A 65620-nucleotide genomic window follows, 5' to 3' on the forward strand; every position below is an offset into this window, starting at 1 on the left:
GCCTTTATTGTAAATCCTCACAACTTTATGCCCCAAATAAAGGGGGCGGGGAGAGTTGACACCCCACCCCCCCCGGCCGAGTGCCGTCAGCCGCTTCTGAGGTCCCCCGGTACAAGGAGAGGTGCCGGGCACAGCAGGGAAGGTCAGTCCAGGCCCTACGGAAGCCTTGCAGGCATCATGCACCCCTAGAACAGCAAGGCTGGTGAAGAACCTACCTGCTTGTGACCCCTGGGGATTTATGCCATAGGGGGAACGGCGTCTTCTGCCCTGTGTGAAAAGGATAAATGCTCAGCCCACCTTCGGAAAGGATCAGGGATGCCCTATATTCTGAAGGCAAAACAAAACACACAAGAATTGTATAAAACATAACCCTAGCTGGTATTACACATACACAATGACAGCATTTGGTGTTTTCCCCTTTTCATCTGGAATCCGTTCTCTGCTTGAATTGAACGTTGCTTCTTTCAGCATTGCAACCCTGCAAGCAGAAAACTTGACATTCAGCTAACACTCAGCTCCTCACAACAGTTGCAGAAAGCAGGTATTTGTTGGGTAAAAAGTAGAAACATGACCTCATGAAGTGTGGTGTTTTTTTTTTTTCCAAGATACTCCAAAAACTAGGATTTGACATAGCAGATAAGGTCACTGGTCCTTCAAATCTGGCAAGGACTACTTTCTGCTCAGAGAAAACTGATTTCTCCAATTAACCCTGTCAATTTGTGCACTACTGTAGAGCTGATAGGTTGAGAGTGGATGTGAGATCAGGCATCCTCAGAGATCAGGAACAAATCCTTCTTTAGGATCCAACAGATAGAGCTATTTTATCGTCTAGTGGTTATTTACAGCTCTGCAGCCTAATTAATTTAAATTCTAATCTCTCTTATCAGTCCAGCAATAAGTTTTAAAGCTGGGCTACAGAAAGACGTTTTACCATAGATCAATTCAACTTCTAGTCCCACCAATGATGATAAGATTTGGCAATAGGTAAACCAAAAAAGGTTTTGTTTAAACTAAACAAGCACTCCCATCTTGTCCTGTACAAAACCATTAATAACCCTACCCAGGACTGATACTGACATTAGCAACATCATCATAGAAGAAACTAGCAAGGAACTAATGCAATGGTGCAATTAAGTTGTTCATTTATCATACCATGCATTTATTGTGCCTTGCATTGTGGTTCCGTTTTGGAAGTTTTGCACCCCCCTTTTTGCGCCCCCCTCCCCCCCCGCCTTTTTAAACTTCAGATATATGTGAAATATCCTCATAGCTGTACTAACTTACAACTACCCAAAGCAGTGTCAAATTTGGGGGCCACACAACTTACTAGCAAGCTTTTAAGTGATTTCATCCAAAGCATGGAGGAAGCAACTCAAAACTAACCTGCCCTGCTGCAGAAAAAAGGCAATTATTACTGCATATATTTACTTGGCATAGAAAAGCATACTTGGGATTTGCTGCTACTAACAAAATTGTATTAACCCAGCCTGTGTGAACATCTGGGAAAGCAAGCAGAGTGAAAACCTGGTGGGAAGGTCTGCAGCAAGGAAGATTACCCTCTGTGGAGGAGGATCAGTTTAGGGAACATTTGAACAAACTGCATATAAACAAGTTCTTGAGACCTGATGGGACGTACCCACAAGCATTGAGGGAGCTAGTCAATGTCATTGTAAAGCCGATCTTAATTATCTTTTAAAAGTCATGGCAACCAGGAGAGGTTCCTGTTGACAGGAAGAATGTAAATACCACTTCTCCCTTCAAGGAGGATGATCAGGGTAACTACAAGGCTGGTCAGTCTCATCTGAGCTTTTTTTTCCTCCTTCCTGTCACACTCTCATTCCTAAACAGAAAACAACCTTCCAGTGTCAGACTTCATTTTTGCTATCACTGCAATAGTGGTACAAGAAAATGTTAAAGCTGTGGCGCCTGCCAAACCTCTCACTAGACCATCTCCCTCAGAGTACCACCACTAACAGACTAGCGGCCTCACTGTCTCTTTGGGGCAGCACCCCCAGGACCATGAGCACTAAAAATTCAAGAACTGTTTTATCTGCAGTTTCTAACCAGTCACAAAGGCAGCTGTGTCTGAAATCTCCTAATGAATTTCCAAGACCAAGAGGTCTCAGGAAAGAAACATTCCTGAAGAACTTTCCTAGAAAGACAACTTAAGACAGCCTAACCCCTCACCCCCAAAAGAACAGACAGACAATTTATTTGCACATGGATGCTTCATTACACAGAATGAATAACGACGAGACTACCATCTCTTTAAGTAGTTTTATAAAAGTATTTGACTTACTGAGATACTGTTACAGTTACCTGAGTATTTGAAATTACAATGCAAGAAAATTTCAACAATGAATTTCAGTACAGTATTTTACAATCCAGTGCTGCTGATCCCAGTTTATATACGAGTTCACTAGAGCACATATACACAAACAGTGATTCTTGAAGAAAATTAAAAGACACCACAAAAAGGGGGCTGGAGATACCAATATAACAGAGAGTTGAGATTACAAATCCAGTGCAGCATAATAAAAACGCAAACAAAAAAAATAAAGCAAGCATTTTTGTTTTACTTCTCTCAGAATAATAAAAAGTCTTTTTTTTTAAACATAAGCAACTGGATTAAAAAAACCTTCCATACTAGATCAGATGAGGACATGATGCATTTACTGTGCATTTCATTAGCATATTAACATTTCCTGAGCTACCGAGAACAATAAGGCTTTGTTAATTCTTAGATCAGCAGCTCAGCATTTAATTTTCTCATGTCATTCTCATAAGGGAAAATTCTAAATAAAAGTTATTTTAGTACTTGAAAATTAGGATCAACTGACAGTTGCATATGAATATATATTGAAGACATACTATGAATTTATGCAGCTCAGGTTGCTAAATCAGCTGAAGTAGCGGCAGACAAATGCATTAATCTCTGCTGAAAATCTTACTTGTAAGTCCAATTCATAATAACCTATTATCTGGGATACTAGATGCTATGGGCTCATCCACATATTGTTTTCACCAGATCCTCATAAAGAACAGAAAAGCGCATCAGTGGCTTATATTAATTCCTTTTTATTTCTACACAACAAGTTGTAAAAAGTTAACAGATTTGTTAGCATTCACAATGCTGAAAAAGTAAAATGCCTAAGTAATCTTAACCTCTGACTTCAGAAATATTGCCAATTTAATACAGTAAAGTTGCTTTAAATTTTTTTATATTTTGGCCAAATCCAATGTTTCTCAGATTTTTTTTTTCTCCCCCCAATGAATTTTTTATTTGCAGTATTTTAAAACCATATATGGTCCTTGGGATATCCAGCCCCCTTTCCCCCATCCTAATACAGCAGAAAAGACATATAAACATGCCATTTAAATTAAAGAAAGAAAAACGGAATAAGTGGAATCCTGGACTGCAAAAATATATACAAGCATTTAAGTTTCTCCTGAACTAAACATTTCAACCATAAAAATATTAAACAGCCATACCCTATAGAACTAGGGCTAAGGCTATTTCAATTATAACTATTCTTTATTTTAAAAATATAGGGCTGAAAGCCTTTTGGGTGATATTTATACATTAACAATAGTTCTAGGTTCCCTACATGAATCATAAAGCATTATGCAGAACACGGACTATTTTTCATAGCTTAATCTTGCATTATCTTGCTTAATTTAATCTCTCTTGTAAATATGTTAGCTAACTACATTTCATTGTAAGAATTAATATAAACAGAAAATATTTATAAGGCTTTTTTTTTCTCCTCATGAGCTGTATACCGTAATAGATTCATCAAATATTTTGAAGTTGGCAGATTTTCCTCCTAGTAAAACCATGAAGTCAGGTTAGTTCTCACCATCAATGAAACTGTAAAAGAGGGTCATTTCTGTATCATCAGAAACTTTTCCATGCCTTTCCTAGAATACGCATGACAACAGAGCTGTTCACGCCAAAGTCTAATCATTCTGCCTTCCAATAAGCATTTATCACTTTGTATGACCTGGAAAACTCTTGAAGTCAGTTAAAAACCGTAGTGTCTTGATTCTTCTTAGGCCTGAATCAGTTTTTCCCTCTTATTGTTCAGACAGAAGGGAGAGCAGGAAAGAAATATTATTTTCAAGACTGGAAGTTCAGTTTTACAGTTTCGCCCTGTCTTGTTTCAGCTTTGGTATCTAGAAGCCTCTTAAAAACAGCTCCTGTCCCAATGCTTTGAGCTGCGGTTACGCTTTAATATGTGCTACATGCTATTTCAAGTGTCATGTCTCTTACTATGGCTAACAGCTCATCTCATTGAAGTTTGTTTTCCTCCCTTCAGAAAAAAAACGACCATACCCAAAAAGTGCATTCAGTCTAAAGAAGCCGTAAAATGCAAAATGTTATTGTAAACCAGAAAAGAATTGAATATTAACTGATTCAAAAAGGAAGTAAAAGATGTTATTAATCCAATAGGAATTCACTACAAAAGTTACTAGCTATAAGCAGCTTAGGGTGAATTAACTGAGAAACCTCTCCAAAAAAACTTTAGTTTCAATCTTTATAGAACTATTTACTGATGCTCCAGCTTTTCAAAAATCTGTAATCTATGTCTGAACTTTCTAACCCTCTTAGCCTTAGCCAGTATCATATATCAGTTCACCAGCAAAAATGATAAGTATTATAATTTTCTGAATCCAGTTGTTTTGTACCTCTTCCTGAGAGCCCAATAAAGTCTTCAGAGCAAACTGACTGCAACAAGAAGAATAACACTGAGAATAATGTCCATTAACACTTTTGACAAGAAACATGAGTCTGCAAACAAGAATCTAAATGGAATCAGTGCAACTCCAGGTGGTCTTGTCTTTTGCAAAACAAGTGAAGTACCACAGTGTTAATATTGATTTAAAAGTTAAATGTGTTACACAGAAAAAGATCAGAATTCTTCTGAGGGGACACAGAAGTGTTCCCACAACTTTGGGCAGGTGTCTATTTTGCTGAAATTAGGAAGAGTGGGAAAAAACAAAGCAAAGCTATGCCCTGGATTTGTGCCACAGTTCGACATCCCCTTAACAGCAGCTTGAGTCCAGCTGGCATGTGAGCAGACTCCAGGCAGGGAAAAAAAGTCTGGCCACCCTTGAGTTAGAAAAAAGAGCTTAAGCAATGAATTTGCTCACAGTATGCAGAGGATGGTTACAAGCTGGCTCTAGTAACACTGCTGTAAAGAGGCTTATGATGATGCTGCAGCATTGCAGCTACCAATGAACTTCCCAGTGCATCAGTAGCAAAAAATGCTACTAAAAAGGAAAGACAAAACTATTGGTAAAAATCTGTCAGTCATTAAGGACACATTCTAATTAATGAATGGTAAAACAAAGCAGAGCCCAAAGCTGTATCAAACCTCTACTTAGGTCATAATTCATTTGTAGCCATATCTGATTGCTCATTTGATTTCTGAAAGTGCTCAGTAGAAATCCAGAGTTAGTGTGGATAAAACCCCGGGATAACATCCATTTACTTACACATTAGTATTGTTAAATAAACCCAAGTCAAGTCTACTTTACAATGAAGTGTGCAACAAGCAGAAGAAGTGAAGAACATACATTGTGTTGAGTTCACATTCTTCAAGGTGCAAATTTTAGCTATTCTTGCCCAAATCCTTCTGTTTCTTCAATTGCAAACAACAGTTTTTCCTTCAACTGCTCATAATTCTTATAGGGTGGAAGGTCTAAGCGATTGAAACTGAAAATAAAGAAAAAACTTAAGTACTGAAAAATAATTAAATCATTACAAAAAGATCTATTATGAATAATGGGTAATTAAACTTTTTGCTGTGTAGATGGATACCTGGATATATACCCTGTGAAAAAGTGACTACTGACATAAATTTATATATCTCTGAGAGCGAAAGTTAGGAGTTCAAGCGCTTGAACAGTGATAGTTTTCCAGAAATGCAGTGTACCTGGTAAGAAGTTTCACTTAACTTTTCCTACTTGGTTAACTAGAGTCATCATTCACATTTGAAATATTAAATTTGTGTGTTTTTACTAACCACTAATACATGTGAGTAGAACCTACCTTTTCTCTAGGGAAGAGGGAGTGTGAATGTGGCTACTTCGCTATCAAGACGGAGTACAGTCATAACGAAAGATCAATCCCAACCTCCTTAGACAGTACTGTTTATTACTTTAAATTTTCAGTACTACATAAATCTATGAAATTTACAATGGAATCTACTCCATGCTGCAAGAGTTTTTCAGAAGTTTAGCTATTATTCAACAATAAAGTTTACTGGTATAACTTGGTGTTTGCTTTAACATAGTTTCAACCATTTAAGTATATTACCCATTTACTAAAATCTCCAAGTAGACTGTTGTCAGTAAAAACAGAACAATAGTAATATTCTGATTTGTTACATACTCACCAGGTATGACTTCTAGGTAACCAGTTTTCCTTTCCAACTTTTTCAATACAAAATTTTTGGGGTCCATTGCTCCCTGTAACAAGTTCAAATGAACAAGGTATAGGTCTAGCTACCTTTGTATCAGCAGGTAATACATTACAACTCCAGTACGAAAGGTGTAAACACAAGACAAGATTACCATTACTCACACAGAAGACAGACATCTGTCCTTCACTGTACAACTCTGTCTAGATCAAAGTATGCATGTGATGAAATGCAGAAATTTGAAGTGATTTTGAAACTCAGTACAACAGGTGTAAATATTCTCTCTATCTCTTTTTCCATCATAGCTCAAGTATATGCAGGACTTACAAAATAGTATTCAATATAAAATTAATTAAAAATGTTCATAAACATATAATCTGGTTCTTTTTAAAAAAATTATGCAATGCATTAGAGGGATTATTAATGCATACCCATGAGGTCGGCAAATCCTCCCACTGGTAATCTGCATGTTCCAGTAACAAACTGCAAGAGTCTCATTCTTTTCTCATTATCTATTTCTTTCACAAACTGAAAAATAGTAATTGAAATAAACATTTAGGTATAGATTTAATATTCAGATTTTCACATCATCATCCATAGATTAACAAATTACATGACTGTTACAAATAGCTGGATTAGCAGTAACAATTTATATTTACACACTACAGATCTGTTCCATAATTCTGACTACTGTTTACTAAGATATAGCTGTGCTCTGTAACTTCTGTTGGTCTAAGAAGAAAACAAAGTCTACAAACCTGCCAGAACCATACTATCTGTCTGCTGGTCCTGGTATAGTGCCGGTAGATGGTATGCCTTTGCCAGTCATTCAAATCAATTTCTTGCATTCCACATAGAAGCACCTTTAGGGGAGAAAAAGGGAAATAAACATGCGAGTACAAGTTAAGATTTTCCTTCTATGACTTCCCACAAAGCAAAACAGAACATCAACTTCACCCATACTTAGAAGCATCTGCAATGACACTATACTTGGTTTTAGTTTTAAACTTTATCCAAAACTTCTATGACAAAAAATGATGACTGCATATGAAGTGTATTTGGAGAGGCCACAAACTAGAAGGCACCTCTGTGATGAGAAGTGGAATAATTGCTTCCATGCAGACATTCAAGGTAGGAACAGTTTATCATTGCCCAGCCATACAATTCTCCACTAGGAACAGGATTTTTTTTTTAATGTTTTCATCTTTTTAAATTGAACAGATGCTTCAGAAAGTGTAATTTTGAGAGATCAAAACCATCTACAACCTGGTCCAATCTATATGCGATAATCCATTGCATATCTGGTTTTATCTCCCCTTCTGTCAAGTTACTAATTCTTTGAACACAGGGAAGTCAAATCACTGAGGATTACAAAAGCAATTTGTTAAGAAATTTCTACTGGCAGAATCTTAGCCTTTTAGAAACACCCAAGTAGGCTGGCAAAGAGGAAAGTGAAGGGAAACACACTAATCAAATAGTACTCCATAAAGTTTCCCTGATAGGCCCTATAAAACAGAGTTGTCAGTGAGTTCTGCTCTTCAAACATAACAATTGGAGTTTAAGTAGTTTATGTGTAACAACCTGGATCTAGCAATAGCCAAACAATCCTTTACCTCCAGTTCCTTCGCATCAAAATACTGCAAATACTGTTGTGGCAGAATTTCATTGAAGCCTTCAAAGAAAGCCTGTGTCTGCTCCTCAACACCTCGGGAAAGTCTCCATTCTGCTACTAGCCTGTAAAAGAAGATACAGAAAGATAATTTAAATGGCCTGTGCTAACCCAAGTCCACATCTTTGTTAGCCTATTTTGAGATGAACTGTAAGCTAAATTTAAAAAAAAAAAAATGGAAAGTCTGGAAAGTTCTGGGGATAGAGCATTGCATAATTTTATTAGTAACCTTCACTCTGTGCAAATGATTTTGTTTTTTCTTTAAGTTAAAACCCTATGTTTTCAACCATTCTGCTATGGAAGGTATTTTAGACTCAAAGAGGAGGCAGCATCTATTCACTGATTATATTAATGAGAGCACAGCAGTCCCTAGGTATTTGAAGGAAGAAAAAAAAAAACGCAGAGCTATATTTGTCTAATATTCTCCCCAGAAATCTCAGTCATTATCCATGAAAAGGTAAAAACTAGGTCAGTTGTACTGGTGAAGATAAGTAGGACTGCTAGCTTACCAAGAAACGACTATGTCCATTTGGAAAGTTCCATATTTGTTTCTGTTAATCATGAAACTTTGCTCTGTGGCAGAAACTCCACTCTCCATTAATAAAAGGGTGAAAAGCAGGCAGGAGACCCGAAGAACCTGAACCCAGGGAGAAGCAGATATTATGCTGAATTCAAGCCTAACCTGTCAGGAGAACTGGAGTCTAAAGGAGAGATGGCTATTTTCCGATTTCAGTCCTAGAAACTCTGGGGACTGAAAGCAGGAGTCAGAGTAAGGCAAAAGAATACAAGTGAAACTGGAATTCGAGCTCTCCCTGGGTTCCTAGAAACTAGGAGAGAATGGTTTTCTGTAGATCCTCTCCATTTTCAACCCCAATAATAATACTTTTCAAAACTACAAAATGTCAGTATATTTTTTCTGCAAATACTACCTTTTCTGTGAATCACTGAAATGTCTTCAGATTACTCATGCAATGAAAACAAAATCCACTCCCTTCTCCCTCGCCCCTTCCCGTCAAAGAAGCCTTGACAGAACACGTCATAAGAAAGGGGAAAATTCTACTGTGATTCAGTTTATTTCATGCCTGGAATGTGTGATTTTTATTTTTTTTTTTTCTTTTTTGCAAGCACATCCTCCAAGCTTACATGTTGAAGTTCACACCTTAAAGCAGAGCTTATGTACTGCTGCACATTGAGGAAGGAGGGGATATTTCAGGGCAAAGCACCTCAGTGTTCATATTTTTATTCTTTAATCACTCTTAGGCTCCTTCCCTCTTAACCTATTGCTTTAAAACATTCTGGTAGTGCAAACATAATCCTTCATTTATGACAATACAACTTATGACATCATTCATAACACATTACAAATGCCAAGACCTAATTACACTATAAGACCAGTCCAAATAAAACCAGTAGAGATCCCAAGTATCTTTAAAAAGAATCATCACAAAAGCATGCAAAAATGTGCTAAAGTGTAAGAAAAAAACCAAACATAAATGGCTGAGTAGAATATCAGCAGGGTATGAAGCAATATCATTCCAATAATAAACATGTGCAACAATTTCATGAACTACCTGACATTCACATTTGTGGTCACAATGCTCTGCTAAACTTAAATATCTCTAGGGAAAAAGTGGGTCTTCTACTAATGGTAATCTCTAGGAAAGGTGGATTTAAAAAAATTACTTCTATCAATATTGTTCTTTCAAATATGATATCCAAACAATTGCCACTTGTTGCCAACAACAGCAATTACTCAGAGACAGAATTTCAACAATGCTTCAAATTACATAGTTTGACAATCTTTTCTTGCTAGAACTAAAGAAAAAAAATGGAGATAAGAGTATTTTAAAATCTTAATTTATTCTTACCTAATGTATTCTTCTTTGTTTTCTTCTGTGACCAGAATGTTGCTACCATTTGGCTTCAAATCATGGCTTTTGATTTCACCTAGAATTTCTTTATCAACTGAGAAAAACATTTCCAAGCCACATTCTTCAATATCATTCTCTCTGTAAGGAAAAAATATAATTTTAAATAAATGTGTCAAGACCTTGTACTCAGTAGAGGAGATGGGTATGAAGAACCTTAAGAAAAAAAGGGTTGGAGCTAAATAATCAAGATAAGGAAATGTTCCATACACAATAATTATAGTTTTGCAAGAAGTACTGACTCATTTTACCAATGTGCATACATGAATTGTGCGCTCAAATAAATTCTATTCTCTTTATAGGCATTAATAGCCAGGAGAATAACAGGTACAACACTGTAATTTATATGTGGATATGTGTTTTTGTAAAGTGAAGAATCACCTGCATATGCAGAGGTTTTGATGACCATTTTCCCCCAAAATAAAGTGCTAAATCAAGGTATTTGTCCTGAACTGTAACACAGAAATGTCAGTCTTGAAAAAAATCACTGTGGTTTATCTAGCACCGTGATGCAACTGTGCTTCTGAACTTGATCTTTCTGAAATACATGCTATTGCATGAAATCTCAGATGAGGAGGGAAGGCTTTAGATGGATGGATGATGAAATAAAGTTACCCCTTCCTTTTAAAATGAAGGGTACCTGCTCTAGCTCAGTTTGAGCAGAGAGGTTTGACTAGATGACCTCTAGAGGTCCCCTTCCAAACTGAGTGCTTGTGTGATATTTTCGAAGTTGTGTGAATGACAGAAAAACAGCCACCTGATAGGAGAAACACCAAGAAATTTAAACTACTGAAAGCTTCCTGGAAAGTTATAAAATTTGCTTTTTTGGTGAGGAACAAAACTATGTCCGCCCTGACACACATGACATTTTTCAAAAATTTGCGGTCATTTCCTTAGAGGATAACTTCATCTACATTGCAGATAAGCAGGCTCAACTATACTAAACTTGAACTTTGGGTCTCTGTACATAGAGGTCAATGTGGACCCCTCAGAGGTCTGAATGTTCTTCTCCAGAATTTTCATATCCTTAAGTGTTTTTTTTCAAAGAGGCAGAACCTTTCATGGACTCTAACCTAGAAAATTTCTTTATCACTACAGAAATTGCTACTGATATTTGGGTCATATTTGCTTCAGACACAGCCTTCAGAAAAGTTCTTGTTACAGCCTTATGCCTCTCTATTTCTTCCATGGTAAAAAAAAAAAAAGGAGGGGAAAAAAAAAGGAAAAACCCAAACACTGAGTGCAGATCAATAAAAGCATATGTAGCCAGCACAGCTTAGTCACTTGAAACCTTCATATACAGCGTGAGACGTAAGAGTGGTTCTTGACAGTAAGTTCTGAGTTTTCTAGTTCCTTACTGCAGATGCAGGCTTCTCCTGTCTTTGACAAAATATTTCATTAGGGACTGCTGGTACCTGAGAATTCAGTCTCAGAATTTTCACACCAATAATCCATTGGGTGGTATCTGGCAACACTGCATACTTTGAATTAAAATGAGATGAAAAAGTAGTCTGCGATGTCTATGACAAGTCCCCATTTATTTCCATAGACAAGCGCCTAATACTGACATCCAGAAGCCTCTGTGCTCTCTTTTAGACCATCATAAATTACATACGCACCAAAAAAATCATATTTAGAATAAATGTAACACACTCAAACAGCATTGAAAGACCTCGCAATTATTCAGTGTTATAAAGAAAACCCATTGCTTTGAAATGTGAAAAGCGGTCAGGTTATGTGCCCTACATACACAAATGCAAAGATGTAACTATATCTACAGATAATGGCTTAAAATAACACACTTCTACTCTAGACTTTCCACAAAATATTAACAGATACTGCTCATAAGCTAAATGTCATTACATGTGCAATTTGTTACAATTTAATCAGAAGATCATTCACCAGTAATACCTTCCCCCATGATTTAATGCAAATTTCTTCCCCATAACTTGCATTTTTCAGTATCATATTTGCTACGTCTCTAAAACTCAGTAAGTCACAAGATGACAAAAAGTGCCCTTTAAAAAAAAAATACATGTATTTTCTGACTACGAAACAGATAACAGGATTCCTTATTTACAGAAATGAGGACTTAAGAGTTCTGAGAACTTTTCTTCCCTTTCAGGTCTCTGTTTCATGACATCTTTACTCAAATAACAACTGTTTTACGTTTTCCTAATGGAATTTTAACTCACTACATCTTTTAGCAGCACATACATTGAGTATGGAACATACTACTCTTCGAAAACAAAATCAGAATTCCTATCTCAATTTGAAAACAACTCGTAAAGCTGCTTTCCCCCCTTCCTTGTTATTAAATATAATGCTTCCAAGATTCACCACTACAGGAGATGACAATCTTGCCTTTTATATTTATTTCTGCATTTTAAAAAAATCTATCCTCACACCTTCTATGAATTTCTCAAAGCATTTTTAAAAAATATTCTGGTTTTGTATGATTCTTAAGTAAAATGTTTCATCACTCTAGTCACATAAAAAACTCATTTTTCTGCCAAATTGTTTCTACTATCACAGAAGCAAAAATTTTTAATTGTCTTTTTGTCTTTCCCTTCGAAATTTTATTTATTGTTTTTAAACTGTTGGGAAAGGAAAATCACCTGTATTATGAAACAAATGGTGCACATCAACCATGGACTACCAACATCCTGGAGTCCTGCTATTAAAAAATAAGTACAGAATTTTAAATTACTTCTTAAAGTATTTTTAACACATAATTCCAAAATAATTATGGTCTACAAACTCCAGATCCTTTTTACTTCCTGCTCAACTTTGAAGGAAGACTCAAAAAGAGTATAAATGTAGAATAGACAGATGACTGACAATGCATACATGGAAGGCTATACATAGGAATGGTCCTGAATCATTCAGCTTGGAGCAAAAAGTCAACAACAGCTAGAAAAATGCATGAGCATTAACTTCTTTAAAGCATTAAATCTTCAATATTAACCTTTAAGTCAAATTTCAGGTATGACTAACAGAAGAATTATGTGATAGTAAATAAACTACATTTGTTAACTTCACATTATTGTAGCACTAAACTTTTTACATTTTCTAACTAAACCAGGTACTAGAGAGAGAAACATTGAGTGGATTTTTGCTGATTTCTTTTAATCAGTTACCTAAAAAGTTTCAGTGGAATTTACTCGAGCCATTTTATTTGTAACAGTGTTCAAGACTGCCACATCTGTATAATGTCTAGCTAGATTTATTGGAAAACAGAAAAAGTGGAATGCAAGATGCTGTACAGAATATTCAATGAACCAGAAGGGTTTCTGCATTATCAAATTATTATTTCTGTATCTAAATCTACAGTAAAAATTCCAGTACTGCTCTGCAATTGATATATTATACTTCCCAGTGGGGTTTTCAGTAATAAATTTACACCTACTTCCTGGCATAAGTGAAAATCGTAAACATTGTATTGCTATTTCAAGAACAAAATCAAGTCAAACTCACTTTACCCAGATGAGAGAGTTGTAAAACTCTGGGTCAACAGATTCTAAATCCTTGAGTCCTACTGGCTTGTTTAGGATACGTTTATAGAACGGCAGGGAGAAACCCGTGTCAATGAATTTCCCATGGAACAAAGCCTGAGGAACATGAAAACAGACAAAATAATGCAAAGGATGATTAAATACTTAATTTGTAAAGATTCTGTACTCTGTACCAACAAAATCTGACAGCCAAAGAATTAAAACAACCTAGAATATGATGACTGCTAATATAGTGAATTAACTTATACCAACAGTAGTTATATCAAAACCCCTGATAATACTTTCAACTTAAAAATGAATTGTTTAATTATCCATCTGATGGAACAATATTTATTTATAGGAAAATTACATGAGAGCGCCTCTTTAACACTGAACTTACCATAGCAATGAATCTTCCAATAAATCGGAAGTATTTCAGATGGTCTGGATTAATATAAGAGGCTGGGTTTATCTGTAAGCAGTAGTTATCTTTCCCTGCATATTCAAACAGGCAATACATTGGATTCAAAACTTCATGTGACAATAGAAAGAACCATTCCCTGAAATCACACAAACAATAAAAACACATTTCAAAACAAATTAAATTAGAAATTACTTTAGTTAACTCATGTTGACTTAGAAACTTGTTGGCACATAGGTAGTCAATCTGACTTCATTATCAGAAAGTATGCTAGACCAAAGTGAAACCAAATTGAAACTCACACAAATTACGAATTAATATGCAAAGTTACAATGATATACAACTGTCAGTGGTTCTGATAAAAACACCCTTATCTAAATGAGCAGATTAAAAGTTTACTAGTGATTTAAACTTTAGGGGTTTAGGGAATGTTAATTAATATATGCACTTCTCGGTTACATTTCAGTAAAGACTTTTGACTTGAAAGGAGATTTCTATTCACTTTTTCAATAAACCTCTACTTTGGTATTAATGGTCACGCCACAGGCTTACTGTAGTTCAGTAAACTGTACATCTCTTTAATCAATGAGATGATTAAAGTAATTCCTAATGTGAACTGAAAATAATTTTATACAGTTTTAAGACATGCATACATCTTAAGGAACTGTTTTCCTCAGATACTCCAAGGAAAGATAAGGAATAAATTTCACTAACATTTTGAAAGCACTCCAGTTTAAGTATCTACTTTGGGGAAGTCTTCACACCAACAACTTGCAGAAAAAGATATTATTTGCCATTTCAGTTTAGTTTACCTTGCAACACCTCCATAATCTAAGCCTTCTTCACCAGGGAAAATAACCCATAAACGTCTTCGTAGATCCTGAGGGCTGAAGCTCATTATCTTAGTAGAAGAAAAACAACCAATTCTTTTTAAGAAAACAGCTATAAGCACTGGCTAGACTTACTACTACTTGCTATCAAGCAATATAGCATTCAATAATTCAGACCATAAAATGAAATATGAGTATGTGACGTAGCTGCTTATGCAATGTTCATGGAACTTGAAGCATTAGTGCAAACCTATTTCCATAGATTAAAAAGTAAAAGATGTAAAAGAGAAAGAAATAATAACTCTGAAATTAGAGATTCGGGATACTTAGGCCAGCAGCCTGTCTGTAAGTATATCACAGAAATCCAGCCAATAAATAACAGGCCCAAAGTGAGTAAATTTGCTATTTCTTAAATACCATACTGAATGGTATCCCAGCTACAAGTAATGAAGAGACATGATCAAGGACTCAAAGAAATACATTAGAAACAAAACAACAATAAACATACTTTTTTTTTTTAACTTTACGACTTAATCTCCTCAAAAGCATAATAAAAATCTAGCTGGTTGGTTGGTTTGTTTTTTAAAAGTTAGGAAGAATCATAGATGCTAAAGAACTTTACTAATGCTGGTTTTAATACAATGACCAAAATTGTAATTACGCTGATTTGGTCTATTGTTGGAGGTTTACATAAAGAAATTTCACATAACGCTTTTGTGTGTCCAAGAACCTTAAGTTTTTGTTTGTAATGACAGGCACAGAATTTGGGTCAAGATTTGCATTTTAAAATCTCTCCTAGATGCCTGTAGTAATCATCACAAAAAATTTTCATAACCCCAACAGAGATATCTGCAAATGATGAATGACTAACAAATATAAAAAATTAACTCAGGTCTTTACAATTATGGCATCCAAATTATTGATAAGGCAGCCTGTTTTCCTAAGGAAACTTAGGTTTGCTGATGGTTACATAATTACATAATCTATTTCTTGATTCTTTCCAGTACAGTATAATTTTATTACCTCTAAGATTATTGTGAAAGGACCAAGTGTAATTTTAGAAATAAGGCTAGAGCTAACTTCCAGTTACAGGATTTATTTTGTCTCCTTCTAACCCCTTTTATTTGAAGACATCACTTTTCCAAAAGAAAAGACTAGCCAACTGCACAATTTGTTGCTTCTGCTAAACCAATTTCCAGTAATTTGAACAAGAAAGTATTCTTTAAGAATATATTTGTCTCAAAACATACTATTCTATTTGTTCAAATTTCCTGGCTTGACACATCTGTGATAATTCCTACAAGAAATGAAGACTGAAGACATACAGGAACATTAAAAAATTCAGCTGGGACAGAGGAAGCTAAAATTTTCTATCTTCTTAGATAAGGTCTCCATTTTCTCAAGTTACTTTTAAGTCAGAAAAATACAGAAGCAGCCAAGAGGAGTATTTGCCAAGAGGAATCGTTCTGTGTACTTCCAAGTCAGTTTCTATGTATCTTATACTGACAAAGAGCTGCTTTTAGCTTCAATTTAACAAGCAATGGGAGTGATTTATTGCCACAATGAACATTCGAAAAGTAAAAGTAAAATTCAAAAGCACTTGAAAATATTGCATAGGAACAAATTTTAACCATGGTTTAGGTCTACAGATTAACAAGAATTTTACTACTAATAAGCTAAATAGAAGTCATAATTTTTATTTTCTTTTAACCATTTAGTTACTCATTTAAAGACCCGTAACACCCAGACTAAGATCAACTTAATATATTTTGGTACATAGCCCATGCTAATGTAACACACTGTTAGGAAAAATGTGCCAAACATAAACACAACATGAAAACTTCCTGAGAATAGGGAGCTGCTCTGACATAGTGCTCCCCTCGAAATTATCTCAGATTTTAAAGAATCCTGAGGAAAAAAAAAAACAAACAAAAAAACCCCCTGTCAGATGCATCAGTCTTTAGAGCCAGAATTTCATATTTTAGCATGATCCTTTAATACACAAGTATGAGTGTATCCTATTAAACTAATATTTTTTGGTAGCCTCACTTAAAATAACATTAACAAGATGTCAAAGGATCAAGAATGACGTGACAATAAATTTAATCAACTCAATTTTTCATGCCCACTACTAACATGATTTAATACAATACCTGTTGAAACGAGTCCTCGAATAATGTTTTTCTGCTCACTGTAATCTTTATGTGTTGTGGCATTGCCAGTTGCTGAAATGAAATTTTTTAGAGGTGAAGTGTACAATCACTTAAAGTTTCTAATACTGAGTTTGGACTGTCATTTGTTGTATATATTGTTTTAAGAGGTACAGTTGAATTTCACTAATCCATATAAAACAAACCCAGTAATCAAGATATTTGAATTGTAATTTACTCCAAGAACAAATTGCCTCCAATATTGGTATCTACAGGGAGGTATACAAGCCTCCAGATCCTGCTTAGAACAGGTTCAAATACTGTACTCTTACAAGACATCAGAAAACAATAAAAATCAGTAACATTCTAACTCAGCAAGGCTTTCTACCCCAGAATTTAATACAAAATTAGAAAATTTAGGTTAGTCTGCACAAAATTCAAAGTTGAAAATTAGGGTAGTCTCTCTGTTATTTTTCAAAGGATAATTCATTGACTCTTGAAAACTGGAACATTTAAACCTAAGACTTTTCCCTAAACACCAAGCTACTTAATCCTTTGATATACACAGAGTTTAGAGTACCAAGACTGACACACTCGAATTTGGTATTATGTTAGAGCACGCTAATGTGCAATGCAGTATATTCTTCAATGTTTAGACATGCACGTTCTGTGTCAAATGGCCTGCATTTTCTTCCAGAAGTATGTATTTGTGCAGAAAGTAGATCTTGTATTAACTATAAAAATACTGTACCTCCATATATTCCCTTATTATCAGCAGAAAAAAACCCACTATTCGAAATCCACCACTTAAAAGTAGCTAAATTGATGTTTTCCTTTATTCTATAATGTTTTAAAGTCATAGCTTACTTAGCTTTGAAGCTTACATGAGTTTATGAACTTCCTGTATTTACTCCCTCCTAATTTAACTCATCTTTAAGTAGTTTGATTACCTTTACTTGCAAGGCATTGAAGAGTTCATTTAAAGCACATAAGCAAAAAACCAAAAATGTGAACAAATATGCCTAAGAAATGAATCTGTACCTGACACCAGAATCTGAAATAATGGACCTTTGCCTTGAAATCACGCACATAAGCTATCTGGGGTCCATTGTCTCTGGAACCAAAAGGAGAAAAAAGTTTAATTTCAAAAGAGTTTTTGTAATGTAAGTAAAAGCCTGTAAATGTATTAGTTCTACAGTTGTATGGTTTAGTTGGCTATCTAGTTGGAAGATTCTTATTCACATTTTTTGATTTTGGGGTGTAATTTTCTTGTCTTTAAACTAAAACCAAATACTTCCTTTGTAAATTGTGGAGTGCATACACAGTACTTAAACAGTATCTGATTATTAACTGTAAAAAAGATTCTAACAATAAGAATGGGGTGACATGCAGTTAATTTCAGTTGGGAGTTAAATTCTGGTTTTAACTGCACTCTGGTTCCTAAAAATCAAAGAAAGAAAGGGTTGAGTGTACTTTTTAGAAGACAGACCAGTAACTGGAAGGAAGGGATCTGGTCATCAATAGCACTGATGAAGCTCATCCGTTACCCTCATATCTTACCTACTACTTAGCAAGAAGGATTCTAAAGCGTTCAAAACACTGCCTTCTTCAGGGACAGTTATCAGTGGATAAAAAACCAGAAAATTAAGAAGCATTACTACATGTAAAACTTTCTGCATTAAAAAACGTAGAAAGAGGGGAAAAAAAAACACTTTCAAAAATGATGCATGATAAGGTTCACTTTTGAAAACTTAGTATAATGTTAAAAACACTTACAGAGCAGACTTGCCCGTGCGGGGATCTATATATGTAGTGGTTCTTCTATTGTGATCCACAAAATATGGAATACCATCCACAGTAAATCGCATTTCCCAGCCCTCTGGTAAGGGTTTCTCATTTAATTGACTATGGATACAAGAAAATATATGGTAACGGATCAACTTAATACATTAAGTCAATTGAACAATACCCTGAGACAGTAAAAAATTTGGCAGATCTAGAAAAACTACAGATTGAGAAACTTTCCATTCAATATTTATTCTGCCTATTTTTTCCTCCTAAACTTTCATGTCAGCTCTCAATTAGACCAAAATGACTGTTTAAATAAACATTAGCTCCTTTGGTTGCACCACCTGGAATAATGGCAAATAGAAACTTAAGGGAAGAATGTAAGCAAGGGTTATCAATGTTTCCTCCACTGAAACAAAAGAATTTTATCTTCCATTAGGTTTTTACTCAAAAACTGACATTACATTTTAATAAGTAGCTTTTGGTACCTCATGTATAATCACAGCAGACAAAAAAGAATTTCAGAATTACAAAAATAAAAGAAAATGCAAATACTGATCTTGTATAATTTTTTGACAACTCAATTTTGGTATAAACAAAAATAGATCTCAATGTATTTGGAAGACCTGAGTACTGTCACTCCAAAGTGCTCTCACAGTGACTTTCCTCCATAGAACTACATTGCAGGACCATGTTTCTAACTGTGAAGCCAGCACATTTGGTTGTTATGTTGCGTTAAGAGTAATAGTGTTCTCCACACAGTCAGTTGCCGCAGATGTGACTGGGATGGAAAAGTTGTCATCTCTGGCTACAGCTATTCCCCTCCCCCTCCTCTTGCTCCTTCTCTACAGAGGACAGATGAAACTGCTTCACCAAATGGAAATTTTCATCTCAAACAGGAGGAGTTGGCATTGAACAACCTCCACTTTCAATGTCCTGCCTACATTCCCTACCTCAGAGAGTCAGAGTGACCCAAGTTGGAAATAAATAGTACTCCATCACTTTTAGTAGCGCCTCGAGTTTTCTTTCTGTCTTCTGTTTTGTTTGCTTTTTTCTTTTTTTTTTTCTTTTTTTTTTTAAAAAAAAAGGTGTGAGGATGGGTGCTGCTGTTTTTAAAGTTTGTCTTCTTTTTGTCTCTATTGACTGACCAGGAAATAATCAAATTCTTATTCAGGATCCTGTGCACTATTGCAACACTGTATGAAAGAAATCCCTCCCTCCGGCAATGATACAAATGTTTAGACATGCGTATCATTTATAAAAAGAGTAGGAGCTGTTCTGGGAATGAACTTACTGCTGTTGACCAAGACTTCCCTGGTAATGTTACTATTACTAAGTAATATTTTGACAGTTTCTGTTTGGTTAGTACCTTTTAATATTTTAATGGGCTATCTGAAGTTTGTGTAGGACAGTCCATGTTTGATATGTGGGCAGCATTTCCTAGCACTCAGTCTCACTACTTTGTTACATTTTCATTCCAGACTTACATGAAGCTGCAACCGATTTCTTACCCCTGACTCCTGGGATCTTCCCACTGAGTGATTCGTGTGTTGTGATTGACAAAATACACTCTGCCATTGCTGTCAGTTCTCTTTTCTGAAAAGACACAAAAGGACACCTGCTTAATGTATTGCTGAGACTACATCAAGTAAAATAAATAAATAAAATCAAATCAACACACTCTGTCACAGCCTCTGCTGTCTTCAGGTTTCTCTGTACCTCCTTTGACTCAAGTTTTTTTCACTTTCATTGACATTATTCCTTAATAGGCTATTCACAAACAGGAACCTGTCTTAATACTACTGACTGCAAAACGTCATATGAAACTGCACCATCACCTATCCTCGGTAAAAAGCTGCACTTAGTAGTGTTCATAGGTAAGTTCTTACTGTGAAAGGTTCAGCTATCTCTACCTACACTGCTTATACCAACAATCCTGACTGCAAGAGAAATTCTGGGCATCATAACAACAATATAAACATCTGCATGAAGGAAGTAGCTCATCACAGGAGATTCACCTTCAGTAGATTTACTGACCTACTACTGTTTGCACTTTTTAGAAAGGTTTTTCACTATTTTTGCAAGTTAAAAGTTTATATGGATTAAAATAATGATGTTGAAATTTCTGTCTTAAGATCCTTTACTATGCTATTTATTTTTCAATCGTAGGAAAAAAATTAATTGGAAGAAAGAAAAAATGTAAGCTGTTTTCTCCACAGGAAATTCCAGCTGCTTTGATTATTGTCACATACCTTACAAGCAATATAGACAGTAAACACAAAATAGGTAACAGGTGTATACACAAGTATCCAGAAAGTACAAGGGCTTCATATTCATATTATGAGCAGGGAATAAAAAATTATCAATGCAGTTTCCAAGAAAATACATTCATATTTTCTTTCAGCTAGTTCAGTGTATGCCCATGATTGAACAAAGCTTATGATAAATGTCCTGGCTTGGTCTTCTGTACCATTCTGCAGCTCTTTATGCAATTTTTATCTAGCGTTGCGAGAGAAACACAAATTTTAAAAACAGGCCAAAATCTGACTACCACAGGTAAAAAGCTTCAGTTTACATGAGAAGTCTGGAAGAAGACACACGTCTATGAGATTTACACTGACAGCAGAATTCAACACGATGTGTAAACTTAGTTTTGTTGTTTCCTGGGCAATGTTAGCCTAAAGAACTTTCTTTGAAATGTCATATATGTAATGCAACAAAGCACAAGTGTGGGGAACAACAATTTTATGGCATAAAATTGCATCAATACCAGAACTAAGAATCCACAGTTATGTTTGAAAAACAGACAAGCCAAAAACCCAGGTCTAACTCTGCCAAGTAATTACTTGCTTTAAAATTACATAATACTAAGAACCTTGCCTATGTATCATGAAACTTGAATTCTTATATCTGCTTTATAGTCACACCAGAAATTAGTTTTACACTTACATTTTTGTACACATCCCCCCAATTGTATTAATTGTAAATTGTTAACCCTGTAAAGTACAAAACCAAATTTATTCCAGGGAGAGGGGCAAGTCAAGAAGTGGTTAGTTGTCATTATAAAAAACATTTTCAGACCAAAAAACTCTCCAAGAATTGGCTTGGAGACGGAGTTAGGCGGTCTGATTTAAAGGGGTTTTGGAGTCTGATTTGGCAGGAATGGGATGGTTGGGGGGAAGCCTGCCTAATGGAAGTGGTAAAAAAAGAACATAATGTGAAAGAAGCTATTATGATAGTTACATGAAGTAAAACAGAATACTTTCTAGTTTCTAATCTACTTTGAAACTGCACGTCCTTGCCAGGACTGTTTTAACAGCATATTTGATTAGATTTAATTTTAAAAGATTTTTAATCCAGCTTTTCCTTTTAAAAATCTGGTCTAGAACAGCTGACAAAATAATTTGGCAGAAGTATGCTTTAATGTTTAATTACATTGCATTACAAAACACTTTCAAGTCAGTCTTACCCCATCCATGTGGCAGAGGGCCAAGAGGATCAAACTCTTTGTTCTGTGTGGATGAAAAGTCCTGGTTCTACAAGTCACACAAACAAATGGTGCATTAATGACTAGTCATTTGCTTTCCAGATGTTCTACCATAGCCATCATGAATTACTGAAGTGAATGCATTTTTGTTAATGTTACATATAAGCAAAGATGCCAACAATTTATTTTCCTCCACAGAGGAGGCCTATTTTACAGACTTTGGCATGCTTAATTAACTACAGTGCCAAGAAAATATTCTTCGCTTAGTATCCCTGCCTATGCAGAAGGGAAATTAGTACAGTAGCACCCAAAGCAATCAGAAAGCAAACCACTTCGTTCCTGCATTCAGTACAGTTCTCCCTACCACCATTTATGAGGTCCATTTTTATTCTCTACACATACAGCAAATTTAGAACCTACATGATTCTTGATAAACTAGTAGCATGAGTTGGAGTTATCTAAAGTCTACTATTCATCGGAGGCAAACAATAGATGTAAAATTCTGGAAGTATTATTTTAAATTTCCCTGCTTTTATAACATTCATTGTGCATATTTCATTTTACCCAAAGCACAAATTTATGTCCTGTGAGCTTGCTTACCTTCCAGGTCTTTGGCCAAGCCAATACAAGACACAATATAAATAAAGCAGCTTATTACTAAGCTGTAGTTTGTTTTGAACCCATGGCTTTTACCAATTTTGTACATAAATTTTACCAAATAACATTGCTTATATTCAGCTGACAAATAACAAACATTACGCTGCATGTGCTGCCTGTAGTCATTGCAAGGACATGAACTTAAGTTACCAATTATTACTTCCTGCCATGCTACACACACAAAGATAACATATTATCATAAACAGTAACAAAGTCTGGTATCTTTATGGGGGAAAAAGTGACCCACAAGCATGCCCAAAACCCAAATACGTATCTACTTTCAATATGCAGAAAAGAGACTAATAGGTTGAAAATTTGAAAAAGATACCTCTCTTCATAACCTTCATAGTCATCATTATATTCCTTACCCCATATATAAACCTCTGATTAAATTGCTGCATAGCTCCTTGAAGCTGACTGCGCTGAAGCTGCCACTGCTCATAATTTCGGACAGACTCTAATGTTGGTCTCTGCCACGTTGTTGTTCTAGTGAAGTGGTCAACATAATAAATTCTCCCCATGTTGTCAACTCGTCGCTCCCAGCTTTTAAAAAAATTACAAGTAACAGTTCTCAATAGCAGACAATTTGAAGGGCTCAGAAGCACTTTCAGGCAAACAGGCAGTATGTTGGAAGTGGATATAAAGCATGGGCTCATCAGCAGACTTTTTTTTTTACTCCTTTTACCCTCCACTAAAACTATGTAAGAGCTAAAATTGTTTGAGGAGAATCACTTTTACTTTGTTGCATACTATACCAACTCAGATTCATTCAATTTACTGTATTTTCAGGATTTTTTGGACTAGTTTAAGAGGTACACAAACCACTGTCAATACTGTGCTGCCATTACTGCATCTATCCCACCCAACCCATAAGACAATAGTCTGCTGGTGTCTCCTAAAAACCAGCAAAACCCTGACAGTTTGGGTTGTACAATGCAACATTTCCTCACACTCTAATTTGGAAGAAAAGGAAGGTGTTGGCATTGGGTTTAGTTTTTTTTGGTTTGGTTTTGGGTTGGGGTTTTTTTTATTGTTTTCAGTTCATATGAAATCAGTACTATTTACAAAACTTGAATGAAAACACTACCATTCTAAGTAAGTTTAAGTAATACACTAGCCAATCCTCTCAAAGAGTTCTAAATATATTGAGTATGACAAGTGGGTTCCCTTTATGAGATTGTCTGCCAGTTTTTGTTCTTTAATATCAAGTTCTCTTTACTATCCCACGTTTTTACTTTGTAATTCCATATAGCATGTGAGCCACTTGAGTATGAATGAAGTACAACAGAATAATTCTTACTTTTTCTTACATTTTTTTAAAAAACAAGAAACAGAAGAAACGTGAACACCGCTTCCATGTAGAGACTAACATCACTGGCTGTTCTAACAGCTGGAAAAGCCTAATAACCAAAGCTGTTTTATAAGAGCATAGTAAATTAGCAGTTGGGAACCCTGAGACAAGATCAAAGGACTGCAAATGGTAACCTCAGGATAAAGAGTTAACCAAGGGCATTCTTGCTCAAGCTGATAGTTACCTCAATCCCAAAATACTTTTCTGTAGTTTTGGTTCTTTTTTACAGTTGGAGGTGTCTACCTTCTTTAACTTTAATCCATTTCTCAGTAAAGATGCACTTCTTAATATTTGACAAGAAATTCAGATTCTGTTATTTTTGACATTCAACTATTTTCCATACTACGTACAAAGCATTTTTGCAGAACTCCTTGGAGACAACCTGGAGCAACTGTTCGCACTGGGTTTACATTTCTATTTACAAACGTGCTTTCCAGCTTTAGTGAACTGTCAGTCAATTTCTGAAAAATCCAGACATATCCTAGACAATCGTATGACTTATCCGGGCCCACCTTGGAGGAAGAGGCTCTGGCCGATCCCACGTTGTTCTTTTTTCTACATGATCTACATAGTATACTCGACCATGTTGGTCTACTCTTTGCTCCCAACTGAAAGTAAAACAATATTTTTTATTTTCCTTCAGATCAAACTACTCCAACCATTCATCTACAGTATAAAGATGAGAAATGTTTGTTTTCATTAAATGCTTATTTCTAAATAAAATGCTTGAAACTAACACTTGGTTCACGAGATGCATCAAAATGCTGTACAATATACAGTAGTACAATGTCCATATTAACAGTAATTCTGTGTCAACTAGAATACAAAAAACATTCTACATGACCACCTTCAATTTCTGGGAAAGTGAAGCTAAAATTCATGCCTACGCATAAAATTTTAGCAAGCAATTAAGCAAAGTTTTGTATTCAATATTAAGTATATCAATAACCTGTTGAACAGAACCATCTGTAGAGCATAATCCCCTTTTAGCATGACATTAATTCAATTTAAATCCTCAAAATATGCAAATCTTGCACAGGTCACATATATGCAGAGTTCATCATAAGGGCACTGGTCACATATTTTCTGCATATGCAGCACTGGAGATACTGACTTACCCCTGGTACTTGCATCAAACATATCATGAGGAAAAAAGCATGCTAATTTGCCATTTCTGTTGAAATCAAGATGGTAAAGCAACAACTGATGTTTTCAATAACACTTTTATGTTTCAGTTATCCTGTAGGCAAGCGAGGTAATTCAGACCTCTCCTACCTTTTGGTTGAACTGCCTGCAATTCAAGGCAGATATTTTACCAATTACACCATTCACATTGGAAAGCTTTTGCTTTTCTTTGCTCAAAGAGTCCAGAAACTTTATTTTTTTTTTAATTTTAGAATCTAAATGAGAACTTTGAGGCAATAGACCAACCACCTGGCAAATGCCACATACGCCTGAATCATCACAGTGTGCCCACAGTACTCCCATGAGCTGCAGTAGGAAGTCCAAAACTTCAGGACGTACTGCAGATTATGTATTACAATAGCAGCTTTTCTTATTATTATTGATACCAGTATTTTACTAGATGACTTCATTTTAATTTGAAGTCAGCAAGCTGTCACAGTATTTAAAACTTCTGTGTTTCACTGACTTGGGAATGTATGACAAGTATCAAAAATATCTGAAGGATTCATTCTTTTCTTGAATAAACTGTGCTTGAAGGCCTAGCAGACAAAACCATTATGAAAACTTCCAAATTAATATTGGGGGCGATTCTTGTTATGCAGCAAAAGGCAGATGTTATGAATGTTTTGTTACACATACTGTAAGTAAAATAAAGCAAACCCAAACCCCACCAAAACAAAAAACCACAAACAAACCCCCCCCCAAATTATTAAAGTCTTACCCAGGTGGAAGAGGACCTTGACTGACTGGAGTAAGTGCCTGCGGTGGAGAATTTACTGGCTGGACTTGTCTTGATACTGGAGGAGTGGTGAGTGCAGCAGTTGCAGGAGCTGTTGTTGCAGCTGTTGCCCCCTCAGGGCTCTGTTCTGAAGATGTACTTGCAGCTGTACCTGCCAGTGATCCTGCACTGGCTCCATCATTTTCTGTGGATGTGGATGAAGGACCATTTACACTTGCTACGATGTCAGAGATATCAAAGATAGAAGAAAAAAAGCCTTTAACTGAATTTATTGCCAATCTATTCGAGAAGTTGTAAATCACAAATGTAAATGTGCAAGAACTGGTATTTCAGAGTGCATGCATACAGTCACATTTTACAGCTTACAAAAAAAAATCTACAAAGCAATTTTGTCTCACTTTGTAAATGCTTTAATCCAAAAACTGCCATCACGGGCACAATTTTGATATTTCTGATGAATAAATCATATTTACCAAAGCAAGTTGTCTGCATTCTGTAAACACTAAACCATTATAAACAAAGAACTACTTTCTTGCACTGAGTTAATTATTTTCCATTTATGATTTTGAATAGTAATTTAAGAGATAATAAGCATAAAATTTTCAAGAAGAGATTTGACATTACATGGAAAGAAACTGTTGTAATGGGAAGGGAATACATACATTCTTTAAATGTTTTCAGTTTCTTCTGAATGCCATTTGGTGGGTGGGATTAAAAGTTGTATACAAGTCAGGCCTTATTACTGAACTACACTGGATTAATCTTTTTAAGTAATTGCTGTATTGCAGTTTCGCACCCAGACTCAGCATTTATCCATTGTAATAATGAGACTACTGAAACAGACTGCAGGGTATGCGGGTAAAGGAGTTACCCTAAAAACACCAAGTAACTTTTCAGGACTACTTGTCTTAAAGTTTTGTAGTTTTTAAATAATCAGATGAAATTTTTTTTAAAAAATCTATTCATTTCAGTGCAAAAGAGTAATGAATGTTTTAAGTGCTGCTATTTCACAGGATTTAACTAGAATTGCAGAAACAAATAACTAGTCTTTCAAAACCCAATAGTATCAATTTGAGACAGTTCTGTGAGTCCTTCAGTAGATTTCATCTCAAGCCTCAAACTCAGTGGATGTCTTAGTGCAATAGTAGCATTCCCTTGTGTTCTTTTGGTCCCAGCTCCACTGTATGTAGCAGTATCAGTGCAATCATAACTTAGCACACATGGAAACAAGAAATCTCTAATAACAGGAACAATGATCAAACAACACATACTGAATGCAAGCTAAGAAACAGTCCTTCAGAAGTTACTTGCCAAAGAATTTACCATGAAAAAACATAGTAAAAATTGGCATTAGAAACACCTACATTCATTCAAAGAGTGTGCAGCTTTGAAATAAATGCCTGGCCCTAGAATACACACCAGCTACTGAAGTGGGTCTGCGGGGAGTGGGTGGTGGTGGTCTAGAAGGCCTGGGCGGTCTAGAAGGTTTGCAGTTTCCATTTGTGAGTAATGGCGAATCACTGCCATTAACAGTCTTGTTTTCACCGGGAGCAGCATCTTCACAGCTTTCAAGGCCATTTGAGTTAGTTCTTTGGCAGAAACAGACAGAGAGGAGAACTGTTCTAATAGTGTATGGATGACATTAAACTGTATGGAGGACACTAGAATGTAACAGTTATGACTAGGTGAGATTCTTACATTCATAGCAATTATAAAAATACATACATCTGTATAAACATACTAAAAGTTTATCTCCTGAGGTATATGAAACCTCAACTGATGAAAAGGTTGTGAAATAGATGTATATAACATCTGTTACTGAAATTTCATCTTTCATTTCCGAACTCAATACACCTGCCTTTAGGCCCAGGCTCTGGATTTTGCTGCTCAGCTATTTCTGCCCATGAATCCCCCTTCTCTCTAATGAGATGGGAAGCTGACTTAGACCTGAGAACAGCCTGTGTGCACTTGCTCCACAGGGCTAGCATATGCTCAGAACACACAGAAGGCTTCAAATGTTCAAAAAACTTAATTATGCATACACCAATTTTCCCCCTAAACTCAATTCTGGAAAGCGCTGGAGAATTTAGGACTCAGCATTAAAGTTTTGATCAACAGTTATGAATGTAAGCTTCTCAACTATATAAGAATTAAGGAACTAAATAGCAGTACTCACCCATTCTCTACTGTTCACTTATACCTAGCAGTGTATAATTCTGATATATTTGTAGCTCCTTAAGCAGAGTTACAGGTACATCTTTACTTCTAAAGCATTTTATTTTTTGAATATGTTGAGCAAAATAAAAAGACTGTCAACTAAAATTCTAGTGAATTCACAGGTCAAGTACATAGGCCATCAGTAATAAAACCATAGGTTACGGTTTCAGTCCAGTACCTCTAAAATCACATTCCTTTAAATGTACACAAAATAAAAACAAGTAGGTAAGCCTAAGCAAATCATAAGTCATAAATCAAATAGGATCATTTAACATTTGACCTTAATATAATTGTCAAACATGCTTTTGATCTATATCAGGTGGGATAATCATAATTCATACTGTACCACACCAATCCCAAAGTACGTGACTATGAAAGCATGTACAAATCATTAGTGATCTGAAGTTTGTAAGAGCTATAGCCTAGGTTTTCCTCAGTCCCAGAAAGCATGCTGCTGTTGTTTGAACACTGAAGTCAAAAGTGTAACCTTTTATCTTTAGTGTATTTGACTAGTTCGTTTATGGTATAACAATGCATATCAAAACATTATTATAGATGTAACAATAACCACTGCTAGATATATTCCAGATCATTTACATGATCCTCACATTGGACCTTTAATGAACACCAAAAACCCCACTGGTTGGTACTAAAACTAAACCAGCTATTGTTATTATTATTCTATTGCACACTCAAGCATTCTGAATACCCAAGCATGGAAACATTCTTCTGAGCATGAAAAGGGAACAGAACAAAAATAAACTTTCATGTGAAGACTTTAGATGACATAGTTAAGAGAGTTATGATCTATTAAAAAAATAGTGAAATTTAACTTAGCTACTCCAGATGTCATCCAAGACTGTTGTGCATTGTACAGTTCCCTAAAATACTTGTAGTACTGGGAACTAATTAAAGTGGCATGATGCTCATTACAGGTCAATCCATCAACTATGTCACACTTTTATCCTACCAAGCAGCAGGGTACATAATCCGATATTGACCTTAAAAGATTGCAACTGCTAGACAGCTTTTGGTATCTTCTTAACAAAGCTAAATATAATTCTGATACCTTCATGCTATAAAGCAAAGCAGTGTAAAAATAACGAGCATCATTTATTAACCAGTTGGATTTTTTTTTTTTTCATATTTTACTTCAATTAATCATTGGGAGATGGATGAGGAACACTAAGTGAAAAAAACAAAAGATCAGTCAGGTATGGAGGCAAACTGAAGCTAGATGATGGGGTTCCTATGGAAAACAATTTAATATGTGAATGTAGAATCGTACTGAATTTTTGTTTATGACATGCTCAGATCTTAACAGATATTGTTGCAGGGCATACTCAGAAATTTTTCAGTTGTCTTTATAAAACATGCAATTCCTCTTTCGAAACTGCAAACACTAAAAGGCAGTATAAAAAAAAAAAAACAGGAAAAAAAGTCTTACCGTGTATCATTCCTTACTTTGGAGCTATCATTCTGTGTTGGACCTTAAACACCAGAAAAAGACAATAGAAGTATAAGCAACATTCTGAATCATTTCCAAAAAAGAAGCAGTCTTTAATGCTCACAGTTCTTACAAATGTGAAGATGATACACTACGTGCTGCTTATCTACTGTCTTACTTCAAAACTGTATACATTTTGCATGTCTTTTTATACATGTGTGTGTATACTTTTTTTTTTTAAACCACTGCCTGTGAGTAATATATTCACCCTATGGAAGATATAACAGGATATAATTTGACTGTATGAATATTCCCAAACACACACAGTTCAGTAACATCGTCTCCTGTCTTTGTAGCAGTACCAAGCAATGTTCTCCATTCTTCAAGTGCAGCTGCTTGTCATATTTCTCTCCCTTTTCAATGACGACAGGCAGAGCAGGAAGGGCAACAACTTCTCTAAAATCTTCTCTCTGGTTGGCTAGCAAGCAACTGCAGGGGCTTTGTTTTCTGAGACTCTCTAGCCTGGACCCTTCCCTTTCTCTGTAAATTATTTAGCATAAAGGCATTCAAGCAGGTACAAAATATGGCTGTACTCCAAAGAGAATTATAGCAGCTCAGCCTAGATTTGCAAACGTTTTGCAACTGCTTATTCAGCCAGCTTGGAAGTATTTGCCTTTTGTGCCAGCATTCGCAATACTTGAATACACAGCACAGAACTGCTCATTCATGTAGACAGCACAAATGCTTTATTTCCATAGAATTAAACAAATGTCATTAACAAAGCAATCAGTTATCAATTCTGATAGGAACTATGTACAGATCTAAGCCAAAGACAAGAATGTAGTCACGTAAAGGCTTATGATTATGTGCTGTTAGTGGGCTGTGCACGGAAGTGATTTTAATGCCAGAAATAGAAATCTTAATTTAAAAATCTACTCAATAAACAATGTATTTGCCTGTAAGTACCTTTAGCCTGTAGAATAAGAATGTGTTCGATTACTTTAAGATATAACTCTTCCCTCATGTGCTCCAGTCCTCTGATTACTTAGAAACCCTCTGCTGAACTTCTGGCTTGGTATGTCAACATGTGTCTTTACTGTCAAACCCAAAACCACATATAGTACTCAATTCCACTACCTGCACACCTTTTTCTACTTGCTAGCACCGTTTTTCTCAGTAGGTGAATTTCAGGAAATGGAAGATAGCACAGATGAAAACCAAGTATTGCATAAGAGGGAAATTTGTTACTTTCACTAGGCATTTCTATCAACACACCTCAGCCCTGCTCTACAAGCCCCACACAATCCCACCATTTTGCTTTTATTTACAAAAAAATCCCACACCATCAGATCATGTGATTGATCCTTTTAACAAGACACAAAGAAAGATGGACTAAAAGCTTTAAGAAATAATGGTTACAAAACTAGTGTGTTAATTGAATTTTCCTATGACACTTAGGTGGAAACTCAAAGTAACTTCCTCTAGTCCTTTAAAAAAAAACCCCAGAAGCCTAAAAATTGCCTAGTTGCTACAGCAGACAGTCTCTCCAATGCTGCCTTCTGCAGAAATAATCTATCTATATTTCTACTTTGCAATGCAGAATACCCTCAAAAATGCTCTGTTGTCTGTTCTATACCAATGGAATTAAACCCCCTTACTTTTTATTTTAGCTTAATTACACATTTTACATGTAATCAAGGTTTTCAGTTAAAAAAATCTTACTAGTTATCTGAAACTGAAGACACCAACTAAACAGAATAGCGGATCCCTCTGCTTAGCACTCCACAAGGAACAATATCTATGAAAACATTTCTTTAAATGAGGTATTTTAAGAAAATAAAATTAAAAAGAGAAACCCATGTCTCCTAGTGAACAGAATATGGATGATGATGATATCAAACTAACTTATTTTATATTCTTTTCTGTTTATGATGTTATTAAACATTCATTGAAGCTAGAGGCTTTCATTAAAGTTTGGGATTGATAGATGTAAGTTAGCAAAGTCCAGAAAACATAGATGCTGATCTTATTTTCGTTACAGTAAGGCTGAAAATCCTCACTGTGGACTATGACTCCACCTCAAATAAAAATGTATGAGTTCTGGTCTCTATAAACAGGAAGTTATAGAAACTGCTGTTATTATGATTATTAAAACATTGTGTTAAAGCTTCCAGAAAGAAAAGTTTTGTATACCAGATATGTGTAGAGAGCACATTTAAATTGAAAGTTACTTACTTCTTGCACTTGAGGCATCACCATTGGTTAAGAGCTCAGGATCTACCTGCATCCCATCTAGACAAACAGACAAATCTCCCACCACTTCTGCTGGTTCTCTGTCACCAATAAGATGCAATGTCACCACTACTTGCTCAACTGAAAAAGTACAGAAAAGAATGGGAGTTTATTTTACTACATGACAAAAAAGTGCATTTCATTCAAGAAGCTAATCACAGACCACAGTGATCAAGGGAAAAAAAACACCCAGAACTACAGCTCTGTCTCTCCATAATTTTTTATGTTTTCTGTGGTAAAACTAATCATTTCCAGATGTCAGTAAAAAGTTATTTCTACAAAAAGGGGAAAAATGGAGCATAAGCTTGTTGCTGCCTAAAGAAAGGATTATCATTACAGCCAAGACCGACTCTCACATTTCTGCCCACACTTCTAAAGCAATATACCCATCCTCAAAAACCTATAGTTAGGAAATGTAATTCTTCATTGTACAGCAGGTATCAATGCTATCTTCTGATTAAAATATTCCCCATTTATCTAATGACATCAAGATTCACATTTAGAATGTTAAGATTTTGCATCCTATCCCCAGACCAAAGGTATTTTCAGGGTAAGTAACTGTTTTTCAGTGAAACAGACTGTAAATAAACATTCTTGATTAAATGGTTTGCAACAAAATCCAGTGAATTACAGCAGGGTATCTGGTGTCATACAGAACAATGTAGTTACCCAAGGTAATTTTCACCCAGATTCAAAAAAAAGGACAGTAACAGTCTGTCAGGAGAACAGCTTATTAAACTGCTATCAACATCCTGCATTTACAATGCCCACATCTGAAAGTCCAGAAGCAAACACTTCTTTAAAGGACAGAACATAAGTATGACAGCACAAAGATATACACTGTAGCAACATAAATTCTGTAACAGGCGTGTAGAATTCTGTTTTTCTCTTTCAAGCTTCATAAGATACACATGCTGCTTAAAGGCTAACTAGTTCTGGGATGCATGAAATAATACAAGATATCCCTATAACACTACTTAGAACAAAAATAACTTCACACATTTCCTGGTCTAGCACCAGGAACACATCAGGGTTTTCATTTTTAAGCTATATAAAAGGAAACACTTTTCTGTAATTAGGCTTTCACTGTTGCACATACTAGCAAAGTGAAAAATACCATGTTTTCAATGACACCATAGCAGACTGTGTATAACAAAAAGATTACACTGAAAAAGTAGGAGGAAGCTCATAAATGCAATCTGTGGCAACAGGAATTCGTGCCATCTACAGAGTTGCACACAGTACTCATTAACAGACAGTTCCTGACAAATTCTGCAGCATTCCAAGGAATTGTTAATCTTATACTTACGTTTCATACTGTTTGATTTCAAAGTCTCCTGAATATCCAGAGCAGCACTTCCCAGAAGGACATCAGATTTTAATGTTTGATGGCTCCAGACTCGAAAGTTTAATTTACTTACAGGAGTGACAATTCTGAAAAGAAAAAATTGAGCACTGTGTAAGGGCATTTGTTGGCAGAGGAGGTGGGTGAACGAAGCAATCTACTTCAGTTGTCACTTAAAATTATTTAAAAACAAAGAAATAATGGTGGTAACATCAAACCATTTCTAATTATCACATTCTAGTACGCAGTCACACTTATATGTCATGTAAATCACGACTGTTGCAAGATTCTTCATAGACTCATCACACTTTTTATTATTACCATTTTAAGGGAAATATCTATAGAAAAACCACAAGCTGACAATTAGCATCTGAGTGTAACCAGGATTAGAAAAAAAAAGACTGATTCTTGCAGGTTCACATGTCATGAGTGTTCACCGTCTGCATACCTTGATGTGAGAATTCTTCACACAGAGAGGGAAGACAACAAATTTGCTTTCTGAAGAGGTTATCAGAAAATTTTAGGACATCCCATAAAAAGGAAAGTACTCTGAAATACTAAAAATTATTACAAGTATTTTTAGAACATGACTGTCCCCCTAATAAGCTGGGACACACATTAATCGCATTATGATAAAGAAGCCGGAATATATACAAAATTATTTAACATTTTAATAGCATACTTCTGGCTTCACAATGCATTTACTGAGAACAGAAGAACACACTGCATCTTCCACAGCTTTACAATTCAAACTAGCATACTTCTGGCTTCACAATACATTTACTGAGAACAGAAGAACATACTGCATCTTCCACAGCTTTACAATTCAAAAGTTTCCCTCACCATTTTCATGAGGCAGATGTATTACTTCTACAGTGTGCTAATTTGATTATGTCCTTGGAGAATTGGTTCCAGGTTTACTACCAGAAAAGTCCCTTATGGACCCAACTATCACAACAGTTTCTCTTCATTCCAAATCAAGTAATTCAAAGAAGAATTTAACCATTTATTTCTACCCCTCTTTCACTTCCCTGAGGCTTTCCTTAAACTTTTACTTGTTTCAGTGACACAAAAATCTGAAATTCATTCAAAGCATGGTGCTACAACCTGGAAAGACGCCTTCCAGAGAGCAGGCACAGCACAAACCGTGGCAACATAAGCATCTACATAGTCCAAACAAGAGCCACAGTTCTCTGAAAAATCTTGTGGGCTGGTAAGGTCATAAAACCACAATACTGTAGCCTCTGCCAAACAGACAGTTTGCATTTGCCAACCTGTGCCAGAGAAGGTACATCTCTCCTCCTAGAAAAGCCATCAGCAGAGTAAATCCCTCAACCTGAAAGCTCTTGATCAATGATTACCTGTGTGGTAAGACGCTCCACTCCCAGATCTATGCCAGCAGTTAGGTACTGCGAGAGCCCCTTACTGGAGACGAAACACATGCAAATAGAAATATTTTCTCCCACAGCAGCCACTTAGTCGTCCTCCCTCTAGCTCCAAAACAAGCTGAATCAAACCATGTTCATTTCAAAACTGCTAAATGTCACCAAACATTTTGCAGGAAGATGATGACAGCTGACACAGCATATGTGATCATGCAAATCTTGGAGAATAATGGAATTCTCCCAATTATAAGAAAAACCTAAATGCCTAGGTTTTTCTTTTTCCTTCTTAAAAGTATTCTGACAGCAGCAGAAAGATGAGCATCATAAACCAGCTGATACTTCAATTAAGAATGGACTTAAAACTTTTTTTTCTAGAAAATTGCTCTTAGAGGTAAAATATTCACCTGCCCCTCATGCTCCCTTGAGTTTTGAGAAGCCTTACAACAAAGAAACAAATTTACATAAGTATCAGTTGGTGACACTGTATGAACACATTTCTGTTTTGTTTTGTTTGTTTTTAAATCCTGAACAGCAACTTCAAAGTAATTTTTAATACCGATATTCTTTTTCTATAAGGAACATTCTAACATTTATATATTTTTAAATTATTTTAATAGTAAGAAATAGGTATTTCAAATGACTGTTTATTTTCTCAGTGGATGGTTTCACTTGCATATGGTTGATAAGTCCAGATTTTCAATCCTTTCAGAATATGCAGCTCTGCCTAACAGACTGCCTCCTAGAAGATCAACTCATGGTCCATACTCATTTGCAGAAGCCATTACATTTTTCCTTTTTATTTTGAATCTGAGTGTAAGCAGTCGTGTCAAAATCTCTCTTGGAAAAAAATTAACTTACTCCACTAAGCTCCATGTAGCATTACTGTAATCTTCAGTGAAGTTGATATACATTGGGTGCCTCTGTTCGGCACTTACTGAACAAGAGCAAAAAACTGCCCATGTGCTATTGTGTGGACTTGCACAGCAAAAGCCACAAACATTTCAATTTAAAAAAAAAGAAAGAAAGAAAAAAGGTAGGCTTTAAAAGCGAAAAGATAATTCTGCTCTTGCTCATTGCAGCTAAAGGACAAGGTTTTCTTTTTCTTAATACTTTTTTGCAGTAGAAAGTAAGGTAAATAGCAGTAACTAAAATTTCAGAATAATAATCTGAATTACAAGAAAAGAACAGGCACAAAAAATGTTTTCATCAGGCAGGAATATTCAAGGTGCCTCAAGAATAATAATTTAGAATGTAAGCACAAGCAAGTGTGCAAGCACAAGACTAACCTTTATTCCAGTGTTCCATGTGACACATTCTTAAGAGAGAAAACTAAATTTTATAGAAGCTGCAGATAATTTTTTTCTGTGCTTTATACTTCCTGTCATCTCACAACACAAATACTAGGCTAAGCAAATATCAACAGCTGTGTTCACCTTGAATATAATGTTAGTTTTGTACTCTGAAGGCACAAATTAATCAGGAATTTTGTACTTGTGATTTAATTTAGATGTGCGCAAGACAGCGCTAACTACTTGTGCTATGGTATGGTACCCATCAAAGTGGCCATGGTATTTCTGAAACACTGTAACCTTATACGTGACAAAAACATGCAAGGGACTGTCAGTTTTAATATCAAACTGCCTTTCTTTCCTTACTACTCACAGAGTTAAAGCTCCTTTGATATGCCACATACATTAATATATTCCTTCATAAGCACTCAGTCCTTTCCATAGGACATAATGCAATAGTTTGTAAATACATATTCCAGACTGTAGTATATTTGCTCCAAAAATTACACAAATATCTTCATATCATCTAACACTGAATGACTTGCTTAAAATAAAAACACAACCCTTAAGTCCACTGTCAATTGCATTAATTTAGCTCAAATAAACAGGAAAACAAACCCATCAAACCTACACTGTAAGATGCTGTTTCCACTTCGGACTATTTGTATTGTTGCATTTTTCTGTCTTCTTTGACTGTCCATCTACTGAGACTTCCACATAAGGGCTAGGTCCAAACCATTTATTTTTTTCTTTTAGTTTTGCTGAAATAACTGTTGAGAAAGAGAAAAATAATGATTTACTCAATAAGATTTCAATTGCAAATAATATTTTTCAGTTGTGTGCTTTAGTATTCAAGTATCAGGTCGCTGATGTCTGACAATAACACTCAAGAAAAAAGATACATTAGATGGACAAAAATGTTCTTGCATTCCAGATCATTTTATACAATGCTATAGCTCACACAAATGCCTAAAACATGCCACAGTACTTCTATAATATCAGACACTATCATTAATCAGTACAAGATCCACAAAAGCACTTCGGTTCTGAAAGCAGAAAATACCTCTACAACTTCCTCCTGTCTATCACCAGCCAAGAGAATTCCTGGAGTTTATTACACTGGCTTGTTAAAAAGCTCATATCATGATCTGTCTAGCTCATTAAGGAATCATGGAAAACTGCCACCACTTCTGGTGAAAAGAACATCACTAAGAAAAAGAACTTTGTGTTAAGTTTTCTGTATAAAGCAAACTTACAGAAAAGCTAACTAAAGGTAAACTGAGTTCCAATAACTACCTGCTGTTCTAGAAACAACAAAACCTGGACAGTACTTGCAGTTCTAGAGCTTTAATGGGGGGGTGGGGGTGTGGTGTTTTGGGTTTTTTCTTTATTTGGGTTTGGATTTTTTTTTAAACATTCAACATCATTGGCTGCAACACCCCTGTCTTTCCAAACACGATGGCTATGTTGCCTCTATTTAGCCAAAGCAGCATGCGTGTGGGTGAGTCTACGTCCTACATTTGACTCTTACATTAGGAGTGTTCTTGGATTCCTCGGCAACGTTAAACTCACAAAAGAGTACTTAAGACAAAGATATTATCATTTCCAATTAGCCAGTGAACTCCACTCTGTTCTAACAACTTGGTCTCCTGTGTTTTTGTCACCCACCTCAGCTGCACTACATCCTTAAAAAAAGATGACTAATTCAAGCCCATATGGCTAATCTACCTAGATTCCCTTTATAGTCTATGCTCCTTTAGAGATTTAGAGAAGCAGCTTAGTATAAACTGTTCTGAACTGCTCCCAAGGGAAACTCTTTTTCTCTATATTACAGACATCTTCCAGAAATTAACTTCAGTTAGCTAACATTAATTATCACAAACGGTTCCCCTTCCCTTCCCCTCATGTCTCCAGTATTTCTATCTTACAGCATTTCATGCGTCAACATCACTAGCCATCTCAAAGGCATCAAGACCTACTTCGAGGCAGCACAAATCAGTCTTGTATCTACTATCAAGGTTCATTCTTACCCAGACAACCTGAAAGCTCACTTAAAACTAAAGATGACAGCAGAATGGAGAGGTGAGGGCAGGGCACATGGGGGCTGCTGTTTACAGAAATGTCTACAAAAAGGTAACACCTGCTTGCATAGGAAATAGTTTGCTTGCAGACTGTGGCTGAACTTCTATAGAAATTAAGAACCATTCAAATATCCTAATAGTCTCGATTATAAACACTTTAATAGTTTCAATTCTAGACACAGACATTTCCTCATCTTTATACTTTCATGCAAGTCACAGGCCTTTAAGGGAGCAAGCCTTAAAGAGCAATCACCACTTCAATCCTTAGCTCTGCTCTCCACAGCTATATGGAGGATGTACCTCCTTCCAAGCCTTAATTTTTCTCTCCAACATCAACCTGTAGGGACAAGATTTCTCTTAATGTCTCACAGCCTACTGAGAAAAAACAAGCTTATGACCTCAGCATGACAGCTAGAGCCAGTATAACTTACGCAGTTCCAACCTCCTTTCTAGTCTAAAGCTTTTCCATCTATTTTTGGCATTTCACAATATCAACTTTGTGAAACTTCTGCATATACCCACAGATCTTCCACACTGAGGGTGCAAAATTTACCCTTGATGCTTCCAAACACAGGCCTGCATACATCTACAGATCTCCCATTCCCAGGCTTCAGCTATTATGCTTCAGTAAATTTTTTCAGAGACCAAAAGTGAGGAAAACTTGGTAATTAAAGTTTCAACAGCTGCTCTGTTGGTGGGGCACTACAAAAAGCAAAGCATGTCATTCCCATGCAATCTACAGGTGCTCAAATACAGTAATATTCTCACCAACATTTTATTAAAGCTCCTGTACAATGGTGACAATAAAAACCCTATAACAAGGGAGGAGAAGTAAGTCAAATTTAATGAACAGCAGTTGAGATTCATTTACCTTGAGTGTAGAAAGATTGTTAGGAGAAATTGTTGGACTTGGTACTACATCAAGTGTTAGTAACTGTATCATAATACATTATTACATTTCAAAGAGGACTGTTCGGTACATTTTACTTAACAGCATTCAAAAAGAATTATTCCCTTTTTATACAAAAATGTGTAATTTCAAAATGCATTTTAGATAAAATCCTGAATAAAATGGCTATATTTCTGCCAAGTAATGATGGTATAACACCATCAATTTTATTGTGCGACTTCTCTTGTTTTTTGTACAACTTCCTGAAATGCAACATACTAGTAACTTCTGTTTAATTGTGGGAAAAACACTTTTACATTTCTAACCAGAAAATAAATATCTTTTCAAAAGGCTTACCAGTGATTTGAAGCTGTGATTTCATGGAAAACCCACTGGATGGTCCTGATCTGGACCCACTGCCAGCCATAATACGGGCTGGATCTTGAATCTAGATGAAGAGACAACGTAAACATTTGAATCTTCAGAAAGTCAAAAATCAAATAATCTGGTTTTTGACATGTAGATACATTATACTGCAAACAAAACCACCACACTTGTTTTCTTTCTACTTCCTTTCAGTTTCCCCAAAGTACAGAAGATGGTTTACAAAGGGCTTAGTCTCTACCACTACATGATCTGTAAATATTCATGCCCTAGGCAAAGGAGGTCTTTTGATTTTGTTGCTCCAATTTGCCAATTAACTGAGAGTGAATGATATTCTAATCGCAAAGTTTGCTGTACCTCTTATATCTGAAAACATCTGCCTATTTTGGTGTCGTAAGTCCTGGGTAAGAAGTTTATCTTCCCATGTCAAGTATTACTTGATTTAAAAAAAACCAAACAAAAAAAAAAAAACCCACACAATCCACAAGCATAGAAACAAGACTGAAAATTAATTATTAAATTCAAAAGTTAATTTCAAATTTAGAGAAACCTGTTTCTCTATGTCTTTGTTTTCACTTGGTCAAATTAAGTCTACAGACAGGGCCGTAATTCTACAAAGCACTTAACTAAAAGAGGAAATACATCACTTCCGAAAGCAGCTAAGACAACCTTCATTTACAGCCCAACCTTCCCTCTTACCACATCCCAACCCTCACACCTGTGCTAGCCTAATCCTCCCAGCACCAAAGCAAGCAGGTATTCCTACTACTCTTTGAACTTAACTCAATTCCATATTTGGTTTTGAGGGGCAGAGGGGAGAAACTGGACTCTATGCATCATATAGCTTCGATAGTAACAGTCAGAAATTAAATAGTCTGCTAGAAATAGACATCACTTTGGAAATATTCAGATATCCTTGTCTCCTATTCATTTTTAAAACACATTTTCAGCTCAACATCCCTTACCAACTAAACTAGATATAAACCTCTACAGCAGATTACCCATTGGAAAATGAATGGCTTACTGAAGACTCCAAACTACCTGCTGGATACAACTTCCAGACTACCTACTGCATCCTTCTCATGCCATGTTCCCTGAGTCTTCTGTGGTCATATCCTACTGCAAAACCATTCATCCACCCCTGTATCAGACCTGTCTCTCTTTGGGCTCCCATCTGTTGCAAGGCTCAGATACTCTGGCCAAGGGGCTGGCTAATCAGCACACACAAATCTCCCAGCCCACTGCTGTACGTCTTTGGTCAGCCACTGAATCTGATTCCCAAAGCAGATCAAATATCACGTGCCAGCTCTCGGGTCATTTTCTGCACACAGCATTATTTCCAACAAAGAAAGTAACATGTTAGCTTAAGCTGCTGGTATCTGTATCTTGAGTACAAAAGGCTATACAAACGAACTTACTAACTGCTAACACCTCAAGCAGTCTAAACAAGTGCATGTCTTATCCTCTGCAGGCCAAGGAAAACAGAATTTGTGAAAGGAGACCGCATCTGAATATCAAACTTCCTTTTTAAAGGCTGCAATATGAAGCAAAAGTCTCTATACTATGACAATTACTATAAAATTGGTAATTCTACAGGTATTTCAAAAGTGGCAAAATGGTAAGTTCTTGCATCCTGCAGCTTGCTGATGCTAGTGCTAACTACTGGAGAATATGACATCACCAAAAAGCACTAACAACTTGCTTAAATAGTATATAGTGTTATTAGTGGAGTTCAGTACTGTTGATTACTAGATTCCAGGTGTGAATCACACAAATGTAAATCCTGCTAGAGTGAAAAAGCTTTTAATATAAGTATTTAAAAGGTAGTCTAGATTTCAAAGAATTAAAGGACAATTCTTAATTCTGATCCTGTGATTAGTTCTACCAAACTTTCTAGGTATCCTTTATGCTTTAAGAAAGCAGTCGAATAGCATCTAGACCAATACAGACATACTGGATAGCCTGAAGGAGTTTGCATTTACAGAAGAGCTGCTGTTTTCCACCTAGAGAAATAAGACTGCACATAATACAAGTGCAATTACTGAAGGTGATAATTTTCAGTTGAAGGCATACAGTAAGCACACATGGCATGCCACACTCATTCAAGAAGCACTTGTTAAAGCTAACTTTCATTTCTAAACTTGCAAAATACACTCAAAGGATTTTATTAATATTTGATCATTTTCACTGAAAATATGCAGAAAAAATTCTAGCAGCTTAATCGCATCTTAACAAATGTTTGCAGGACAGTTGTTTGAGTTAGCACATATGCAAGTGTGTACATAGCGAGACATAGTTTTCACTAAGAGCTAGCTTAAGAAAAATTTCAATAATGTATTGCCTCCCCATACTTCTAAAAATACTACATTACACATTGTTTAGTTCTCTCAGCTGCCATAAACTTTCTAATTATTTTTGAACAATAAAACTGAAGAGTCTTTTATTGATTGCTTGCTAAAAACCAGAGGCTCTTCGCTTAAAGCAAGCTCCATTAGTTAACCAGGAAAAAGGAGGAGAGTTCCAGAGGAAGAAGCAGTAAGCAGCAATTTACCTGTGCCCTGCACTTCAATAGCCCTATTGCTTTTTTCATGTTTTCGAATACCTTGACTCCAAAGCCTCTTCCGCTCTCCTTAACTAACTGCCAGCTGAAAAAGACTTAGCAAGCAAAATAGCTGGTTCCATGCCAGGCATCCAGCAAGGAAAAATCACTGAACTCACACTGCAGTTTTTCTCTCAGCGGGGCACTAATTTAAAGTCCCTTCCCCACCATGCATGTATATACCCTATCCAAATTTTTCATAACTCACAGAAATTTAATCAACTTTGATACCTACACCTCCATCAATTTTTAGCTGGAATGGATCAGCAATTAAGAAATTAAGAAAGTTTTAGTGCAACATACAGGAAAAGGGGAAGAAGACAGCAGAACAGGATAGGCAGGTGGAATTGTATACACCTCATTTTCTTAGGAAACAAGGCTAAAATACATTCATTAGTCAAATAAGAATCTGTGGTGATTAATGAACTACACTTTGAAGAAGCACAAAGAGACTGCAAAAGACAATAACCCCAACAAGTCACACACATCTAGCCGATTTCTGTATTTAAACTTAATTTTTAGTATTTAACTCCTCTTTGCTTATATAACAAATACACACACAAATTAAATCTGTTTGGTAAGAAACTACTGTATTAACAGCTATTTTTTATGGTAACACTGCATATGATTTCAACTGAAAAGCAGCCTAGGGCTACTTGTAAACTTAATCACAAAATAAGACAACATACACTCTTCAATCATTATTAAAAGTATTGCCATTTAGCTTTATTATAATACAAACAATATTTAGGATTCTGTGAAAACCAAATGTCTTCATGTAAGACAAGCAGTTCTCTCAGCAACTGGAAGTGAACAGGCCATCATGTGTGAACACCAACAAGCATTTTAGCTGTACTAGACCTTTGGACCTCTTGCCAGTGGAAAGGAGTATAATGACTTCTTTCAAACGATGTTGTAAATAACCATTTTATGAACAAAAATATAATTTGAGAAATCATTATAAACTAGGTATGTCTGCTTTATAAATTCATTGTAATGCAACAAGTACTTCCACAAGTTGAAACTGTCATTCCAAATAACTGAGAATGCATACTCAAGTTTTTTTCTGCAGTAGAAAATTACACACATCTTCATAAACATTTAGAGATTTGGTTTGGGGTTTGTTGTTTTTTCTTTTTTCTGGTTTTGTTTTGTTTTAAACTACAGTAAGCTCATATTGCCATTTTTTCTCTCAGATGCTGCTACCCACTTCCAAGAAAATCTGCCACTCGGGAACATTAGTTGAACAGCTTGAAAGTTGGGACAGAGAACAGGGCTGAATAACAGACACTTAAGAGCATGATCACATACGGACAATTTTCTTAGAAATGAACAATACAAATTATTTGGTATATAAAAAGATATAATACAGAATAACAGAGAATTGATATCTTCTTGTAATTAAAAATAAACCATTCAAATGCTTGCCTGAATTTCTTCGGTGACTGCATACCTACTCCCAGGTAGGTCGGTCTGTTTTTATAACATCCTACCATAATGTGTAGATCATTAGATAAATTACGCTCAGCTTTGTAATTGCATATGCCATTGTTTGTACCCACACAGGTTTGAACAAACATTGCTTAAAATAAATCTGCCTCACAGTAGGAAGCTCGGTCAACGCCTCCTTTTGGGATTCAGTTCTTTGAATTCCACCTCTAGTTAGAGTGCTTTCTCAGAAGCGTCCCCTATGGCATGACCTGATGCTGTCAGGCCAAACTGCATCATCTTTAGCAGCATTTTAATCCAAAACAGAAAGCTTCATCACCAGATTATTTTTTGGGTTTTGGGAGTGGTGTGGAAGAAAGAAGAAATTCTAGAGGAATGCAGCCCAGATGCTACAAACACTTTCAGAATAAGGAAGGCAGAAAGGGAGGATCCTAATTTATTTTTCTTTTAAGAAATTACAAGAAAGATGGGGAGAAAAGCAGCTTTAAGTGCTTCTTGGTTAAAGCAAAGCAAGAGGTGGGAACGAGCTTTGTACCCCACAAAATCAAGGAGTATAAACAGAAGAAAAATACTATCAAAGACTTGAGAGATCTTCAGAGTGTCGCACCAATTTAACTTATGGCGACTTTATTTAGCAATGGGATTCATCTGTTAAAGAACTGACTTACTGAACAAGGTAATTTTGTTTCATATTTATTTGAAAGAATAGAAGACACAACTAGGTCAGAATGAAATCCTGTGACTGTATATTATACATGCATCGCTTTGAAAATATGTTGGCACATGCTCTTTATAATTTAAAAAAATATTGAAATAATTGCACATTGTTGGCTGCTGTAAGCCTCATGTTTAGTAATTAATTTTAAGAACAGACTAAACTGCCCTTTACAGGTGTACCAATTCAAAGTGTATTTGCCATTTCAATAATCCAGAAAAAAATTCCGCACAATTAAAAAGCTTCTTTAACATACCTAGTACTTTTAAAAATGGCTTTGAAAATCTCACTGTATAACATAGGAATACAGACTTCTGGGAAAAGTGTAAAAAATACAAAGTTTTGTTTAAAAAACTGCATGTAAGATGTAACATGTCCCTTTTACAACAGTTAACTTTTTTTATCAACAGGTATTTGAGTTAGGCAATTAAGAAGAGATTAGACTAGATATTTCAGAGAAAGTTCAAAGCCACCTGTTCCTATTAAGACTGCACTTTTTTGTGTGCTAGAAATTAAATATAAAATCTTCCTCTGCTTCCCCCAAAACACTGATCTCTCTTTTTAACTCAAGGCATGCATATTGTGGAAAAGTTCTTTTCTCTTAAACGTTAGATATAATTACCCAGTAAGCCTAGGCAGAGACGGCTAGTTTGGCAACGTACTTGTTTAGCAAATTTGCAGTTACTTTAACTGTTGAACTTTCATCTTTAAAGAAAAAGTGGTTTGACAAAGCCGTTTTTATTGTTTTACATTTTTGTAATTTTTTTCCCCTAAAATAAGTTTTAAGGACATGGTCAGTTTTGCGCAAACAAGTAAGACAATATAAAGAAAGAAAGAAACTGAGTAATCAACCAAGAAGAAAAGAATAGACACAGATTATAAGAGTGTTGAGTACATGTTGGAAAGGGAAGCAATTATGAGGTTTGCATCAAGGGATATTTATATAAGGAATGGAAACAAAGAGCATTTTAACAGCAGAATGTAGCTTAGCTCCCTTGGCCATTACCACATGTGACCAGCACTACACCTATTTACTGAGAATGCAGTAAAATCAAAGTAGTCTCAGCCATAATACATTTGTTGAAATTTAAAATCCAGATGCCTAAACAGTTTTTTGAACAGATGCGAAATACAGTGCGTACTGGACCCAAAAGCAGACTCTAGGTTGAATTACTGAGCTGTTGTCCTGTCTCCACTGCTATCAACAACCGCACTCACCAGACTGGAGCCAGCACTGATACGCCAGTTAGCACTATAGGCACACTGCCCTTTTGCTGCATACACACTCAGTTTAACTATTTACAAAGTTAACATACAGGCAGCTGTTCTGATAAGAATGAGTGAGATGCAGACTCAAAGACAACCCTTGAGCCAATTCAATATACTAGCTGAAAATATATTTGTGGGAAATACAATTTAATCAGTTTGGGAAGCAACCCAAGAGACACATCCTTCAGAGGCTGCAATTAGGGAAAAGCAAGATACATAAACCACAAAACATAGAAGTGTCCAACTTCTGTTCTTTCACTTGCTAATGAGAAATCCTTGACATTGAAGTAGAAACTTAATCCACTATCCTGCCTTAAAAATGCATATTTTACATTTTTCCATATCTAATTAATGTATACAATATATACGATCCATTGCATTTCTGGCTCAATACAGGAATGACTTTCTTGTTATGTCTGCTTACAGATTAGCATTTCTACACCCTTTCAAAGTACAGTGGTATATCAGGGTCAGAAGTCACATCTCCTTTAAATCAACAGGCCTAATTATATTTTATGAGTGAGATTATCTGAATCTATTCTAAATAACTGCCATCCTGAATCTTTCAATTAGGTGTTTTTCTGCTACAAGTAAACAAACCTTGCAAAGAATTGTAATGGAGATGTTAAGATTGGTATGAACAAAGAAGGAATGGAAACGTGTGCATAAATCAGAAAAACAGCAAAACAAAGGTTAAAAGAATGGCTTTTATTGATAACAAAGGACACTTCTTGCAGCAATAAAACTAAGGAGTGCTTGTGTCAAGACCAGGATGCCTTCACTCTGAGAAGACTACAGCACAGATGACTGGCCAGCAAAAGAGTCTGTGCTTGAAAGAGAGGAGAGTGCCAAGAGTGTTATGTCACAGCACGTATGCCATTCCTTTTCCTGTTAGCCCAACAGGAAAACATACTGTAGCTATAAAGATATGGATACTCAGAATAAGGAAAAAACAACTAGCATTAGCTTTCACTTAAGATTTATGGACGCTGAGGTAAGCCACATTCTAAAGCAAAGAACTAGCATAAAAGAACTCTGAACTCCCAAAGGACATAATATATCCATCTATAAAGTAGATTGTAGTCACCAAAAGGAACCCGAAACATGATAAACAGTTGACAGATACCATTAGTTCCATCCTTCATGTTGCACATAAGAGACACTGGCTATACCACCTCAACACACAAAAATGTCCTTGTGCTTGTGACTACACGAGTGTGAGAGAAAGAGTAAATGAAATGTATGAGAGAATGAGTGTCAGTGGGTGAAATTGAGAGTTTAAAAGGAAATACCACAGTCCCTTCCTGTAAAGTCTCACACTGAATTTTGTTACACTAATTTCCTGCAACCTCATACACAACACGCACGATAATCAGTCTGACACCATATTGGTACCCTACAATAGGATTAAAAGATGGCTCTATTCTGTGACATGAACAGATTTAAAATTACAGTAGCAGAGACTAAGGAACTACAGACTAACAGTCTTAAACACCTTTTTGAAAAATACTCAGACAATTATTTATGCAACACTAATCCTCAGCACCGATTCCTTGTTTTTCCTAAATATCTACCACTTCACAAGAGACCTGAACATGGGAAACTATTCTGAACCCAACCTTACTAAGTTGGAAAAGTTGAAAAACATTTAACTTGACTATCAAAACAAAGAGACTGTCCAAGGAAAGAGAATAACTCTGGAAACGTCGTGGCCAGACAGCCAGTGATATTCACACTGTAACTTTTACTTCAATACCAGGGATCACCAGTGTTCCTTATGCAAACTGCACAGATTAGAAAAACTGGTCCATCAACTTCAACCTGCAGAGAAAAATGCTTCCAACAACAGTGCTTGCAATCCAAATTAAACTATGCCTTCAGGCCTCCCAAACCGAAGTCTTAACATCAAAATTATAGAGAATTCATTCATTAGCATTTCTAGCACCAAGAAACCTGCTTCCAATACCTGTGACTCAGCAGAAATAGTTCATATTACTTTTTTCTACATATAGTATTTGATGCTGAATAAAATAATTGGAAAAAACATGTAAAGAAACAGTACTGCAATACACAAAATTCAAAGAAAAAAAAACAAAACCATGTAATTTGACAGGTTTTCTCCCTTTTCAGTAGTACATCAGTAATTCTTCAACCACCAGCTGTTCTTAGACTAAAACTGTGGCAGGCAGGACAAAAAAGACAAAACAGGCTTTGCCAACAACTCAGGTAACTTGCCAATTAATTTCCTTCCTAACTAAAAAGATGTTAGCTTTTACCAACTTTTAAGAAATGCTAAGAGGAAAAAAAAGACAAAAGTGTACATGAACATCATATGCCTTTTGCTTGATTCCAAAAAGCCTGGCAAGAAAAGCCACTGCAGAGAGCTGCACAAGATAATTAAAACCATTTGTGAAAACAAAGAGATAGTCTATTTTTATTTCAGCCATTTCCTTCTCATGGTACAATCCATTTCAAAGAGGACAACAATTCATATATGCAAACCACTAAGCTAAAACTGGTTCACTGCTGTAATCTTAGAAATAGAGCAATACTTAAAATGGCTGGTTCTTAAATACCACTGTTGGAAAACAAGATGTATTAAACTTGGAATGCATGTTAACCCACAGTAGAGAGAATTAAACTGGTATTGGGAAGATACAGGAGAAGACAGTGAAACTGGCATCTTTGTAACTATCACAAACTTGAACAGATTTTTAAACTGCTGGATTCACTGGTTTTAACTGGACATTAACTGGATTAGCTCCTGCATTTCACAAACCATTGCTTTTAGAAATTAATTTTGGTCTTTTAAACTCTTTTTTTAAAAAAATCTTTTGTAATAATATAGTTTCAACACAACACTGCATTGACTCAGAACTATGTTTCATCTTAATACTTCTGTGATGAGGTTTCAGGAAAATTTTTCAGCTGTAGCAAACAACCAGAACAACGTTACAATCTGTGGACTGGAAGGTAACCGGTTACCTTGCTACTCGCAAAGCAAGACAAATTGCTTTTCATTCAAGAAACCAGCTATTCAAGCCTATTCCATTTACTGCTGAAAGTGCCCAGGTGTTATCTTGGGCTGACAATACACTCAGCAAAGTAAAAGTTTGTTTATAAAGGTTTGTGCTCTTTTATCCATTTCATGATGGGCAAAATTATTTTCCTAGGCCCTCTCTTCTGGAAGCTTACCCTATAGGTCAAGATTTTTAAATCACTGTTGGTTGCCTTTTCTTGATGGAGTAACAAAACCCTAAAGGTATGAGTACAGAACATTTTTACTTAACCTATCAAAGACAGCCAGTCAAATTTAGGCCCAAATCTGTCTCCATAGTGGGTGGTTGTATTGGATTTACATAGCAAGGTTTTGGTTGCAGGGGGGCTGCAGGGGTGGCCACTGTGAGAAGAAACCACTGGTTGCACCCGTGTTGGACAGAGCCAGCTCCAGCCAGCTCCAAAACGGACCCACTGCTGGCCAAAGCTGAGCCCATTAGCGATGCTGGTAGCATCTCTGTGATAACACATTTAAGAAAGGGTAAAAAGCACTGTGCAGCAGCTGTGTGAGAGAGGAGCGAGAAAATGTGAGAGAAACAACTTTGCAAACACCAAGGTCAGAGAAGAAGGAGGGTAGGGGGTGCTTCACACAACAGAGCAAAGATTTCCCTGCAGCCCATGGAGAAGATCATGGTGAAGCAGGCTCTCCCTCTGCAGCCCATGGAGGACCCCAGGCTGGAGCAGGCAGATGTGCCCTGAAGGAAGCTGCAGCCTGTGGAGAGCACACACAGGAGCAGGCTCCTCGCAGGAGCAGCAATCCATGGAGAGGAACCTGTGTGGGAACAGGATTTCTGGCAGGACCTGCAGCCCATGGGGGACCCATGCTGGAGGACTGTGCTCCTGAAGGACTGCACGCCATGGAAAGGGACCCATGCTGGAGCAGTTCTTGAAGAATTGCAGTCCATGGGGAAGACCCACATTGGAGAAGTTTGTGCAGGACTGTATCCCATAGGAGGGACCCCATGCTGGAGCACGGAAAAAGTGTGCGGACGAAGGACTGGCACATACAAAGCGTTATGAACTAGCTGCAACCTCCATTCCCTGTTCCCCTGTGATGCTCAGGGCAGGGAGGAGGTAGAAGTGTTGGGAATGAAGCAGTGAAGTTGAGTCTGGAAAAAAGGGGGGAGTGGGGGGAGGTGTTTTTTAGTTTTGTTTTTATTTCTTACTCTATCCTACTCTTTTTTTAATTCACAATAAATTAATCTTCCCCAAGTCAAGTCTGTTTCGCACATGCTGGTAACTGGTGAGTGATCCCCACATCCTTATCTGGACTAACAAGCTTTTTCAATCTTATTTTCTACCCTCTCCTGCTGAGAAGGGAGAGTGAGAGCGCAGCTTGGTGAGCACCTGGCAGCCAGCCATGGTTAACCCATCACACTGGTCTACTGTGACCATCACATTTCAGTTGCATCACATTTCTTTTAGGATGGTTTAAAGGAAGTTCAGCTTCCAATGTACAAATTAAACTCACGATCTGAAACCTACCAGCTGACAGTATTACGATCAGAGAGTTTATGCCCTGAAGAGGTGAAGGTTGCAGAACTGGGGGTGATCGACTATATAGTGAACCAACTTCTCAGAATGAGCAATATTCTTCTTTCATAGGGAAATATTCTTTTAGCAGCTCCAAATACCAAAGGTCCTCTGACCTTACACAATTTCTGCTATTAGGACTGTTAGACTGTCATTACAGATCTCTAACAAAAAGGCATCAAGTTCTAGCAATTAGAACTCTCACATCTTGTAGAAATCAATTACAGCTTTCCCTCTTAATTCTTCCACTTCCTTGCATTGTGAACCATGTCCTATACGGTGCTTTGTGGAAATACAGGTTAAAAAAAATAATCTGTGCTGTAACTTCAGGGACATCCTCCCTCGGAGAGGGGGAAAAGATAGTTACAAAGACTGAAGCAATGTAATCGACAGACATGTACTGACAGAGCCCTAAAAGGCAAAAAAACCTTTGAAATTTCACTTAAAAATTGTTATATTTCCAGGCTCCTAAAAAGAAAGTACCTAGAAAGTACAAACAACATTTTCTAGCTGTAACCTTGGAAGAGAATTTTCTCAAGGGAAAAGCAGATAGCATGGCCAGTCAGTTACAAGCAGTCACTGTTAAATGCTGCACTAACAGTAAGCTGACCAGGTATCCAAAAGTATTCAGTGCTTTCTTTGAATTGCAGCTGTTTCACGAACACAATATTCTATAGCATGCAGCCTTGGTTATGGTTTACCTAAGTAAGATTGTACCCTAACTGTAGAAATATATGTATTTGTTTTGTAATTCAGAGATTACATTTCTCAATACTACTCAAATTATATCACAAAGGACAACTTTGAGCACAAAGAAGAATTGAAGAGAAGTCCAAGATAGTTACAAAACAAGAGTTACCAAAAGCAGCAATATTTTTTGTTCTGTCTGCCCTATAAAATCTCATTTAGCCCTACAGCAATATTTACGCTTCAGCTGGCTCTGAGGCTAAGAGCTTCCTACAAAGCAAAAATCCCAGTCTTGAGCATCTCAGTCAAATATTAATGTTGGTGTTAACAACAGGTTATTTCAGACCTTACCATGAAAGCATGAAAAGGAGATCTTCTGAAGAACTTTACCCAAAGTCTCTTCCTGCCTGTTGCTATGGGAAAGGGAAGGAAAGAATTTACCTGGAAGCCTCTGCTTATCACTGCTTTAGCTACATGACACAGTAGTGACATGAGACGGTCACACAAATCCACAAGCTACTTATTCATGTTATTCAATTGATTTTTAATTAGGAAAATTAAATAATCTTAATGTGATCACCTAGAGCAGAAATATTGTCAAAATTTTAAGCCATTTTTTCCCCTTTAAGCAATTTTCTTACTTGTAATCTATTAACTGATGATTGCCTGGAAGAGATATTTCAAATCACCTCACTTTTAACCATCTTTTTGCATTTTTAACCGTTTTCCTGAATTACAAGAAGTTAGTAAAAATAGTCAGGAAAAACACAAATTAACATTTCCACATTTAGAACAAAGATATTCAAGGACTGAAAGTTATTTCAAATAAAACACATGAACAAAACTTGAAAAGATAAAAAATACACCATAAAACCCAACATTTTGCTTGTTACAAAGTGCCCAGAAAATTAAGGACAGGAAGATAAAATACATAGAACAGTCACTGACTGGAAAGTCATAGTACAAAGCCTTGTGAAAAATTTTACACAGGATGAGAAAAGTTTGCCTGGTTTTACTCTCAAACATGTCTAAACATAAGCTAAACAACTGTCAAGTAGCATTTATAACTTATCTCTCAGAATCTTCCTATGTATATTTTTGTTCTCCCCTATGCTGTGTATTTTTAAAAAAAAGTCATCTAAAAATGAAATAAATGAAAATGTGTTCCTGAAAGAGCATATAAGGAAACATGGGTATCTTAAAATGAGAACACACTTCTCTGAATTACTTTCTAATTTCCTGCCAAATGTGTTTTGTTTTTAATAGAACCACACAATAATTTAGGCTGGAAAGGGCCTCTGGAGGTCACCCTGTCCAATACGCTCCCAAAACAGGGCCAACTTCAAAGTTAGACCAAGCTGCTCAGTTTCTCATAAAAACGTTCAGTACACTAAACTAGTAGCAAGATACAAGCTGTAATAAAGGTATCTCAATAGATATTCAAATTTCCAGATACAGTAACAACAAAGTGAGTGGCTCTGTGGTTGTACACAAATGCATACCCTATTTTCCTAATACATAAACGTGCACAAATGCCTTGCACTCTTAGCATTTCAGGCCTTTCACATATCCCTGCCACACTGCTACTAAAATGTATCAAGAGAAACAAAACATATTTAACATGAAAGTTAAAATATGAAGTTACCCGCAGATGCACTCCTTATTAATTTTAGTCCTCTTGATATTTGTGATATGGAGAAATAGAGCGAATAAAGTGAAACAGGTGAACTCCAAAGACAACTGCCTCTTCTACCCTAAGCCGTCACATTCCAAACAAGTTCAATTATTACAAGCCAGCTTTCATTTCGTAAGAGATTTCTCACAGTCAAGATAATTTATTTCTTTCAGGACTTCATGTAAACCATAAATCAAACTGCTTTACTAAAACCAGAGGGCAAATCTAATAGTTCTAAAAAAAAAAACCCACAACACATTTTATATGACAAGATCTAATTTTGTTACATGATTTAATTCTTAGAAGTGTAATAATTTTTCCAGTATGTTTCTACATTCATTTGATACGGCTCTCAATTAAAAGACTGAGAAGAGTTTCTAAGCTAACTTCTTCTGAAGCATTCTCCATCTCACTGTTTTCCAAAAATAATTCTGAATTTAGTGAATGTAACAGCCATTCCTTTAACACCTTAGAATGAGTGTTTCCCTGCACCTTTTATTAACAAAAATCCATATAAATCCTTCCTTTTCTATCCATCTAGGTGTCTTTTTTGTTTATTTCTTTTTTTCTTCTTGAAGACTTTTACTGCTTCTTCATTTTCTACACTTGTTCGTATTGTACACATTCAAGGAAAATTAAAATAATTCCTTTCTAAAAGTTGTATTCAAAAATAGGTCTATTTCCTTTTAGCTTTTATTAGCTTATTGCATTGTCTTATGGCTGCTAACCTTCACTGAGGGAAATACTTGCCGAAACAGATTCCTATTTTGTTACAGATCAATTTTGTCCCTCCTGTACCCTAATTTTTCTAGAAACTCCTTGCACACACCTTTCAGAAATACTGTAGTCAACCCGTCCCATTTTTGTTATGGCGTCTTCTAGAATGGCAATAGCTTTTTTCCAGTGAGGACAGTCTTTGAACTCTCACTGTACCTTCCTTAACATGATTTGCTGTAGCTATGTCCACATCAGCAAGCAGCAAATGTAACAGAAGTAGAGCTAGGAAGTAAGACAGGTCTGTAGACCCAATATCAACTTTGTACACATTTCTGAAGTTTTATTTTGGAATAGCTCTACTCTGATCCCACAGCGCCACACCACTTGGACTGCAGCTTCCAGTTTAGTTCCATCCAAAAGCAACTCAGCTTCCTTGATCCAAGATCATTTCACAAGTCAAATCAAACTGCAATCTGTGAGAACAATCAGGGGATTAATTTCCAAAGTGCACTCCTTGTCCAAATTAAAACAATTAAAACACTAATGCAGATGCATTCCCTGCTTCCCCTTCACTTACTCCTCTCTGGTATGCATTCTGGCCATATGGGAAACCTCCATAGGTCTAAGTTATGTGCACTGACTCAAGATCATTCTTTTGCATTACTTCTGTTCTCTAATTCTGTGAATGTGGATAGAAGTAATTTCATGCATGAGTATGCTTATTTACTTTGTTTCAAGACTTCTACCTTTAACTCTGTTTTGACAGTTTCAGAGGAGATTCTTTCACAGAACATTTTCCTTTATAAAAACATAAAAAGGAAACCCCAAACTTTTCCACTCTCCATCACTGGGATAGATCTGCTTTTTCCCTTCTTCTGCACGAAATCTAGGCTAGAAAATTGTTTCTGCAAAACTACTGAAAGACATGACCACAGCAGTTAAAACTAAGTAAACAATAAGGATCTTTTTAGTCAAATAGATTAAGATTGTATTTAAAGCATATATCTATTTAACTTGAACAATTAATGCTGTAGGTAAAAAAAAAAAAGCTCTGTCATAAAGCACAAAGTATTTCTGTCTTCAGACAGGGTAACAGACTGTGTTTCTCTGAGGCCTAAGCAATGACTATTTGTTTCATGTGGAAGGAAGACCAATAACTGAGTACCACTACCTGTGTAAACACAAATGTTTCTTTTTAGAAGGTGGATAAATTTCAAGTATTATTAAGGATGTACAGAGATACTAAAAACCTGAAGTTTCTTTTTCCATTCATTCTATGCACTAGAAAAAATCATGTATCAAAACTAAAATTTCTGATAAATCTCTGAAGTCATGTTTGAGCTCACTGAAGCTTACTGTGCCATGTGAAAGTGAAGAGGTCACTCAATGCCTTTGAGTGACTTTCCACATTCCTGGGTACTGAAAAAAGCTAATGCCACTCCTCTCTTGAAGAGAGCAAGAAGGATGATCCAAGAAACTACAGGCTGGTCAGTCTCATCTCAATCCCAGGGAAGGTCAGGGAGCAAAATCTTACAGGAGTCATTTCCAAAGCTATTATGGACAAGAAGGTGATTTGGATTAGCCAGCATGGATTTACGAAGAGGAAATCACGATTGACCAACCCGACAACTTTCTATGACAAGATGACTTGGTAGCTGAGAAGACAGCAGTGGATGCTGATTATCTTTGACACCATCTCCTACAGCATCCTCATAGTCAAGACGATGATGTACAGGCCAGAGGACTGTCGGGTGGACTGAAAATCTGGCTGAACTGTGAGGCTCAAAGGGTTGTGATCAGCGGTACACATTCCAATTACAGGCCAGTCATGAGTGCTGTACCGCAGGGGTACATACTTGGCCAATACTGTTTAACTGCTTCATTTATGACCTGGACAATGGGACCAAGCTCACTGTCATCAAATATGATGATGAAACAAAAGTTCCACATAAGGAAGTGCAAAGTTCTGCACCTGGGGAGGAATAAACCCGCACACCAGTAAAGACTGGGTAGCAGTTGGACAGAAAGCAACTTTGCAGAAAACAGTCGTCCTGTTGAACACGAACTAGCAACGCTTCCTTGTAGCAATAAAAAGGGCTGCATTAGGAAGAGTATCACTAGCAAGATGAGGAAGGTGGTCCTTCCCCTCTACTCAACACCGCTGAGACCACATCTGGTGTGCCAACATGTCTGCTTCTGGGCTCCCCAAATCGAGAGTGACACAGACGTACTGGAGTGACACCAGCAAAGGGCCGCAGAGATGACAAAGCGATTGGAACGTGACACACAGGGAGAGGTTGACAGAACTAGTATTATTAAGCCTGGAAAAGAGAATGCTCAGGAGGATCTTACCAGTGAGTATAAATACCTGAAGGGGGTATAAAGGGTTAAAAAAGATTAAGCCAGACTCTACCCAGCAGTGCTCAGTGATGGGACAATAGGCAGTGGGCACAAATGAAAATACAGGAAATTCCACTTAAAGACAGGGGATTTAGTTATTTATTTTACTGTGAGGTGGTTGAACAGTGGAGAAGCTTGCCAAAAGAGGTTAAGTCACCATCCTCAGAGGTATTCCAAACCTGACTAAACACATTACTGACCACTTTAACTGGCCTTGCTTTAAGCAGATAGGTTTGGACTAGACAATGTCCAGAAGTCCCTTCCAACCTCAATTATTCTGTGATTCTTGGACTTCCCTAATAAATCCTGTTGTACCTGTTCTGTTCGTCCTGTTTGTTCTCTTTAGGTCTCCGTCTTGTAGCAGATTCCTCCTTTAAAGAGAAATCTATCAGGTTGGTTATATTTTTTTTTTCCAAACAGGTTCCCTTTCAGTGCCCAGTTATTGATTAAAGTTTGTTTTACTAGTTTGAATAGACAGGCACAAACTGCATAGGTCAGCCCACACCTTCTTCAGGTTCACTAATCTTCATCTTGAGTGTCATCTACTTTAATTTCTACAGCTTTTCCCAGGTCCTGTATTAAAATTCAATGCACAAGCCTACAGTAGGTATTTTTTTCCTCACTTTTAAAAATTACTTCCATTTACTTTATTGCTGCTCTCTATTATAAAGAGCAAAGCAATACAGCTTGAGTGAATCTTCTACAAAATGTCCAAGACTGTACATACCAAAGTGTTCGCTAGCTTCTATTAATAACAATTATGTAACATGAAATCGAAAAACATGCAAAAATCAAGGCCCAGTTCAACTGTCCCAACAGAAAGAATGCTATTGTACACTTCGTACGCACACTGCTTTCCTGGTTTGTTTTAATTTTCTTTTGCCCTGATAAGAAACCTTGTAAAACATTCACGTATCACTGCCTTGGAACCTGTGGTATCCCTTCATTGTTTATATAACATCAAAGATAGGAAAGTCATTGAATATCACGGTTGATACCCTGTTTACTCAAAAAGATATTTTACTTTGCTATTGGCAGGTGTCCAACTGTTCACACCTTTAACAATTTCCTTCATTTTAACTCATATGGTGATAACTTTCCAGAGTAAACCTGGACAGTTACCCATATGTTGCTCCGTATCTCTCCCACGCATCTATAAATCTTCTGTCCCAATCTCTGCAGTACTTTCAAACTAATTACTCTATTTTACACTAAAAATATCCTATGTGTGACAAATTTGGGCTGGAGTATCACTTAAAGGATGTTGATCCTCTAACAGCTTCTAGAAGTTTCTCCTAGGTATCAATATAAGTTAATCCAAACCTCAGTGGGAAAGAATGGCAGTGAGTTTCACTTACGATAAAAACCAAACAAAAATGATGCTGCCAAAAATCCTAATTATATATACAGGTACCTTGCTCGTGGAGGCATAATATAGCTGCATACCAAACTGATAAATTCACATCAATGATGCTGTTCCACCAATTTAGGCTTCTGGTTTTAACATATCTACTAACTTTCACTCATTTCACAGTTGCCAGTGCATATGCATACATTTAGCTCCCCTATCTCATTATTAGGGAAATACCCACATAGTATCACAGTTCAGATTACAGTTCTACGTTATTTTTCAATTAAAAAGGCAGAAATCATTAACCTTCATGAGCAAATCTCAGAAACTGCAGAACTTAATTTGATGCTCATGGGAAGAGAGATAAAAGCCTGATATCAGTAGGTATGTTGGAGAACCACTTGAGCTTTAACTAATTTGACTGGTTATTTTGTGATTTGGCATCAGAAGAAAACTAATGGTTTTGTATTACAGCTATTTTTAAATGTATTTCAAAGGCATTACTTTTGAAGTGTCAATAAGAAACAATCTCTACATTATAAACTCTCACAGTAAAACAAAATACAAGGCCACCACCTTCTGTTTCACCATCCACCTTGCAGCTTTTAAACAAGCCACTTTAGAAGCAGTTATATATTCTGTTATTAACAGAGGACAGCATCTACAGAGGAATTTTGTAATCTCCGACCATTAGTTTTCCTTCTTGTTTACAGCTCAATGCTTGCTTCAGCATATTTCCCCATTCCATTCTCAGTGGTACGTTTCATTATCAATGGTTCATACACACCCTCATTCAAGTAAACCTACATAAAGTTTTTAACTCTGCAGGGAATGGAAAAAAAAAACAGAAGCTTGACCATTAAATTACATTATTACCTGTACTCATTACTAAGAATGACAACTTCACCCACTATTACAGTTGTTTCAAAGAATGTTTTTAAAAGTAGCCTTTTGAAAGGCTGTTGTTTACTGCTAGTCTATAAACCCAGAACCAAAACTAGATCCTGTCACCTGGAAGACTCAAATCTAGCAAATACAGTTTTCAAAAGCATAATAAAGCTGGTATCTACACTAAGGTAAATGTGATTCTTTAGTATGGTCTGTACAGAACTGTACAGCACACAACACACCTTGTTTTAAGAGGGTTCAATAGCACTGATGAAGGTTCACACATGTATGAAGGTACCTCCCTCTGAGGGTATAACAATGAAGAACTCCATTTCTTTGCTTCCAAGAACACAGATAAAAAAGGCCACGGAGGTATCAGTAGAAAGATCCTGGCAAATGATACTGCCTGACTAAAACTATCTTGCTGAACAGATTGCCATGTAGGTACCTGAGCAATAAACCAAATCAAAACAGGCTGCACAGATCTGCAATTCAGCCTGGCAAGGCTCATCAAAGAAATGATGAATCACTCTGTACTACCAGTGACAACCACAAATCTGAAATTTGCTGATTATTTGGAATCTCTTGAAAAAGAAAGTTCTCTGTCACGTGCTGCTTGTACTTGCTTTAGCAAATTAGATGGTATAAGACACAGTTCCTCTTGATTAACTTTGACTCAGCTGTAAGAACAAGAACTACTGTAGCCAATGCACTGAAATTCTTAGAGTTAACTAGTTACCAAGGTAGGAATAAACATACATTGCCCCATAAGAAAAATAAGCTGCTTCTCTGAATACTCTTTAAGCATTACAAACAATGAAAGAAACTAGAACTGGAAATCTAGTATTTGCAGCAAAATGAAGTAATATCCTGTGTGCTAAATTCAACGCCAGCCAGAAATAAAGGCTACATCTTTCCAACCTAAATTATGTATTACTAAAGTAAAGCACACAAATCCAAAAGATGTAATGAAAATGACAATTTCTGAAAAAAAAAAATTGAGATCATTTAAGTAAACACTGAGGTATCTGAAAGTCTACTATGGGTCACCTTTTTTTTTTTTTAAAAACTGCAAACTGCTGCAAGCAAAATCTTGAGTTCCAGAGGAATCACCTTCGTGTTTTCTAACTGCAACAGAAGTCCATCATCTGCTTCCTAGGAATCTTTTGTGAGTGACCAGATGGCAACATGAAAGCATAGCCAGGACTGGACAGCACAACCCTTTCAAATAAATAAAATCCTTGAAGGAAAGTTTCAGTCTTTATGTCTTAGACCTTCTGCAAGAAGAACTGACAATTGCACGTTGAAAAAAAAGAACAGGATTCTCTGCTAACAACAAACATTAATTGCATCCTTCAGTTTCAAAGGAATCACCATACTGCAGGGATACAACCTAAAGCCTGTGAAGAAGCTTAGAACTGTCTCCTAAACTAAAACTTGTCAGCGAGCCAGTGGTAACTGTACAAGAGTGATGGCAATACAGTTGCTGCAGCTATCAGGGGAGCGCAGATGGCGAGTTCTACCCTGGCAGCTTGATATGGCTGAAGGAGTGGTCCCATCTTTCCCTTTACGCTCCTTCCAGTTACACAGTCCTTCCCTCTCTCTCTGCCAATTCTGGTGCTAAGTTGACACTCACTGATCCGTTTAAATTCAGTAAATCTTCAGGGGAAAAAAAGCCTAGGGCCCTTGATAAACTGCAAAATTTTTTTTCTTTTTTAATAAAATCGGTATACTCTGCATGCCCTGGCAAAGTATTCTATAAAAGGAGTGTAATTCAGTATGAAGACACTTATTACACCATACATACACCCCTTCATGGCTTATCTGTCCGTGAATAATGCAGCAAACCAAAAAGGTACTCACATATTGGAGTAAAAGTATAGGCCCATAGGGTTATAATGCCATGTGTAATGACCTTCATAATCAGCAAAGCATTCTTCCGGATACAAACGCTGAGTCTAAGTCATGTGAAGAGTTCTGACAATTATTCTTCTGAATTTTGTTCAGACACTTTTTTAATTTAGTTTGTAATGCATAAGAACCTTATCATATTTGATTATAAGTCATGAAGGCAGAAATACAAAATACAAAGCACAGAGTTTACTATTTTAAAAACAGGAAGTGAAATTCCAAAAAGCAAACAAATCTCAGTTGTGGCATAGGCTTTCTCTCATAATAGATCCTATCCCTATCATTACTATCTACAAAGATCCTCTCAACTCCTACATCGTCCACCTTAACTGTGAATTTCATTTTATTGGTATCTTCTACACTCAAACATACAGTTCACTGGAAAGTTCACAGCTTCAAAGTGAACACACATTAGTCTGAAAGCACTTTCACCTCTAACATCACCATGAGGACAGTATTATTTTGTTCAGACATTCACAGCCCAGATGAAAGCAAGACTTTTCTTAAATGTTACCTTTTGCTCTAACAACTCAAATTGTCACTAATGCCGTAAAAGTCTTGTAGTTCTGAGGGTCTAATGAGGGCTGGAAAGGAAGGGAAAGGAAAAAAGTAATGATATGCCACACCTCACAGGACTATGTTTAGAATCTTTAAACCATTGAGAATATCTAAATAAACCACCAGAAATGTCACCGTGTTTCCACACAGCAAATCCATTCACCCAAATTAGATTTCAGAACATGGGTTAAATACACTGATTCGATGGGTGCACAAAAAGAAGAACAGTAAGAACACCATTGCCTTGTGACAGCTTATTCATTGACCTGAACTAGATTTGGTTCAGGCAAATGTTTAACAAATGTAGCATTGCTCTGGAAATTGGTCATTCTAATATACAGCACATGTCATGTTTGCAAAAGACAAAAAAGATATTCTAATGTCTTACTCGTAAACTCAATTTAACAAGCACAAAATGGAGTATGCTAATTATCTGCAGAAGTACTGCTCATTGATCATAAGTCTTCCTCTGTATCTTTAGGAGGTGAATACTTTTAAATGGAATCAGAAATGTTACACATCACCAGTATTTACTAAGTAACACAACGTAAAAAACCTGACAACACAGGTGACAGCTATTTAGCTCTATTTAGCTATAGAAACTTTTAAAATGTCAAGTGAGGTGGTCAGAGTGTTTTCCTAAACCTTCAGCATTTCCTTCCTCTTTCCTGTTATCATTATACACGTTATTCCCTTTTAAACAGCTGGAATAAGAAGCTGCTTTGAAGGCTGCATCATTGACGACAACACATGCACTGGTTGAACGGCATACATTTAAGAACAGAAGCAGCCTTGCTATCCTTATACAATAAACAAGTCGGTGTCAAACTGTTACTTTTCATCTTCTGAGCTCCTGTATTTTCTTTTTTTCACTCTTACTTTAGAGAGTGAAGTGCCCTTCATAGGCAGGATCACCTCAGAAGGTCTTAACTTGAATAGACAGGAAACGGTGTTCAACTTCAGGTAAAATCTAGTGAAAATACACAGCTCATCACTTTCACAGAAGTTAGCAAGCCTGGTTAAAGATTAGACCAAATGCATTATGACCTTATAAACATTTTTATATATTAATCACCACATTTTTAATCTAGTCTCTGAAATTATATATTTACAGCAGTAGGAAATACACACATACATATACGTGCACTTGTAGAGGCAAGCCCTATGAAGAGAAATTAATCAGAGTGATCCAAAGGTCAATTAATCCAGGCTCTGACAAGCCAAAGTAAAAAAACTTAAAAGTTGAGGAATCCTTATAAAGAATGAACTCACTCCATCCAGCTGCTTTGCACATAAATCAAGAGAAGAGCAGCTCATGGCACTGGCAGAGCAAAAACTAAGGTGTCAGAAAAGTACAAATGCAGTATTTGGAGCAACAGGTCTTAATCCATTAAAATGATGATGAAATCAGCAGTGAGGAAACAAAAATTTGGATATCGGTCCACTCTAACTATCAAGAGTAATGATTATTAATACACAATTAAAAGACAGCTAGCGCTGGGGACAGGAGCAGGCGCTAGGAATGGATACTAACTAAAAGCATGTTAAAAATTAACACAATCCACTCTTCCATGTCTCAATACATACTCTTCATGTTGCTCAGCATCTAGTCTTCCTTAGCTTTTTTCACTGTACTGGAGGAGGCAAAGCTGAAAAGCTGAGTAACCACTTACATATGACTTGCATAGGCAAAAGTTCCGTCACAATGACGTGAAACTGAAGGAATCTAAGAGCCTATTTTATTTTTAAGTAAATGAACACGCTCCCAGTCACTAATTTTATATTCTTGATGGATATTTCATTGCAAATGGCTATCCCTTTGATGAATTAATGACTAAATCAGAACCAGATTACAAATCTGTCTTTACTATGTCTTTTTCTATTCAAGATCACTTTAAACCTTAGCTGATCTTTCTTTTCCTTAGTTTAAACTTTAAAAAGATTACCAGGTATCTATCTATTACTAAGAGAGAAAAAGTATGTCTAAAGACTACCCTTGACAAAAAGCTAGACCTATAAAGAACAGGAAAACAGAGAGCATAAACATTTTATAGAGGCTGATATTAACACCCTCTTCTTGAAAGCTCCAGCTTCCATACCATGACCTACCCAATGCAACACCCAAGATCTGCACATTTCAGGTAAAAGGTAAGTCCCCTAACTTTCACTACTTCTTCATTAGAAACAAGGTTCCACACAATAAAACTTTAACAATCCACCTGAAGAGAATAGGCCTTTTCTTGCTCAACAACAATATCATTTGAGTCTAAGCTCTGAACTTCAAAATCCATGATTTAAATGCAAACATGTAAGTAGTTCTGTTCTTGACTGAAACAATAGGCCTCTCCTACCAGCACAGTTTAGAATAGCTCAGGCAGGTGGGTGGAAGGCAGACATTATCAGTTTCTAAATGGGAGGACTGTAATAAAACTTTTTTAAAAAAAAGAACAGCATATTAACATACTGCCAAGTTTTAAAAAGTGATTTGAATAACCAGTGTAACAAGATCTAGTATCATGTTTCCTCAGAGGAGAAAAAAAAATTAAAAATCTGCCCTTGATGTTTTACCAGGAAGTTTGTTCTATGCCCCAGTATAGTAAAAGTAGAAATTCTAGGCATTAACTTAAGAGGTGATCATATGAAATAGAGCCTTGGTTTCTTTAAAATGCTCTTGCCCAGTTTGTTACAATACTTTCATTTCTATTAAGTGTAATTCTTACGAAGAAAAAGATCAATCCTTCAGCTGCAGCAACTCTGCACTACAATAAGTAAAACCTGAATGCTGGCCACTAACAGAAAATGCTCAAGTCCTTATTGCTTTATTCTTCAGATGAGAGGGATGAAGAAAACCTACCTTTCCCTCTCCAAAACATGGACACAGAATTAGCTCTGGCAACAGTCAAACCAAGCCCAAGAATGATTGCCTAAAACCTATAAAAATACTAAGTTTATGAGACAGTAAAAAGTAAGTATCTAGGAAAACAGAATACTCCCAAACTAGACTATAATCATAGCTTGTCTCCTTCCTCTTCTGAGGCAAGCACACACTTCAAAGTGCTTTTACAGTTGGGCAAAGTACAGTTACAGTAAGCAACTGAGGCAAATACTCTCCTCTAGGTTATGCACACGTATTCGCCTTCCCTAGGTGTAAGGGCACAAAGTAGTTTCTTCAATTACATATAAGTACAGCAGACTGACAAAAATTAGAACATTACATGAACATAACTGGATAGCTGAACAGAAAGGCTTAAAAATAAACAGCATCAGCGATAGCACTCCCAGAAGCTTCACCATTACAATTTGCAAGGGGTTTTTCTTCTGCTTTTAAGCAGAAATCAAATCGGTTTTGCTGCAACATGAAAACCACTTCACCATGGTTGAATACATTTGCCACTTTGTTTAAACAGCTTAAATTTACAAAAGATGTTTGTTTAGATGCTATCATCAACTGATAATAACTGATAATGCTGTTGAGAAGCAACTTCTCTATTCCATATGCTGTAAAATAGAACAAAACTAATTTATTTTGTAAATCTCTCATGAAACACATTTTTCAAGCAGTCCTAAAGTAAGCTTTCTTAGAAACAATGACTAATTTAACATCTACAAGAGAAACATCATTCTACTTTACTATCTGTCTTCCTATTAGCTTATTTATTCTGTAGTTAACATCCCCAAACCATTTTGAAACTTAGAAACAAAGAAACAAGATAACTTCCTATTTCAGGTCTGTTTCACCACAGAAGAAACAGAACTTTAAGAAAGGAGAGAAAATTGAGGGAAGAAAGTGAGGTGATGCTGCTTAACTAATAAATTAATATAAATAACCTTCTCTCAATCTCTCAAGCCCCAAAATAACTGTTTAATCTGTAAGAAGCTTTCAAAGTTAGCACTCAGAAGTCTCAGTTATTTTCCACTACAACATTGTCTTTCACATGTACTGTATCAGTTCTTAGTTTAAAGACAAGAAAATTCACTTTAGATCAGAATGCTACATACTACTCCAATGATCACTTGGAGGTGAATGCATTCAGTGTAGTGATTAAAACTGTCAGCCAAACCATAACTAAGAATGCACACTAGACCAAGTTCAGATTTAAACGGCTGTAGCAAAGAGCAATGTAACTGTCATTAAATTAGAACTGCTTTGGACTTTTGCTGTACGAAGAAAGAAAATAATTTAAATTTGTTTTTCAAACAATATTTTTTTTAAGCATTAAAATCCTCAGAACCAAAGACAAGCTTGCAATTCATGTTTCATTCTTAAACATCTATGCCTTTTGTCAGGTAAATACAAGCAAGCAATAGCTGGATCTACTGTTATTCTCTTGATATGAACTCTCCTCTTAAAAATATCAGTCTGGATTTCTCTCTTTTTCTCTTTGAAAAGGATGAGTGGCAGTGTAGCAAAGACCAAACAAAACAACAAGAAACTCACTAAAATAAGCAATAACATACTGGGAAAAGATGGTCTAAAATACACTGGTTTCTGACTTCTTCAATTGTAACTAAGCTATGAAGATAAGTTTTGCTGGGGATATTTTCTGAAGCTTTAAGGGTAAAGGATGCCACACAAATGACAACAGATATCCCAAATGCTACACCTGCCTTTCTCTCTGCATCACACAGAGATCTGAAGTTCTTTTGTCATTTAACATCACAAATTACAGCTATTAAAACAAGCTAAATTCTTGGCTATCAGAGTCAATTAGATAAAGGCATCCTCAAACACTCTCTTCTGTTTTTATCTGGATATTATTGCCACACAAGGTCAAAGACAACCTATTTGGAAGCAGGAGGGTTAGCAGCCAGAACTTGTCCGTGTTTCCAAAATAAAGCGGTGGCACCAGCATTGCCATTCTGCTGTGTTTACAAGAGGGAACATAGTTCAGTGTAAACCTCCAGCTATAGTCATGCTTTATCTCTGGGAAACATTACTTCAAGGCACGGCTGTACACCAACAAGACAAAGGCAGCGAACCCTTGTAAAGTGGCTGCAGCAGCAGCAGCCACCTAATCTGGAAGGAGACCCCACGACAGAGGGGACGCGTGCTCCTTATAGGGCACTAAATACAAACGCTGGTAAGAAGACTGTGCTACGGAACGACTGCCGGAAAGCAAAGCCTCTGACGGGAGCGAATCCCTAAGGCCCTAAGAGGGCGAAGGTTTAGAGACGATCTCAGTGACAAGGAGCCTGGAAAGGATGGCAGGGTCCGACCAGGGAGGGGAAGCAAATACTGCTGGGAACAACTGGAGCAAGCGATACAGAGCTGGGGGAAACGGGCACCCCAGCCCGGGGACCATGCAGGTGCCTCCACCAACCGGAGCGAAGAAAGGGCTCGGCAGCGCAGGCCGGCAG

At 36.4% G+C, this 65620-nt stretch overlaps 1 protein-coding gene across 2 annotated transcripts; it reads right to left on the reverse strand.

The window, feature by feature from the left end:
- Nucleotides 1–5570: 5570 nt before the first annotated feature.
- On the reverse strand, nucleotides 5571–39512 carry ITCH (itchy E3 ubiquitin protein ligase). 2 transcript variants are annotated; one of them, XM_009710303.1, is made up of 23 exons: nucleotides 39427–39512; nucleotides 36731–36869; nucleotides 33390–33514; nucleotides 32024–32161; nucleotides 29789–29831; nucleotides 27544–27713; nucleotides 26107–26308; nucleotides 24713–24808; nucleotides 23218–23392; nucleotides 22175–22241; nucleotides 20217–20301; nucleotides 18694–18822; nucleotides 17959–18031; nucleotides 16921–16992; nucleotides 14750–14838; nucleotides 13917–14076; nucleotides 13500–13633; nucleotides 9963–10103; nucleotides 8039–8159; nucleotides 7184–7288; nucleotides 6857–6953; nucleotides 6402–6474; nucleotides 5571–5719 (listed from the first exon to the last, which is right to left on the reverse strand). In XM_009710303.1, the coding sequence occupies exons 1-23, from the start codon at nucleotides 39494–39496 to the stop codon at nucleotides 5620–5622; spliced, it is 2604 nt and encodes an 867-aa protein (XP_009708605.1). In that variant the 5' UTR covers nucleotides 39497–39512; the 3' UTR covers nucleotides 5571–5619. The 2 variants fall into 2 exon arrangements, with proteins under 2 accessions (XP_009708605.1, XP_009708604.1); XM_009710302.1 differs by having other exon boundaries at nucleotides 26107–26341.
- Nucleotides 39513–65620: the final 26108 nt, after the last annotated feature.

The sequence above is a fragment of the Cariama cristata genome, unplaced genomic scaffold, assembly GCF_000690535.1.
Source record: "Cariama cristata isolate BGI_N322 unplaced genomic scaffold, ASM69053v1 scaffold12881, whole genome shotgun sequence".
NCBI lineage: Eukaryota > Metazoa > Chordata > Aves > Cariamiformes > Cariamidae > Cariama > Cariama cristata.

Excerpts from the sequence above, each read along its gene's own strand:
- ITCH (XM_009710302.1), bottom strand. The coding sequence starts at position 39,496 with ATGGCTGGCAGTGGGTCCAGATCAGGACCATCCAGTGGGTTTTCCATG. Across the intron at positions 36,870-39,426 it reads ATCACAGCTTCAAATCACTG|TTATTTCAGCAAAACTAAAA; the intron begins GTAAGCCTTTTG and ends CTTTCTCAACAG. Across the intron at positions 27,714-29,788 it reads AAAGTAAGGAATGATACACG|AACTAACTCAAATGGCCTTG; the intron begins GTAAGACTTTTT and ends TTTCTGCCAAAG.